Source organism: Amphiura filiformis, chromosome 2 (assembly GCF_039555335.1).
Source record: "Amphiura filiformis chromosome 2, Afil_fr2py, whole genome shotgun sequence".
Lineage (NCBI taxonomy): Eukaryota > Metazoa > Echinodermata > Ophiuroidea > Amphilepidida > Amphiuridae > Amphiura > Amphiura filiformis.
In genome coordinates this window covers 73,689,811-73,761,899 of record NC_092629.1, presented here as the reverse complement: position 1 = coordinate 73,761,899, position 72,089 = coordinate 73,689,811, and the positions used below count along the sequence as shown (strand labels likewise).

The 72,089-nt window shown below is 36.6% G+C and overlaps 2 protein-coding genes across 2 annotated transcripts; both read right to left on the bottom strand.

Moving 5' to 3' along the window:
* Positions 1–13,219: 13,219 nt before the first annotated feature.
* On the bottom strand, positions 13,220–25,876 carry LOC140146597 (low-density lipoprotein receptor-related protein-like). The gene is made up of 3 exons (XM_072168467.1): positions 25,698–25,876; positions 15,364–15,531; positions 13,220–14,526 (listed from the first exon to the last, which is right to left on the bottom strand). Exons 1-3 carry the CDS (start codon positions 25,774–25,776, stop codon positions 14,399–14,401), a joined length of 375 nt encoding a protein of 124 aa, XP_072024568.1. The 5' UTR covers positions 25,777–25,876; the 3' UTR covers positions 13,220–14,398.
* A 5,812-nt stretch (positions 25,877–31,688) lies between these two features.
* LOC140136938 (low-density lipoprotein receptor-related protein-like) lies at positions 31,689–51,217 on the bottom strand. Its single transcript, XM_072158593.1, has 3 exons — positions 51,040–51,217; positions 35,006–35,173; positions 31,689–33,920 (listed from the first exon to the last, which is right to left on the bottom strand). The coding sequence occupies exons 1-3, from the start codon at positions 51,116–51,118 to the stop codon at positions 33,790–33,792; spliced, it is 378 nt and encodes a 125-aa protein (XP_072014694.1). The 5' UTR covers positions 51,119–51,217; the 3' UTR covers positions 31,689–33,789.
* Between the last annotated feature and the right edge of the window lie 20,872 nt (positions 51,218–72,089).

Here is a 72,089-nt window from a genome sequence, read left to right as displayed (position 1 = left end):
TTGGTAAAATGATCTATCTTGAGATAGGTTGTTTTGCCGTATTATCATTATGTGTTCTGGCGCTCTCTAGAGGGTCTTAGCTAATGCGGTAAAATGATCTAACTTTGAGATAGGTCATTTTACCATATTAAATACACGGAAAGTGACAAAAAAGTGTCAAGATAGGTTCTGCTATCTTCAAAATGAAGCATGGTGGTGATTGGAGGATGTCACCAGTGGAAAGAGCGTCATCACATTATCCAAGATATGGATTTATCTCAAAATGTCCAAATTTCAAGTTAGATCGTTTTACCAAATGAGGGCTGGTGTAATATCTTGACAACTCATTACTTCAAAAAGGGCCACCAATCCTACAGTCAATCATTGTTCGTAATAAACAAATATTTTTGCTTCCATTTCCCGCGGTATTTCATAGCGAAAATTAGTTGCAAATCATACTGATCCAGAATTTTAGACACTGCTACAGGTCTACCTGGTTATCACCTTCACACTACTTTTTCAGATTCACTTCCAATTATACCCTAGCAATTTCTGAAATACCGTACATACAAATTCCGAACCCCATTCGCCAAAAAATCAAGTTTTTCACAATTCTTTTGTTCTTTTCGGACGACACATCAATTCATATAATAAATATTGTACATCGACACGCTATTTCGCAGCCGAGTCTCGTGGTGTAATGGTTAAGGCATTGAACTCCTAATTCGGGGAGTCGAGTTCGAAATCCGATGACCAACTTATTTTTTCAATATTTTATTAAACAATAATCTTATTGTCGTTAATCAAGGATAACACAATTTTAATCATCCAGTGCTATTATAATATTTTTTTTTTATCAAAGCAAGATGTTACCAATATTTTTCTCATTTTTAGTTCTGTCCTACCACGGGGCGATTCGCATAAATAGGACAATAAAACATGTGATATGTATGAATGGTTGTTGAATCGATCTAGAGACCTGTCCCTTTGTCATCTTCAGCTATCGTAGAACTGTATTCCAACATGACTGTCATTTCAATTGTTATACCGTTCCGGTTGGTTTATTGCATACACTCTATAGGTGTGAAAAATTATTATAGTATGGAAGGCCAGCAGGGACAAAAACGTATCCAAAAGATACAACCAAATATGGAAGGCCACTAAAGTCATAGTTACGTAAAGGCAAATTAGCAAAGCGGCAAAAATACCCAAATGCCTATTAAAAGGAGGGACTGTCCCCACCACAGACACACGGAACCCCCGATAGAGAGCAGGGCTTGAAGAATGAGGGAAATTAAAACTACAAACCGCGAAAGACCGCCAACAACCGCCGCTTAATAGGGAAATCCAACTAGATTGCCCCGCAGGGCTACAAAGAACTATCAACCGCGAAATTTGGATATCCAACTAGATTGCCCCGCAGGCCTTGTAAACCACAATCATGGTTGGCATGAAGAATGAGGGAAATTAAAACTACAAACCGCGAAAGACCGCCAACAACCGCCGCTTAATAGGGAAATCCAACTAGATTGCCCCGCAGGGCTACAAAGAACTATCAACCGCGAAATTTGGATATCCAACTAGATTGCCCCGCAGGGCTTGTAAACCACAATCATGGTTGGCATGAAGAATGAGGGAAATTAAAACTACAAACCGCGAAAGACCGCCAACAACCGCCGCTTAATAGGAAATCCAACTAGATTGCCCCGCAAATCTAAAAGAACTATCAACCGCGAAATTTGGATATCCAACTAGATTGCCCGCAGGGCTACAAAAACTACAATCATTAAAACATAATTATCTTGCTAAGTCGTGGCACTTATACGCTTCCGTAGTATAAGCCTTGCTACATATACACGCATTTCTCAGCTTCAATTGGAAGTAAATCGCACTGATTCTGTGTCTCGCTGGCATCGTCAACATTGGGTATGTGTTGTTCATATTTACATTTTCTTAGTTGCCTTGAATAAAGTTTATTAAAATGTATATGTATCCCTATTAACATTACAGTCACGCGGTAGCTATGACCAGCAAGTTTTAAAAATAAACGGCTGATAAAGTTATCAAATTATTTACTGTCATAAATCAAGATTTCAAACATCTATGCTTCGTTTTATTCGTTTTATGGAGTACTTCGTAAACCCGATGACTTTCCAAACTTAAAGCTGCTTGGCTACATTCATAAAAAGAAATAAAATCCACCAAAAAAACGTTGACAACGTAAACAAAGCAGCAAGTTTAAAAAGCCCCCACCTCGGCTCACTTTTTGAAACTTGGTCCCATTTTGAATATCAACAGCAAATCGGTGTTTTTAACGTTTAAACAATAGCATCGTTGCCATTAACATGCCTACTTATTATAAAACAAAACATATATAGGATATTGGCCAAGAACAACATAATAACCTTTCTGATCGATCCAGAATGCTAACAACTTAATATCGCATCGGCACATTAAAGATACATAACACTTCTGGAAATGTTTTAAGTTGATAATTATGACAAAGTTTAAATCCGGATCTTTTACAAATGGGACCAAGTTTCAAAAAGTGAGCCGAGGTGGGGGCTTTTTAAACTTGCTGCTTTCTTTACGTTGTCAACGTTTTTTTGGTGGATCCAACTTTACAGTTATGTCAACATTTAGTTACTCATCCATAATAAAGGAAATAATTGTTACACGCATAAAGTATTTATGTACCACCCAAGGTCTTTCTATTGTTAGTGATCCAGAAGTTTAGAAATCGACTTTTGTGGCAAGATAATAATAGCCAACATTGGTTGGATATTTTGAAATGAAGTTTATAGAATCAAAATGGATCATTTGTTCTCAGGGGGGCATGGGAGTTTGGGTCATATAAAATGTATTTTGCCAACCTTAAGGTTATACGAGGTATTGTTGGTTGAAGCAGCCAAAATAATCGATTTTCATTATCTGAATCAATATCTTATTGAAAAATAACACTTTGGTGTTTTGCAAAAGTTCATTCTACAAATCATATGGTCGAATCCAACGGAAAGTGTACACGGCATGTTCAGGGCCATAACTTAAAAGTATTAATCAATTGACATTCGTTTTTATATTGTGTTTATTCGCCTTGATCATACGCTTCGAGCCAGCTATAATCAGACCCCCTTCTGTGAAAAATTTAGACACAGAGACCCCAAAACATGCTATTTTTACCCATTTTTTCAAAATATTTCTTAAGGTATTTTTAAAAACATCTAAATCAGTTATGAAAAGAAGTCATTGGATTGAATCTAAATTGATTTCCTGAAAGGTGTGTATTCAAAGATTGCCTGTTCAATTTTTCACATATTTGTACATAATTATGAATTTTTTGTGATTATTTTTTGAGTGGTATTTTTTTACATTACCTACGAATACAATTTTTCATAGCACTAGATATATCTTTAAAAAATGGAAATCACTAATAAATGCGCAATTGATACACGCTTTGATATGTCCAATACTGAAATGCATTGTATTCGGACATCTTTATTACTGTGTTTAGCTGCCAGAAATTCTAAATGGCACAAAGGTAGGTTTGGTAAAAAATATGCATTACCTCCGAATACATGTTAAAAGCTGTGTCCTTTCCACAAAGTGAGAGAATAGTAAACAATAGTTAAGGAATAGGTGCAGGGTAATACACTCTTTATTTCTACCAAGTTTCAATAGCCTGCGTTTAAATATTTCTGAGATGTCAACAATAAAGCAAGTATTCGTAGGTAAATTTCGGTAACCGAATATTACCTACGAATACAATTTGACATCATGACGGTATTGTGAAACACCGCCATTCATGCCAATGCCCATATTGGTACATAACGAAGGCCTGTATGTTTGCTATGAAATCATATGTCAATGAAAGTTGCGAATTCACATACATGCCCACCTAGCAAAACCGAATACGGCTTAATTGTTGAAAATTATGTACTGAAATAGACGACGGTCTGCTCATTTGAAAGAAAAATCAGATTCGAAGAAGATTAGAAGGGGAAAAATACTTGGATTTGTCAGCAGTCATGTGTGTTTCATTTTAAACGTTTACCGACCTTCTGGTTTCTGAGTAATTTGTGTCCAAATTGGTTTATTCGAAGGTAACTTTTGACGTTTTCGCTAAGTTTACCTACGAATACCATGAACAAAACGACTTTTCTCATTGTCTCATGATCTAGACAACACAGTGGTGGACCCAAGTATAAAGCTAATTATAGTTGCCCTCAAACGAAAGGCCACAAGACGTAACTAACTCCAAGATGGACTTCACAAGTCTGCAATAACGGTTTTAAGCGATTTGTGTGCAATTAAGCAAATTAAAGTCACTTTGGTGCCTTTGTTTCTTACTTCAATCCTCTTTCAACCGCTGTGAACCAACATTATTAATACATGATAGGGTCTTAAGTATCAATAAACGCACATAAAGAAAATATTACATTCAAAGTGCTTTATAAAATGAAGTTTTGATTGCGATATCCACCAAAGTCTAATTCTTACCTACAAATACTGAAATGTTACTTACGAATACAGCATAATACATGACATGTGTAATGAAGTGTCCCTACCAATGGAAATTAATTGTCAAAAACTTTAAGCGGTACCCCAGAACACTATTATTACCCATATACGGATTCATTCAACAATTATTTATTATGTAAAATTGCTGTTTAACTACTTGTATATCAAAATGAAGTGGTCAAAATCTTGCTAAAAGCATCAAAAATTTTGATCTAAGGTAATAGCATTTATTCATTTGGACGTACCATCTGAAAGAGATCTAAAACTACCATTTTATTAATTCATTACCATAATAGCCAAATTTAAACCTCTAAACTCAATATAGATATTGTAAAATCGCTCATGTTACCTACGAATACCCGGGTTTCTTCACCTTTTCATTGTATAAAGCGTTGGGTGTATGCGTATAATTCCTAATATTCTTGAAAACATATATCCTACTCGTTCTTATACAATGTGTAAATTTGTGTATATTCTCAGTCATCCAGGTAAATAAAATATCAAGTTGATTTAAATTAAATCTAGTCAACTGGACTTACTATTTATTGACTGGCGACGTTTCACATCCTATCCTGGATGCTTCCTCAAGCCGTCTGATTTTTCGGCGGCGATTGGTCAGTGACCCGTGACGGGGTCACATAACTGAGACGTCGAGGGATCTTTTGGATAGCAGAACTGTAGGCCCCCGCCAAGTTGTGGCGCAGACCTCCTCCTCTGTTCAGAGATGGCTCCTCCCGCTTCACATAAACAGCCTCTTTCACACCTCTTTCAAACCACCGCGATTCTTTGTCCAATATGACAACGTCCTTGTTATCGAATGTGTGGTTGGTACTGTTGAGATGCGAGTATACAGCCGAGTCTCCACAACCGGATGCGCTTGCTCTTCTATGCTGATACATGCGCTGATACATGCGCTTAGCCAGCGGTTGCTTTGTTTCCCCTATATACAAGTCCTTACACCCATTGTCTGTACATGGGATAGCGTAGACAAGGTTATTCTGTTTGTCTTTCGGGACTTTGTCCTTAGGATGAACAAGTTTTTGCCTCAGTGTGTTGGTGGGCTTAAAGGAGACCGGGATTTGGTATCCTCTAAAAAGTCTGCGAATTTTCTCGGAGAGCTCTGACACATAGGGGATGGTGACGTTGTGTCGTCGTTTCTCTTCCCCTGCTGATGCAGTATGTGAAGCGTCGTCCTTTGTTGGCGAATTTGGCTTATGAAGCGCTTTCTCAAAGGTCCATTTGCGATATCCACAAGCACCAAGTGCAGATTTCAAATGCTTGTGTTCCTTGGTCTTAGCGTCCTCATTCGACGAAATAGTGTCCGCACGATGGAATAGCGTTTTGATAACCCCTAGTTTATGGGGGATTTGCCATTTGGTCTAATACCATTTGGTCTAATATCCATTTGGTCTACATCCATTTCCTCTAAACCCATTAGGTCTATATACACTACGTCCAATAATCATTTGGTCCTTTAACCATTTGGTCCGATACCCATTTGGTCAGATAACCATTTAGTCTAATAACCAATAAGTCTAAAACCATTTAGTCTAACAACCATTTAGTCTAATACTCATTTGGTCTATAACCAATAGGTCTAATAGCCATTTGGTCTAATAGCCATTTGGTCTACACACCATTTTGTCTTACAAGCATTTAGTTTATTAATAAATAGACGAAATGGTATTAGATTTACTGGTTATTAGACCATACGAGTATTAGACCTAACGGTTATTAGATCAAACGGTTATTAGACTGAATGGTTATTAAAGAAATATTAGACCAAATGTTTATTAGACTATATGGTTAGTAGACATACTGGTTATTAGACCAAACAATATTAGACTAAATGGGCATTAGACTATATGTTTATTAGACTAAGTGGCAATTAGACTTTCTGGTAATAGACCAATTGAATATAGACTAAACAGGAATTAGACGAAATGGTGTTAGACCAAATGGCAATAGACCAGTTTATGGACTAGTGGGTGGTGAGAGTCAAATAGGAGATATTGGTCCGTGTGAGTGTCTTTTCTGTACACAGAAGTGATCAGTTCACCATTACTTTGGATACTGACAAGGCAATCCAGAAACGCGAGTTTTCCGTCCTTGGGTTCTTCCTGCGTAAACTTGATGTGTTGGTTGACGTTGTTGATGTGCGCAAAAAATGGAACAAGCTGAACAAACAGAGGAGGAGGTCTGCGCCACAACTTGGCGGGGGCCTTCAGTTCTGCTATCCAAAAGATCCCTCGACGTCTCAGTTCTGTGACCCCGTCACGGGTCACTGACCAATCGCCGCCGAAAAATCAGACGGCTTGAGGAAGCATCCAGGATAGGATGTGAAACGTCGCCAGTCAATAAATAGTAAGTCCAGTTGACTAGATTTAATTTAAATCAACTTGATAATGTGTAAATTGATTCATACACATTTGATAAATAAAATACAGAAACTGACCTAAACTTCATTTTCAAAAATAAACTAGCATAAATTGACAAAGATCATATTGATCGCGTTATAAAAATAAAATAAATATTTTCTGGTAGAGCTAGCATTTTCCTGACACCCTGTGGTCTACATTACACGAAAAAAGCGTTAATGGGAATATTCCATTTGTTTTAGGTTGATTAGTATTGCGATAGTGAAAGCATCCTAGTGGTATTCGTAGGTAACATTGGGTTTTGATATCACATTTACTATCACACGTCCTGGATTTATTTTTCAAGATTAGTAATGGCACTTTTGGTTCCTATAAGGCCAATATGTCATCAATCAATGGGCAAAAGGAAACAATTGTGGAGACATTTTTATTTCGGACTTTTATTTTTGGCCCGTGGACACTTTTGGTTGGATTCGACCATATACTTTGAAAACTTGCTTAATTTATTGTTGTTAATAAGTTATGTACGTTTTACAAAAGTGTTGTTGTTTCAGCCCTCTTTACAACGTAACTCAAGAACCACAGGACCTACAAAAGTATCTGTGATATTTGAATTCTTCTACACGCTCGCTATGAATTGAGTAATGCAATTTTTGCTAAAGCTCACTACCATTCGCAAGATGCTGTGAACTACATTTTTTTGTTGCTGCTTCGACCAACAATACATCGTATTACCTTAATGTATACCTTTACTTGTTGAATTTAAAATGTCATAATAGTAATCATTGTTTATCAATAAGCATTAGAAGATGACATCCATCAAATTGAAGACTAAAATTATAACGTGAGTTGGCAATGTCCCATTTTTCAACACGTTTAATTCTTTCGCTAGTATAGGCCTATTGAAGTTTACCCCCTCCCCCCCTTGAAACCATTTGAAATATAGGAGAGACATGACATGCAATGTGAAAATTGTCTCCAGACATGGTTTTGTTTTGTGTTAATGTCTTCAATAAAAGTTGGGAAACATGACAATGGCCAAAGTATAAGTTTTATTTGTAATTAAAGAGGAAAGAAAAAAAAGTCAGTTTCCATAATGATACAAAATGACTTGTGCCCCCTTTAGAACAGGAAGACGCGTTCTCCGGAGGGAGGGGCTACTCAATTTAAATGTTGGTAGGAGTGTTCGGGGCGGAGCGCCAAACTTCGGGAACTAAGAACTGATTTTTAGGCAAAATAGGGGCTTGATGAACTGAAATTTCAACTTTTTTTTGTGTGTGTGTGTGTGGGGGGGGTCTGTGAATGTGGGAGCCAGAGAGCCTGAAAAAGGGACCCTTGAGCACCGCACATACGCGTACCACCTTTACATGTGAGTGAGCCCACCGGGCGTGTGCTACGCCACTTTCCGACTAAAGAAATGAAATGTTCAAGCATAGACATTATATTTGAACTTCATATGCCAAAAAGTATTTGATAAGAATTTTAATCGAGAAAAGTGTGATTTTAAGAGATAGCCATATAGATTGATGTGTTGACCATCAAAAACTCTCCACGAAAAAAAAATATGGGGATCATATGTTCTTATTAAGAACGAAATTTGTAACAACATGTTATAGAAAATGTGCATTTTTGTTATCTCATGCCCACCTTAGCCGCACATTTTGGCAGAATCACACACTTTTTGTTCTTTTAATCCACTCAGGAATTCACTTCAGCAATTCAGCGCAAATGGTCTCTACCTATTTTTTTCAAGACGGTTTGACGCTGCTGCTGCTGCCCAGTGATGCTGAAATTAAATGGGGTGCACCGCTCAGTCCGACATGCCGCTAGTCCGACAACACAAATTCCCTATACTTAGAGGTGCGTCAGTCCGAAAATGAAAAACACTGCGCTAGTCCGAAAAAAAAAGCATGCGCTAGTCCGAAATTAAAAACCGCTGCAACAGTCCGTCACGCCGTTAGTCCGAATCTGAAAATACCTTTTCAGTGCGACACGCCGCTAGTCCGAATCTGAAATACACTGCGGTAGTCCGAAACTGAAAACCATAGCGCTAGTCCGAAACTGAAACCACAGCGCTAGTCCGAATCTGAAAAACACTGCGCTAGTCCGAATCTAAAAAACGCTCTAGTTCGAACATCGGACTACCGCAGTGTTTCCCAAATTCTAATTCGGACTAGCGCAGAGTTTTTCAAATTCGGACTAGCGCGATGGTTTTAAGTTTCGGACTAGCGCAGTGGTTTTCATTTTCGGACTAGCGGCGTGTCGGACTGACAGAGTGTACTTTAGATTCGGACTAGCGGCGTGTCGGACTGGTCCAGTGCATTTCAGATTCTGACTAGCGGCGTATCAGAATAGCGGAGTGTCGGAATTGCGACGTGTCGGACTAATGCCCTGTACCCAATCAAATATAGAACCAGGACCTAGCTATGCAGGACTCAGCGACGACAATGCATTGGGCTATTCCAGTTGAAATCCATTAAATGGAAGACATGGCCTTAATTGTCTGTACACACGGTTATTTTATGAAATGTAAAATTGTCAATTTAAGTCAAGTAGAACAATGATGACGCTATTTATCTTAGTTCCTGTCTGCATCTTTATAAGGGGTAGAAACTTGTAGTATAATGACATCAGAAAAAATACTAACAAATGGCAATGTTTTAATCAAAAAACATTTTATCATGAAATATAAGGAATAAGTTATATTATTTGGCTAATTCAAATATTAAATAGATGTAAACAGCGCCGTCATTTTTCACACAAATGTGCAGTGTATAGAATAAAAATTACCACATGAAAGCAGAAAAAATATCAATAATTTGATATAGAAACGAAAATATATCTTCCAAATAGATTGAAATATTATTGGTGTGATAGCTTTTGGTATTGGCCAGGTCCAGAATCAAACATATAAATTATCATACCAAACAACCGTGCGCACAGAGCCTGCATTTTAAATGGGGTTACATGTAGGGGTGACTCCGTCTGAAATATACACACCTTGTGTGGATTACGGTCAATTCTGCCATATTTGTTTATGGATTTCACCTTTAAAAGGGAATAATTGCTCTGAATCAAAGGGGTTATTTGTCACCTCTATGTTATGACTGTTTTTGAACACCAGGGAAAGTATAAGAAAAAAAATGCATACGAATGGGTCATTTTTGAAAGTTTGAGAACGCACGCCTGCTTTTAAAATTATTCATTATTGAAAATATAATGACCTGTACTCGAATATTAGAGAACTTATCCACAGATGCCCTGGGAAAAAGGCGGAAGATGGGGGTCAGCAAATTTCAACCGTATTTTGGCAATTTAATAGGTTTGGATAAGTGTTCATAATAATCAGTATGAAAAAATCTGATATGCCCCCTCCTGGGAAATATTGGACCCCATAAAATATGCCCCATACACGTATTTCCCTGACTTGTAATATGCCGTTTTATACCATTTTTGAAGAAATGTTTGGGACCTAAGACAAGTATCTATGAAAGTAAATTTGTCTACACACTATCTTTCATCCTTTATCTTTATGAAAAAATATAAAACAATAAATGTTTATATTGGGATGTTCCATTTATGAACAGGGGTGAGGGCCTATATTTCACATTTTACAACTTTTGAAGAAAAGTGAAATATCCCTCTACTTTGTGACGTCACTGTAGGAGTTCCTCAATCTTTCTCAAATTGCTCATTACAGGAGAGAACCTCTGTACAATTACATGGGTCATTTATATAATGCAATAAAAATCATGGAGACTTGTCTACCTTTCATAAAACACAAGCATGGATTTTCCCAATATGTGACATTGGAATAATGATGCTGTATACAACACAACATCAAATGTAAGATCTTTTCACTGTAGCAGTCCATTTTCTTGAGCCAATAGTCAGTTATTGCATTGAGGAGTTAAGAAACACATTTAAGAATGCAAAAGTACTGGGGCAGGTGTTTCTCTTTTACAGCATATTGGTAAAATCGCATGTAGATAATGCTCCTTGAATATGAGCCCTTACCTCATGTCACAAGCTCGTATTCACATGATACATGTTAGTGGTATGAAAATCACAAGCTCCTATTCTGATTCTTAATCATTTCAAATGCATCCGTATTTTAGCTATAGGAACTAGGCCTAGTAGGGCCCCATACCCCAAAGTACTAAATCCTAATAACCTGGGGGTAGATCTTAATACTAGGAGTGGGCTATAAATGGGTCTTGTTTTGTTTTGCTTCGGGATAAGGTTTTTAGTATGTTCTATCTATTTGACCTAGACCTATCTCAACATGAAATTACAAAATGTTAAGCCTGGGTTTCAAAAATGTAATATGCACACATTTTTTTCAAGCATAATTTTATAGGTGTTACACCCCCTTCATTACCCTCACCGCCTAACAGGTGTTGCCCTGTTGACAGTCAAAATGGTTTAGTTTCTGTAATTTTCCATAATTTTTCGCCCTTTTTCATTGATAATTATTCTTGGCGCCCCTTAAGTCACGCCCTTTTTTCTTTAGTCTTTTTGCCGCCCCTTTATCTTCCGCCGCCCCTTCTTTTTTGCCGCCCCCTGATTTAACCCCGGGGGCTCGTGCCCCCAAAGTCCCCCCCCCCCCAAAAAATACGCGCATGATGTGAACATGACCTTAAACATTTTACCCCCGAATAGCCAGTATCAGGGGTAATAAATTGTCTCTTCCTGATCTTTTTGTTTTTTACACTGTCAGCAGCGGTGAGCTCCAACCAAGCCATGTGTATTGACCCTTGCACATCTACGGTGACAGTGGTATGTTAAAATAAGATCAGGGAAAGAAAATTTATTATCCCAGATACTGTCTATTTGGGAGTAAAATATTTAACTACTTCTCCACAATAGGAGGTAAAATTTACAAAAAAGTAATATAAATGGCTAGCGTGTCACAGGCACAATCTCAATCTGCTGCATAATAGTGTCCTAGATATTATCAGTGCCATGTGGTCGCTGCTAAATTTCTTCTCCGGTATCGGTACCAACGCGCATCAGATGATCTACTCGAAAGTTTTGTCCCCCGCGTTTCGTCCCCATTATCATCAAGGTAAAACTTTTTTCTGTAACCTATGACCTTTGGATTTGGGGCAGTTTGACCCCAAATCGACCAATTTTCTTCATTTTGAGCAATTTGTTGCATTAAAAAAGTTTGTATTATAGGTATATTATTGATAAACATGGATCTTTAATTTTAAGCTAAAATGTATTAGGAGATTTCAAAGAGAAGGCAGTTGCCATTCCTTGGAAGAAAAAAGTAATATTCTTTTGAGGGTGCATAGAGCATGATGCAACAAGGTTATTTTTAAATCAGCACAGACGGAATTTTAGTACTGACCCGGGGTACTGACCCCCAACTAATTATGGAATAGTCCTGTTCTAAGCATTTATCCAAGACAATTTAGGTCCAATTTATTATGTAATAGTGTTGTTGATGTTTTTGTTTTACTTCTGATAGGCTCCTTTTCATCAAATTTCATTTTCAAGCTTGGAAAATCACCGAACTTGAGTTTAGCATGAAAATACCGCAATTTTGCACTTTTCTGAAAAAGAGCATAAAGTAAGATGTGCTCATTTTAAAATGGAAAAAGTCTCCACGATATTTATTTGCTCAATTGTTTAACCTATATTTACTTTATACAACAAGTAAATAACTTTGACAAAAATATTGAGGAACTCTCATAATCATCTTGCAAACTTGGCTTCAAAATTAGGATTTTCACATTTATACAATTGCTGAAAAGACCATTGCACCCCTCTCTGAAAATGGAGCAACCCAAACGTTGTCCAAAGAATTTTTAATTGTTATGTAGCGACAAAATGTGTATAATTACTGTGAAGTATAAATAAAATGTCTGCAGATGCGCGTTACTACGTGGTTCCAATCAAAAGTTTTTGTGTCTGAGAAGACATTTCATGGGTGTCAATTTGAGGGGGTCCAGTATCTCCCAGTGGGGGGTCCTCAAAATTTTGTATACCTCCACTGTAAATACTCATGGACACATGTTTGATTGACAAAATATGAACAAAATTTGCTGACCCCCATCTTCCACCTACCATCTGAGTCTATCGGATAAACTCTCTTAAGTATAGTTGCGGTGATTAACAATTTCAAAAAGACAAGCCTTTCCAACGCAACATCATATGACTTCTTCTGATGAAGACATGTCTCACACATCGAACAGGTTATTTGAATCTGTTTTGTAGAAAGTCATTTTACACAATATTTAGTTTTCATTCGGTTCATTATTAATATTCTTAATGCTTAAATATTAAATAAATTCCATAAATATATATAATAAGTTCGGACACACATACACCAAATATTTAATGACATATTTAATTTATTACCATATCAATTGTATTTCACAGTGCATTTTGATTATTATTAATGTTAAACAGTTGCAACACATACCAACGAATTTGTTTAGTGATATATCTAATGTATCATCACTATTATATTATTATTATTAATGTTAATGTTAAATAATCAAGGACACTGCACAATTACCGTATGTAGATATGTAGTAAATGAATTAGAATTTCACCTGTGAAAGGGGAAACATTTGAGTCAAATTTGACTACCCATAAACTTTTTTCATAATCAATTTCCTTCAAAAATAACGTTTTAAGAAAACGTAGCATTTTCAACATTTAACCTCGCGATCGTAATGCAACCAATTTATGCATTCATTCTAACTGTGTTTTAGGATTTCGCACTTTTGCGATGGCGACGCCATATTGAGTATGTGGCTACCACTGGATAGAGGGCACTCGTAATGACAGTGGTACTTTCCTAACCTGCTTATCCGACTGACGGCCTGAAATTGTGATAGTCTAACGGGTGCAGACCCGAATAAAGTTCGTTAATAGTGTAATGTTCATATCTTCCTGTTGCCGTGCTTCATGCCCCAATTCACCTTATTCTAACCCCTTTTACAGCATTAAAATAGCATATTGTCACTGGGTGGTAAAAACCTCATATGTACTTTTGAACATGAATAAAGCCTTGTAGATGTAGACTTTATATTGAAGAGGTTGCTTCATCCATGTTCGAGGGCCAAAAGTACAGGCAGGAAACACCTCATATTTATTTTTGGCCCTTGAAATTGGATAAAGCCTTGTAGGTGTAGACTTTATATTGAATGGTTTGCTTTATCCATGTTCAAGGCAAAATTTACACATGAGGTTTTTCCCGCCCAGTGACGGGGTGTCCTGATAAAGTAATTTTGGTAGCTCAGCAGTTGAACAATTTTAGATATTTATAACTTGACACTAATACCTAAATAGGACAAAAGCTATGGATTTTTGAGTGTTTGATGCAGAATTCTTCCTGCATAGGGTAGGGGTGATAAAATATATGGGTGGGGAGTGTTGATATGAGTATGAAATGCTTATCAGATCATATTTTTAATATTTTATATTTGATAGATAATCAGATTTTATGTGTCGCATCACACCAACACCAGAAAACCTAGATGAGAAACAAAATCGTATTGAATCGATCATTGGCCTTCATCTGATTTGTCACGGCAATCCCACTTCCCGTTGTTCTTCAAATTCTTCTCAATACACATGCCATCAGCGCACTTGAAGATGTCAGCATTACTAGCCTTGAGCTCACGACAAACTCCTGAAACAAAAAGGTAATTGAAAATAATTTGTTTTCGCCTTTTTCAAACAAACGTATAGGCACACAGTATACTAGTATATAAAAATGTCCTTTCCATCAAAGGCAATTTTGAAAATAATTAAGTATTGTTGTAGATTTCAATTTGCTTTCCTAAAGCTACTAGGTGTCACCGGCTTATCGTATACATAGAAATCAAATGAAAAAAAACCCTCTACTTCAATGAAAGCATTGATATCGAGAATATGTTTTACATTACATGTACAGTATATTGAAAAGTGCAACTTTTTCTGAAAGCATCATTTTTGGAAAATGTGATTATTTAAAAAAAAAGATTTGGAGAAGGAAGAACTTCGGGAGGGTAGGAAAACGATTCTGTTATTAACAGATTTTTAAATTTTACAAATCAACGAAATGTAGTTAGACTAAGAAATGTTTTGTACTTTTAGGGTGGGGGTATTTTTGAACCCTTAAGTTGGTACCAATGTGGTAGAAAGAGTTAGTATATACAAAATTTCCCCACTTAACAGAAACATGAAAGGAACAGACTCGCTGTGAATGAGGTGTAGCGATCCCACAATAGCAATATTTGTGCATAGAAGAGTCAGGCCCAATTGACAATGAAAGACAGATCACTGTTTATTATACAGGATCGCCTCCTTTTATTTTTTTGGTTTTTGTTTTACAATGTTCTCACGAAATACCCCCGGATGAGGGATTATCCAAAGACTACTTTCGAGGGTCTTATATTTTGTTACATCTGTAAAGCTGTTCCATCATTTATACAAGGATCCTGTTGCAATTCTTTGCAGCTTAAATACTACATGATACGGTACTTACGTTGGTGTTCTGTTCTGCAACTAGCTGGATCTTCGTCCCGAGCATCAGCACAGTTAATAACTGAATCGCATTTACGAGAGTATTTGGTTTCTACCAGACATTTTCCATCTCCACACTCGAACTTCTGGAACTTGTTGCTGACATTGTCACATGGTACCGGCATAAATTCTGACAAAAGACACAATAAAAACAAAAAAAGGTACAATAGAGAGTTCTCGAACTAAAGTTTATTAAAGGGCAGGTCTATAGCAAAAACAACATCATATCATTGGCAAGCTAATATTATGAGGACAATGAAAATGACTCCTTTTTTGAGAAAATAAGACGTTTAAAATTAATATTCCGCAAAAACCAACTTAAGCGATGAGTTCCTTCGAACGAGACAGATTTGGCCTAGAAAACCGGTGACGTCATGAAATGAGATGTGCCCGCTGTGAGAAAAGGGACTATAAACGCTCTCAATGGACAGAACGTATACTGTTGCTGTTCACAGAAAAAATTCCAAATTAAGTATTACAAATTTCATGGTTTTTAAACATATGGATAAAATCAGCCGCTTCTTTTTTATATATTAGACAATTGTGATATTACAATTCATATGTATATCAATATCATGAGAAATATTAGGCCTACAAAATAAATACATAATTTGAGCTTAGAATTTCATCTGAGACTAGCATATAAACCGTGTTAGTCCACAGATTCATGTATCTGATTTCCCTGTATATTGCAATGCTATAGTTTCAGTTGGATGAAATATTACAAAGCAAACGCATAGTAACAATTACTGTGTGGGTTTTGTTCCCGAAAGAGAACAATAGCGTGCATATTGTTATGCAGCATTGTTATGGTAAGTGATAGTACAACTCATTGTTGCTAACGTCAAACTTGTCAAAGTGATTGTGATTGTATGATGAGAGCACGATAAAGTGTCCGCTTCATTTACCTACGTCATCAGTCAAACGGGGGAGAACACGTACGCTTCAAACGGGGGAAGAACACGTACGAGGCTGAACTTTACCCACACAATTTCTCCTTTTTCAGGATAAATACGCACAAAAAAATTGCAACAAGTGTCAACTTGTAATGTAATAATTATTCTCTTCAAATAGAGATAAACTTGTTTTTGCTATAGACCTGACCTTTAATAATTAATTTTATTAATAAGTAATTTCAACAAAAACCGCAACCAGTGATATGTTATAAAACATTGATGTTTCAGTTAAAGCTTAGGAGAGGCAACTCATGCTCCTGAGCATTTTAGCAGCTTTGAAATAAAATCGGTTGAAAAATGAGTTGGTGCCTGCCAAAAACGACTTACAAATTGGAAGAGGGGGAATTTTGACCTTTATTTTCTACTTTTAAGGGTATCTTGTCACATTAAAACTATTATATTGTATATTTTGGAATTTTCGAGTAAAATCCCTCTGTGAGGGTGCTTTGTCATTTAATGACCCTATTCGCGCATTTTTTTTTCAAATCTATTTATCATATTCGAGATAATCATCAAGAACACATATTTTGAAATTTATAGCCTTTTATCACTTATGTATTACATGTAATTATATCAAAGGTTCTGCTTTGTAATTTTCTGTCGTGTGTTATCGCCCTTCTTGTAGCATGGTGTATAATTTGCATCACAATTCGCTGACATTTTGTGCTATTGGAAATGTTGCCCTTCTCTAATTTGAAATCAGGTTGAGAGAATGAGGATACTTTCAGCTGAAAAGTTGAAATAAGCAAGCAGCGCTTGTAATGCCAATAAGGAAAACTAGAAATGCTCAATAGAAACCTATCAAAAACCTGTTGTGTTAAAATCTAACATTGCTGGATTGCAGATCAAAGTTATTTATAATCTAAGAAATACACGCTATTACAATATTGCAATCGGGTGGGGGGGGGGGGGCACTCCAACTTTGGAGGTGACACGTATGTAGGGCTGTTAAGACCCTCTTTTTCAGCATCGCTGTCACCCAAAGACCCCATATTGTTTTAAGAACACATGCTCTGTCACCCGAAGACCCCTTATTTGTTCATTTGATCTGTCACCCAAAGACCCTTACAAGTTCAATTTGAACAGCAACTTTCATTTATCACTGATTTTGTTACTTATTTTGAAAAAAAATGAAATTTGAAGCCATTTAGGTTTTTGTGGCGCAGTGTCGGCTCTCACCCAAAAATTCCATTTAAAAAAAGGTCATGTTCTCACCCAATGACCCCATATGTTTTACATTTTGCTCTCACCGAATACCCAAAATCATGCTCTCACCCAATGACCCCATATTTTTTACATTTTGCTCTCACCGAATGCCCCTTAGTGCGAAAGTGCCAGCCCTACACCCATATCCATTTCATATTGAAGTGCCACCCCCCGGGATTGCAACGTTACCATGGTTACACCAATTACCTTAATCACCAAAGTCTGGTGTAACTTAACACCCATTGGAGTGGTCCTCTCACCGGGAGGGTGTCAAATGAACACCAGCAGAGCCAAATTAACACCCAGTAGTGTTAAAATTTGAAAGTGAATCTGGGAATGTGTTTTCCTGAGAAAATTTTACAATATGGCTTTAAATTAATATAAAACATAGTCAAATTAGCAGTTAACGCCCACAAGTGTAAACCTTGAAAATCTTAAATTAACACCAGCAAAGTCAAGTTAAAGCCATATTATAACACTTGCCCTCAATATTTTTCAAAATTCATTTTTTACACTATTATATTGTACTTTATTAAACCAACATACCCTGCAAAAATCAAGACCCCAGGTGCTGTAGTTTTGTCAAAATCCGAGGTTTTCAATAAAACGCAGAAACCGTCGTTTTATTATTACGATGGAATTATTAGTCGAGCGCATGTACACGATGTTCATAACACAGTGCGGGACGGGGATCTACACATCAAAGTATCGTACCATAACACGACCGAAAGAGTTATACGTACTGGCGATCAGCGCTTGTAGTAAATCCAATTTTCTTTGCTTTGCCTTAGTTGTTCGGCTCACAAATAAAAGGGGAAATATCTAACAGTAAAGGCGGACATTATATGGCAAATAAATGCTAATCTCATTTGTATAAAAGTGTTATAATATGGCTTAACATACCGCTGAAAATCAACACCCGTGGTTGTAGTCCTCCCGGAACACTTTTTAAAAATTAACACCATTGGTCTTACTTTTGACACGTTGAAGACACCCAGGCAAAGGCGCGGCGTGATTGGTTGCTGACCTGCGCAGTACAGCATTTCTGGTCTGGGTGACATGACGTCATACGCAGACTAGTATTTTTAATTAACATGTCAATGCATATTTTGTATTTTTCTAACCGCTTTTCTGATTGGCTGATTTGATATAGGAGTGTATGAATTGATATTATAATTGGCCGCTGAGACACAATGAGAGAGTTACCATGGGGACTTAAGTTGAGATTGCCAGAGTACCGACTGTGAACTCAGGTAGTACAGTGGTTTGACTCTGGACCGGTAATCCTGGAATCCAGCGACCGAGGTTCTATCCACGCTGAGTCCTAATTTGTTCTCTATCAACATTTTCATATGTCAGTTTGCTCGAACTCCAAACACGTCATTTTAATCTTAATTTCTTGGGCTTGTATTGTTTAATTTCCGATCCTCGCATATATTGATTTGTGTCTCGACTTATCTTAGGCCCTGCTAGGGTGAAGCATATAGGCCGCCCCTTCTTAATTATTGAGTTTGAATACATTAACATTTTGTTTAGAAAGGTATCTGTTTTCTGGAATATTACAGCTTTTTGCAAGATTTTGAATACTTAATATTGGTATACAAATAGTTAAACAGCAATTTATTACATTATTGTTGAATAAATCCTTATAGGAAATCGTTTGTGTCCATGTTATTCATAGGTAATCTTAGCAAAAATGTAAAAAAAAATGGGTCAAAATAGCCTGTGTTTTGGTGCCTGTGTCACACAGGGTATTGTTTTTATAAATATGGCGCGATGTGTATGATAGAGGCGATCAGGAACAATACAAAAACAAAAGCCAAGTATTTGATAGTTTTGAGCTGTGGCCCTGAACAAGCCGTGTACACTGTTCGTTGGATTCGACCATATACGACCATTTTAAATCTCGACCTACCAATGAAACGGTTCGTTTTAGCTAGTAGCTTGGTTCATCAAAACTTAATAGTGCAACATGAACAAATAATAGGACCTGCACTTTTTACACTTTTTAATTGTTCATTGAATTCGATCTATCAAATTTTAGATGGAATAATTAGCATTTAAAATACACGTCATTTGCTTTTTGCAATTTCGGCATTTTTTAGCTGCCAATTTTATTCTGATTTCAATTCCTATTAAAAATTTACAATTATAAATACTAGGCACCATCCATTTAGCTAAGTTTGATTCATATCTTTGGCCTACAATTTGTTACTTGCATGCTAACGTACTGCCACTGATCATGTAAATACGCTTTAGCAGCAATCGGACTGTCACTAACCTTTTAGATACACTAGGCCAACTGTATTGGGTGTATACCTATCATACAATATAGGTGGTGAGTTTGCCGCCGAACGCGAACGTTTTTATTAAAAGTTGCAATTCAAACCGGGACCGTCCTCGTTTCACAAGTGCAATGAACAACAAACAGCTAAGACAACACTGTGCATTCAGAGTGCGTCCCCTATTGCTATATAATATAAAATCAGTCCGCAGTTGATGTATGTATAATTTGTGTAAACATCCCACAGATATGCGCATAAAATCAAGAAAAATACGAACCCATTTGCCTGTCCAATATAGGGTCACCGTTTTCGGGCAAACACATTAAATTGTTTTCTACTGTATGTCGTTTTACCCTAAATTGGTCATGTGAGATGTAAAGTTTGAGGTAGCAAAGCTTTTGCAATCTTAATTTGGCCATAATCGGTCAAATAAATTGAAACGGGTATAGAGCAAATGAAATCAAATTACGAAAACGTGGAGAAGAAGAAATAAAGAAAGGAAGAAACACATACGGAGGCGAAGAAATTGATTACAGGCAATAGTCGGACTAAAACCGAAATCTAAATCAAACACATGAATCCAATTTTCGTATTTCCACTATATTATATGCATCACGCATATACCTGCATCTTCATACACTGTTGCATAATAATTACATTGACAGCTGTTTGATTAACATTAGAATATTTGCTATTACTCCAATACATTGATACAAAAATAGTTATATATTGCCAGTTTTAAGCATTTATAAAAAGGAGTTGAAATTGTCAATTGGAAGGGTCGGCATTTTAAACAAAACCAGGACAAAGGCATATCCTTTTTTGGAGCTTCATTTGATGCGATCAGAGACCATATTTCACCTATTTGGCCCCAGACCTGGGCTCATTGAAAAAAAACCAGGCAGTTTGTAATAACGACCATACTTTAAATGTATGTATGTAAGTAATAATAATAATAATAATAATAATAATAATAATAATAATAATAATAATAATAATAATAATAATAATAATAATAATAATAATAATAATAATAATAATAATAATAATAATAATAATAATAATAATAATAATATAGAATTGTATTATTTTGTTATAAAATGTTAGTTTTCAATGTCAGATATGTCCTCTTTTAATTTGGGCCCAAAACAGACCAGCCAATAAAAAGAAAATCACTATTTAATACCATCGCGTATGTCGCCAATCTTTTGATATGTATCGACTGTCCACACGCCATGTGTACGCGTTCGACTAATATTTCCATCTTACTATAAATAGGGGAATGTTGTATGTATGTATGTATGTATGTATGTATGTATCTATGTATCTATCTATCTATGTATCGTGTATAAAGGCTCCGTCAGTTTCGATCTAAATGTCGCCAAATTCATACGGGAGATCGTGGAATATACCGAAACGGTTATGCGAAAATTTGGTTGAAAACGGTCAAGAACTGGCTGCAAAAACAGTGAAAATATGGGTAAAAACGGTGTTTTGTTATGAAAATCGGTTACCAGCCTACGCGTCACTGCAGCTGGCAGGCAGCGCGTCGACGCTGCGTGCGTAATGCGCACTACGCCAATGCGAGCGTAAACGGCGCAGAGCCACGGGACTTGCGAGCCAGAGACCAGTGGACAGACATGATAAAAGAAGGAAAAATAAAGGATAAAACGGTACATGGACGTGTCCAGGGATTATGATAACGGGTAAACACGTCCGCAGACACGCTATGAGAGGACGTAATAAAAATAAGAGAAAAAGATGTATGTTTTTAAACAACATGAAGCGGTGCTGTAAAGAAAAATGAGATTAAAATGAGGACAAAAAAGGTACGAGTACTAATAGGCCAACGGGTTAAAGTAACTTAATGAAACGGGAACGAAACAGCGAAGGAAAGGAACTAATCAGGAAATGTAAGAAAAAAATAAGCTAAAATAATAAGAACAGAATTAAATAAAAAACATGAAAACGGGAAATAAAAAAAAAAAAAAAGCTAAAAGGGAAATGTAAGAAAGAACAGATTTAGAAAATAATGGGAACGGGGTTAAATAAATAAATAACATGGAAACGGGAAATCACAAGCTAAGCAGAAGAAACTAAGAAAGAAAATGTATGAAGAGACAGATTTAGATAAATAAAATGTACCTTTTCAATGATTCTACCTGTTCTGTAATTCTTCCTGTTATAGTGAACGCTCACGTTTACTCATCTAGTGGGGACCCGCGCGAAGCGCGGGTATCCCGCTAGTCGTAATAACAAACCGTCTTATTAAGGCGGTTTATTCAAAATCTCGGATTTTGACAAAATTACAGCACCTTAAGTCATGATTTTTTGCAGGGTATGTTTACTGAGCATGTTATAATATTGCATTAAATAACTCAATCAGTTAAGGTGTCTCTTCTTACTCAATATTGCAAGTCACGATCGGTGCGAGCTCTGCCATTCAATCGATGGATTGTGGGTTAGAGCTTCGGCGGTGGCATCGTGTTGTGCACTTGGGCAAGGCTAAACCTTACTTGTATCTCTCAGCCAGGGGTGAAATCGGGGGAGCAGTTATTTATACTGCCCATTGAACGCCGCCCAATGGTAGATGTATGATCCCCCAAGGGGGGTACTGAGTACAAATGACCATACGGGGACGCGTGCGGCAAATATGGGTAGCATTTTCGGCCTTTTGGTATATCAATGACCCCTTATTCAAAGCCTATTTTGGTATATGAATGGGACCTTTCTTCAAACTTTTCTCAATTTTTCCGGAAAATAGCCCAATTTTCCTTAATTTAGCCAAAATGTTCAATATTTTCCCAAAATTTAGGAAAAATTTGTAAAAACTAAGACAATTTGGGTTAAATTTGGCCGAAAATTGTGACTTTTTGTATATCAATGGGTCCAAATTTCTTGAAAAAATTGTATATTTATGGGTCCACTTTCAAATTCTCAGCGGCACGTCCCTACCAAAACCAAACTTGGGTACCCCCCCCCCCCCCCCCGAGCTATGATCATGCCGTGCAACGACAGCGGATTAACTCTAAAACGCTTTGATACACGTAAAACATTTGAAAGGTGTTGTATAAATGCCAACATTTATTTTTGAGTAAATTGTCTTTATATTTTGCATATAATTTTCAGGGTGGTATTATATATATATAGTGGTATTTCAATTATGGAATAGCGCTCCTTTTAAGAACGAAATATTCAGTTGGGCGCGCGGAGCGTAGAAATGTGTTAATTGTGCCCTACATTTATTTTTGATCCCGTTCGTTTTGAAGAGATAGGCTTATATTGTTTTTTGATTATCATACTGAACCGGCATTGTTTTTGTCAACATGAATTGTAAATCATAACCAAGTAACTATTCAAATTGACAAGACCTCCAACTCAATATTTGACAACATTAGCCGTCTCCTTTTTACAAGTTTTTATTTTATCCCCCACTGAGGTAGAAGAAGACAGTTAGTAAAAATGTTAATACCACATACAAACGCAATGCATGAGATATGTTGGGAGAGATGAGAACCATTTATACCATCAAGGGCTGCTCTTAAATATTACCAATTAGGGGTTCTTGTTGCCCGGTCACGGTATGTCGATATTTCAAATCAAAAACAATTCAAGCGTAACAAAGTATGGATGAGACGTGCTTATATTTTTGATCGTATTACTAATTTAAGGTAACTAACTATTTTAAACTGTTGTGATATGGTAGTTCACAGCATCTTGCGAATGGTAGTGAGCTTTGGCTAAAAATGCATTGCTCATTTCATAGCGAGTGTTTAGAAGAATTAAAATATCACAGATATACTTTTGTAGGACATATGTGACGTGTCATGTCAAAAGGAGACACTTTTGGGCAGGTTATCAATTTTGAGGTTTTTACATATCTTAAATAAAGAGATATTTTGCTCCACAACGCCATTTTCCCAATGCAATCGGACATTCTTAAGCGAAGATATTGAGTTTGCAAGTTATGGTATTATAAAATTGCAAATTGAGATATCGGCCTTTAAAAATATTATTGACAATGTTGAGAGTAGGAATTACCTTGAAAAATATCTCCTAAAATACAAGATGCCAGTTATATTCGGGTCTGAAACTATCAGACAATATTTTTAACATTAATAACATCACAGATTCGCAACAAACCGAAATTGTGAAAAAATCACCCCGGGCAGATTTTTGGCTATATTTCCATTGACGATCCTGCCCAAAAGTGTCTCCTTTTGACATGACACGTCACATATGGTTCTTGAGTTATGTTGTAAAGAGGGATGAAACAACAACACTTTTGTAAAACTTACATAACTCATTAACAACAATAAATCAAGCACATGTTCAAAGTATATGATTTGTAGAATGAACTTGTGCAAAACACCAATGTGTTGAATAATATATTAATCTAGGTAATGAAAATCGCTTCGACCAACCATACACCGTGTACCCCTTAAGGGATCTAAAATGAGCGTTTATTGAGTTTCGACAGTATTTTTTGTGGGACACGAGAGCACCTCAGACCTATCGAATTGCATTCTGAATACGAAGCATGTCTTTCTGATATCAAAAAATTTTTATTTTTTGAAAATCACAATATAATACAAATTTTATGACAAATTATAAAAATTTGATATTTTTCAAATTTTGATATATAACAGTCCTCGAAGTAAATTATATAAATCTAATGATATATTCTTAAAGTGTATGTAGCAGGAGGAAAAGCCGACGGTCAATTGAAAATTTTGACCTTTCATATTGAAGATATGGATTTTTTCCCCAAAAAGACCTAATTTTTTCTTCAATACGAAAGGTCAAAATTTTCAATTGATCGTCGGCTTTTCATCCCACCTACATACACTTTAAGTATAAATCATCAGATTTATAAAGTTTACTTCAAGTATTGTTAAATATCAAAGATATCAATTTTAATGATTTGCCATAAAATGTGTATTAAATTGCGAATTTCAAAAATCAAAATTATTTGATATCAGAATGACATTCTTCGTATTCAGAATGTAATTCGATATGTCTGATGTGCTCTAATGTCCCAAAATAAATACTGTCCAAACGTTCATACCCCAGCCCTTAAAAGGTTGGAGAAAAAAATGCAATATTTGCAATTTGTTATTGCGATATAAATAACACGTATAATAAGTCTACAACTTTAACAGTATTATAGCACATTTAAAGTTTTATGATTAGAATAAAATGGGCTATTCCAGAAAATAAGTGCACACCTCCTATAGAGGAGTAAATTTTCAATCAAAGAAATGGCAGGATTTCCAAGTCTACTTTCTGAAAACGACTGGAATTCCAGTTGCCAATGTTACCTGAAATAGCTTGGAAATCAAATTAAATGAAGGGAAAATCACAGAAATGTCCAGAATAAATTCTCAAATTGAGAATTTCTGATTTTGAACTTAATTTTATTTTTCTGCCGGATTTGTTTGCCTTTGGACACTTTTAAAGTCTGGATTTCCAACAGTCACGACTGGGCAGAAAGTTCGGAAATCCGAACTCCTCTATAGATATGAAGTGTTTGAAGACTTCGCGCTAAAAACGTCGCCTCGTTGCTTAATTCAAGTTATCCTTCTTCTTTATTCCAATGAAAATGAAAAACGAGCGAGTAGCAATAGAAAAATAAATGTCCAAGAATAGAATTCCCTACATGCGAGAAATAAAAGTATATAATAATAAATAGATTGTAGTTCAAATAAAATTATAATACAATAATAATTAGGTCAAAATCGGTGTAAGCATGTCAGTGCTAGAGCAAATGTAATGGTCGGCAGAAAGAAAGAAAGAAGAAAGAACCTGTAAGACTAACGTCACGGCTGTGTAAAGAAAATATAACTTACCTCTCTGAGCATACTCAGAAATTGCGGTCCCCAACACCACCATTAGGCAAAATATTAGAAGGGCACTGCAAGTCTTCATTATTGAAAGCAATTGATGACAATTGGTTGCGGAACTTTCAAAAAGTGAATCAGTTTGTAATGTAGCAAGAGTAGCGATGTTGTCAGAACGATTCACCAACTGATAATAAATATATGTATATAATTGTTTTTGTAATTATACAATTCAAAATTCATTTATGCTAGTACACTGTTAGAATTATTGTAACATTTTTACCCAATTCTTGCCAGAGCCAGATGTTTCATGACAAATTGGTTTTAGATCATTCTTTCTTTGTAATATTTTTCATCGCATGTTTTGTGTTTTTTTAATGCCCGCGGCCATTGGGCAATAGCTAGTTATTGTTTTTAGATACGTTTGTATAGTAATGCGCATTGTGGATGAAAGTGTATATGTGTGTATATGTATTATTAATGCAGTATTTATTTATTTTGTCAGTAGACCTAAGGACTGTGCTTTATATGATACATACCGGACATGAATGCAAATACAATATATAATACATGTGGCACCCATGAAGTAACGTATGTATTCGCTCTACTCAACAACAAAACTTATTACCCCTGCACAGCATCAACACCAGGTAAATAATGATTTTAGTACGGGCGGGAACTAACCAATGAAATACGCCCTTTATCGAAACACGTATATCTGCTATCACACCACTAATCACCAGTTACACAATAGAGTTGCCTTTCCAATTTGTTCCTAAACAATGATACCTAATCTCGACCAAACAGAATAAAAATCCTTTTGTTGATGGAGACAATAAAAAAAATAGTGCCTCACTGTCTCTATAGCTGACACGATCTGGTCCATGGGTCCAAAGGCGGCAAATTCGAAACTGAGATAAAGGTAAAAATATGTAGTAAAAAAAAAAAAAAAACATAAGAAAATAGACAACAAAAAATTAATTACTTTAGAACCAAGTATGCTAGACCGTTCGTGTTTTCAGTAAATGATAGCCTATTGTAAGTATAATGTAATAATTATAGTAACGCAATTTTCAAAAATGCCTCATTTGGCCCCCGAACGATTAATATGAGATGATTTGAAGTGACCGCTCGCGCTCTTGTCCCTTCTAGGTGGGCTGGGGAACTGGGCTTGCCGAGTTGTGCATGGCGTAGAGTGGTGTATCTCCTATTTGATATACAGACTTCATATCTTTGAATACTGGCTAGAAAATGATGAATCTCCCGTTATTGTTGGTTCCTATAAAAACAAATTGTAAGGCTCGCACTTTAATATATGTGTTGAAAGAACATGGTAATCTTAAATCTGCGTATTGAAAACCAAGACTGCGTATTGAAATCAAAAACTACCCATAATTCGAACTTCATATGCGCAGAACAAAAACAAAGAGTCCTTCAAGCAGATGAGGGACTGCAGCGCATGCGTAGTGGGGAGAAACCTACCAGGCTCCCTGACCTCTACAGAGGTCAGTGATCAGGCTATTCTCAATAGCCTTAGTCGGAGGTCCCTCGGCCCATAGTCTCAAAACTATTTAACAGGTCGGAACAAAGCGGCACGCGTGGCTGTTGAAGAACTAGTGGATTCCAACTACAATCATTGGGATTTCTGCCATGAAGTTATCGGGGCGATGACAATTTGCCCTGTCCCCTGCGGGCTGCCTAGCGCCTTTGTATACATTTTTCTTTTCTTTTTTAATTAGGCCTTTTTATTTTTGCATTTTCAACAAATGTTACCGTTGCAGTCGCATTGCTGATATCAAACTAATGTACGATATGTTGCTTTATTTTATTTTTTGGGATTTTATCAGCCCATTTTTTCAGAGTGTAGGCCTATGTACGTATTTTATTACCAAATATAGTTTTGTAAATGTGACTAACCAACGTCAATATTCAAGGCCACGTGGTTTAATCCATTGTTTTAATAGCACGTTACTGTGGTGCGATATGCAAACCAAATTGAACATCTGCAGTTTAATTGCAATATACAAACAGACGCAAATGTTAATACTTTGACGCATTGACACTTTTTGTATGCGTATTGGTCTTGGTAACTTTTTTAAAATATGTTTCCTATACTACAGTAATGAAGCATTATAGTCCACAGTAATGAAGCATTTTAGTCAATACAACCCATTCTTTTATTGGTACATGTATGTATTAATTGAGGGATCAGATTCGTTAAAATCGGTCCATTTTTAAGTTTCTAGACCGTCCCCATGAGCTTAAAATTTACCGCATCTACGCAGTACTTCCCCTACGCGCATTCTTAGAATAAAAACACACGTCGAAATATCAAGACCTTATAGCGAAACATAAATCATAAAGTATATATGATATTTAGTTAATATAATATAATCCATAATCATGTTGAATAATTTTAACATGTTATAGTGGGCATTCGCCATTTTAACAAAAGTTAATGTAAATAATGTTTGTTTGTGTTTTTTTTACCTGCAAACGGGTCGAGTATGCAAGAGTTTTCAGTACACCACTACCAGTCTAATATAGACTAAGAAGACACAAGTCGAACAAGAAGAGTCCTTAAAAGGACAAAGTTCCGCTAATGGCCTACTGGTATTGAAAATAAATACATCTAAATTTTCAGATTCATATAGGCTACTAAATAGCATTTACAAAGCTGCTTTTGCAGAAAAACCCATTGAAATTGGACAACCAGTTCCAAAGATATTAGCAATTAAAGTGTTTCCAAAACAAGAGGGAACAAAAGGAAATATTCGCTTTGTTTGGCTATATCTTAAAATCAATGTTGCCGAGTTCCGACTGATTTTGCTTGATCGCGTCACATATGATATGCATTACTCCAGTCCATCCAGTACTATACAAGAACACTTCGATGCAAAGCATCAGTGGAGGGTCCCAACTGTCATTTGCTGCTGTATATGTACAGCATTTCATATTATAATTCATATTATGTTATTCACTGTACTACTTGATACTATACTACTGCTAAAATATGTGTTTGCTTAAAATTGTATTATGGTAAATTAAGATGTTTATGTGTATATTCGTTGTTTTGATTAAATTATAATTATTTGTTAGTTAAAAGGAGGTACATCGTTATCAGGCCTCGGCTTTGTGATGTACCCAGCAAACACAAAACGTTTTCGACATCATTCGCAAAAGGTTATAAAAGGTTGTCAGAAAACGTTTAAATGTCGGGTTATATAAAGGGTACATTAATGGTATAAAACGTTTTCATAACATTAAATATACATTTGTTGGTAATTTACTGCACAGCAAACACAAATGTTTTACAGAAAACATTTAAATGTCGGGTTATATAAAGGGTATAAAAACGTTTTAATAACATTCCAAAAACATTTGTGAAAACTTGGTACAAATCATTCTAAACAGAATGTTATTTTGGGGTTGAAAAAATATTTAGCAAAAAATCTTTGCCCAAAATATTTACAATAACGTTTTTAAAATGTTTTCACGACCTTTATATAACCCGACATTTAAATGTTATTAAAACGTTTTGTAAAAAACATTTTAAGAACATTTCTGTGTTTGCTGGGTGCAAATATTTTAACCTAATGTTATTTAAGTGTTGACAGAATATTTGGCCAAAAAAGTTTGCCAAAATAGTTTACAATGACATTACGAAATCATTTTAAAAATATTGTTGTAGTGTGTTTTCATAAAAAACGTTTTAAAACGATTTCATGACCTTTATATAACCCGACATTTTAATGTTATTAAAACGTTTTTACCTAAACCAAAACCCAAAATATAACTTATTTAAAACGTTTTAAAAACGTTTTTGTGTTTGCTGGTACCTACCTTCATCAAATCTTGTTAATACACAATAATTGTATATAATATTGATATAATGTTCGTATGAGATTGATGAAAAATAAAGATTGATTGATTGATTGATTGCATTAGTTGTGAAGAGTCACTGATTGTGTGTCCGAGAAATGAAACTATTTGAACCAGTGATTGGCTCAGTTTTCTAAGTATAGTTTAAAAATTACTGGTTTCCTTGTAATGTTGTTGAAAAAATGTATCATACTAGTATTTTTTTTCTGCCATAACTAAATAGCTATACATAAAATATATAGACATTGACCGTGCATATGACTCGATTTTTGTCGTTACGTTTTAGCATAGTTAGGGTGTGTTCATAAATACTTTGATGGGGGTGGGGCTGGAAAATATTTTTTTTCATGTCGAAAATTTTATAACCCCTCTCTTCGTGAACCCAAAACTTTTTTGACCCCCCTCTTAATGGACCTAAAACTTTTTGACCCCCCCCCCTCATATTAGGTTCAAAACTATTGTGACCCCCCCCCCCTCATTTTAATGTACCATTCTACATCAAATGATATATGTGTACATCCATATCAAAAGGATGCACTTGTCGGCTGCTACATGTGTCTCATTTCACATAATAACAAGGAATAAATACCAGACTCATCTCCGAAGTGGAGGTCACTTCAAATTATCCCAAGTCACGTAGTTTAGGAATACAGATAACATTTCTTATACAATTTGACATGGGATGATTTGAAGTGACCTACACTTGATATGAGTCTGGTATTTATTCCTAGCTATTATGTGAAATGAGACACATGTAGCAGCTGACAAGTACATCGTTTTGATATGGATGTACACATATTAATGATACTAAAAGTTGTATAGTGCAATGCAATTGTACATCCATGTCATTGATATAAAATATGTGAAATTGTGGAAATGTCATTTATCAAGTACATTCTGTAGCTCATGTATGTTTTATGCAACCCAGTATTAAAAAATATTCATTTATGATTGGAATCAGTGGCAATGGAAGCATTAAAATTTAGGGGGTCGGGGGACGAGTATATTTTGTTCTGGTTTTACCAGAACTTGGGGTGGGGGGGGGGCAAAATAAAATTTCGGGGGCACAGTTGACAAAAAAATTGCAGTTGCAAATGTAGAAGTCTTGAGTTTTAAAGAGACTGTATTTGAGCATTTCATGTATTTGAGCTTCCAAAAAAGGCATTATTGGGATGATGTGTGCGCGTAGTGTGCACAAATTTTGTATTTTACACTATTGTCGCCCATGATGGGGATGAAAATGCCTTTATTGTGACAATGTGCGCATACAGCGCGCAAACGTTTTGTATTTTAAACTATTTTGGCCCATGATCGGGGTGAATTTGGGTGGAAAAGAGGCTCCTTGCCCCTTTTCTTTTCCTTTGCCCTCCAGATTTGATCTTTCATTTTTTGTGAGTGGAACATTTTCTTTCATCTTTGTCATGGGGGCACTTTCCCCCCTGGCTACGCTACTGCCGAATGGCAATTTTACCCTATTAGGGCCATAAACACGGTGCTTTTTGATGTGCTAAAAAAGTTGCATAGGGCAATTATTTTTTTTCTCCTACTAGGATTTTGAGGGGATGTCCCCGATGGAAAAATTAGGGGGTGGGAACGTGTACCCCGGTTCTCCAAGCTTCCTCCACCTATGATTGTAATGCAACATGATTTAGTTGTATATTTTAGTGATAATAAATTAATAATCTGTACTTAAAAACATTATTGTAAAAATTGTCAACACTAAAGAAGAGCAAAGATATTGCAGCTTTTTAGTGCTTTAAAGAGCAGACCAGAAGGAACTGACACAAGCCTCAAAATTAAGTTATAGACAACAAGGCAATTTTTAATACTTCATACTTATACATATATATATCTTTGACTATTGAATGACTTGTCAAAATACATAAAGGACCTGATCAAATAATATGGAATGCACTTTTGTACTGGTATTACTTGAACATTTGCGTTTTACACCCCCCTCTCCGTGCCCAAAAACTTTTTACCCCCCCTGTTCATACACCCAAAAATATTTACCCCCCTATTCAGAACTCTTAAAATTGTATTACCCCCTACATATTTTCCAGCCCCCCCACAACCAAAGTATTTATGAACACTCCCTTACAGCTCGATGGTGTCAAGTTCAAGGGCATAATCTTAATTAGAATTTTTAAAAAGGTATACAACTCAGCAACGTTGCATATAATGCGAACAGGCGCCGACAATTTCATCAGAGTATAATCTCTGTAAAATTGGAAACTATTTTGAAGGGTATGGTTTCCTTTAAAATTCCAATCCATTTAATTGGGTTTTTTAACTAGCTGCTGCTCGATGAAAGTACACGACATGAACTCTGCAAAGTTGCAAACAGGTGCTTCCATTTTTTTAAACTGTCGCATAGTAAATAGTGTAACATTTTCAAAATGGCAGGAGATTTCTGTAAAATCCACAACTTAAGTGGGTTATACTCAAAACCCAAAACGTGAACACCAATATTTTACCATTGTAGTCATATAGTGCTCCCTGTTGAACGTATACATGGTATAAACACACCCCACATCTTATAAATAAAATGGGTGTAAATTTAGGCATTTTTTCTAAAAGCCTTCATGTGCTTTTTACCCGGGAGACATAAGACATACAAATAATACAAACATCGCTAAATATATTTCTATAATTATTATGAACTTGCATGTATGCTTGCACGATTAAGCTACCAGACAATACTTATTGGATACCGACTACATTGTTGAGCTCTTCCATTCTTCGAATACCACCTGCACAAAAGTACCCATCAAACACAAAACGGATTTAAAACGTTTTATACATGTTATATTTTGGGTTTATGGTTTTGGTAAAAACGTCTTAATAACATTAAATGTCGGGTTATATAAAGGTAAAGAAAACATTTTAAAACGTTTTATATGAAAACACACTACATTTTTGCCAAATATTTTGTCAACACATAATTAACATTATGTGAGAATATTTACAGGAAGTTATCATAAAATGTTTATTAATGTTATGAAAACGTTTTATATCATTAATACACCCTTTATAAATATATAACCCGTCATTTACACGTTTGCTGGCAACCTTTTCTAACCTGTTGAGAATAACGTCGAAAACTGTTTGTGTTTGCTGGGTATAGACATACAATAATAGTTGGACTTATCTGTCGAAGATGTTTCGGGTGGAGGGGCGGTGTTGGGTGTTCCGTGAGCATCTTGAGGAGAGCCGCGCTTTTATGCTAAGTATTGTTGTAAAAGAAGAGGTTCCCATCAACTGCAGAGAATTTGTTATCGATCTTGTCTCGATATTGATCAGGAGGGATTAATATGTCCCCATATCAGGTCTGCATGCCATCACATGTTGCATCCTTGGTTTTTGACTCCCGTCCCCAGTAGCGTATCAGGAGTGTCGGTGATGAAAATGTTCCCGGTGGTCATAATTTCCCTCAGTTAAAACGGGGCCCGCGAGCACGATTTTAGCTCTAAATCAAGGTGGTGTGTTATTTTAATACGAGTCAATTTTCAAAATCACACTACCCACCCCCTCCCCAAATCCCTCACAACCTAGTAAAGGTGAATAACAGGCTAAAAAAGAAGACGCGGAAGATGTTCGGAAGATGCCAAACTGGCTAGACCGGTAAAGCCACCTGGACTATGGAGTTTGATGCCATTCACTTTCCAACAACACGTATTGAATATAATACACATATCCCAGAAATTGGATGTGTCCCTAAAAGAATAATGTGTCGTCGGAAACTGATTTTTTTGGTATTATAACACATAAACCAAACATAACTAAATAACCGATGTGGTTGAGGAATATAGTTATTAGCTATGAATGTCTTTTCGAATGTTGGCAATTGACCGCTCCGTTTTGAAATAAAATAATTTTACGAAATTACCTAATTTTAATCTATCAATGACAATAGACGCCTCATGCACTGATGATGTGCAGTGATTAGAACTCCGAATACAGTCCATCGATTGATATTTGAATTCGTGGAAAGGTTTGAAAATGGGGGAGTTTCGTAAACTTCTTATATAAATTTCAAGAACGGTGTGGTCAATTGTCAAAAATTATGTGATAGGTGATAAATTTCTCAACCACACCAGCTGTTTACGTATGTTTAGTTGTGGTGTAAAAATACCCAAAAAATTAAATTTCCGACGATATAGTTCTGTCAGGGACGTCAAGTATTTATCACATTCGATAAGTCCATAAGTTGATAGCTTCACTGATTTTCATCTGATTTGTCGTGACAATCCCACTCGTTGTCATTCATCCACTGCTTCTCAATACACATGCCGTCATCGCACTGGAAGAACTTGTTATTGTGCTTGATACCAATCTCACGACAATATCCTGCAACAAAAACGCAATTGAAAATAATGTTATTTTGTTAAATTCAATTTTTTGCTTTTCTAAAAGAAAGATGTGGACCCAGCAAACACAAACGTGTGACTCTTGAAAAGGGCAGTTTTTGTCTTCAATTTGGGCTCATTCAGCCCTGAAGTCATGGACATCTTTCATTTTTACACAGCACTTAGTAAACAGTCATATAATTATTTCAAAGTTAGTTTTAGTGGTACAAAACGAAACCTTACAGTGTTATGAGGAAATGTTGAAAGGGGGACTTTTTTCTTGTGCTGTGTTTAAGTTGCGTTAAGTCCCAATGGTTCATTGGAGCCTTTCTGAAAGGCTCGTTGTCTATTGTCCCACAAAAAATATTGTATCAGTAAAAATACCCAGTTGTTCTAAATAGCTCCCTCGTTCTCGTCGCTTCTCGACTCGTTGCCGGTCGCCGCTTTGCGGTAACCGGCTCATTTTCTTCGCTTTGCGACTCACTGTTGCGGCATCGCCGCTCCCCCTTGTTCCCCTTTGTCGGCAAGGATTGTGAGTAGTCTTTAACATAGACTAGGTTCATTATAGCCTTTCTGAAAAGGCCCGTGGTTATTTTCCCACAAAAATATTCTATCAGTAAAAATACTCAGTAGTTTAAATAGCGCCGCCGCGACAGGGAGCCAAGTTAATGGTGGACCCCTTTGTTTAAAACAATGGTACCTCTTTTATTAGTAGCATGTCGGCAAATCAAATTGGCATCATGTGAACAATGCGTTACACAATATATTGCCCCTCCTTCTATATCTAACCTCCTTGGGTTTTCCTATATCAAACATATCGATAACCCTGGCCTACTGTATTGTTTGAGAATTGCCTCCTATGGACTCAGATGCAACTCTCAAAAACGGTATCTTTTTAACATAATGAACCAGCATAACTCAACGAAATGACGCATGATTCTAAAAATCGGTCCATGTTTGTACATGTAAGACAAAGCAGGCTACAAATTTCTTTTTCCACTTTTACATTTCGTTAACTATTTTTCGATCCATTAAAAACATTAGGAGGGACTTGTAAGTTGTGGACCCTATGTTTTATGTACTTACTATGGTGGCTCAATCTACATCTAGTTGGATCTTCGTCCTGAGCATTCGCACAGTCAATAATTGAATCACATTGACGTGAATAGCGGGATTCCATAAGACAGGTTCCATCTCCGCACTCAAATTTACTATGACGGGATGAGATCTGATCGCACGGTACCGGCGGAAATCCTGATAAAAGACGAATTAGCAGCTATTAGAAATATACTATGTTACTGCGAATGAACGGTGGATTACGGGGATAGTAAAATTTATAAGTCTAATTGATGTTGTGTTTACAAAAGTGCTTAAATAAAACAGTCAAATGTGCCGGACTGATTTATGTTTTACTATTGCATGAATATAGGCGGCAGTAGTCCGGGGCAGTGCTTTGTTTCGTATCAGGGGTCTTCTTGTTTAATTATATGCTAGCACACACAGCATCGTAGCGTGAGTCACCCTAGTCTGATAGTTAGGGGGGGGGGGGCACAAGATATTTTTCGGTAAATCATTACCCCCCCTTCGGCCCGCCAAAAATCAATTCCCCTCTAGCACATGCCAAATTTTTGGGGTCCCAATTTGCAAACATGGTTTGGATATATGTTGCGAGCGTGGCGAGCAGGCAAATTTGAATATTTAAGCGTTTCCGAACTTGAATGAACCCATGAATGTGTGCCAAAATCGCAGCCCCCCCCCCTCTCGGCTTGCCAAAAACTGATTGCACCCCATTTCGACTCGCCAATGAGCAATTTCTTGACCCCCCCACCAATTTTACCCTCCCAGCATGGCTCATAATTATTGCACAGCCCTCATGACTCAGCCGAAAGAGATCGGTCCTGACGCGGAATTTGGAACAATTGTGGGAGTTACGCAAATTAAGGGTACTTGCCCATCAATTTCATTCAGGGGCGTGTTTGAAAAACGGCACAGCGCATTAGTAAAAAGAATAAAAAATACTACATTTTCACCAGGGTTCGAAACACTGCCAAGGCGCTATGAATGTTAAAGATGCATAGGCTACTGTGCCACGGTGACTGTGTTTAACATTCGGCGATTTTCAAAGATATACATATCAACACGTTTCTAGTGTATTGAAAATCAGATTTTGGTAGGAATACAGTCATAGAAAGACAAATGACTTTACTTGTCTGTTTGTTTTTCATTTAATACAAATTAATTTTGAGTAATTGAACTGGCACGACTCTTAGGACTCGTGATAAACGACGATTAATTTTGTAATAATAAAATGAAAACGCTGGGTCATTCACGATGTCATTTGTAATTCATGTCAAAACCTGGGGAAGACCACACACATCCGTGTATACGTGCGCAATCGATACTCAATGATCCAGATAATACCATTTGAATATACCGCCCTTATGTATGCACCTGCTTGACACATCTTGTCACTTGCGGGAAGATATACTATAGGCCTATACCCTAATAGCTTAAAATAGATACCCCACCGTAAATTGCTCTCTTCATTACCTCACTGTGCCATTATATACGCGTAGTGTACGCACTTTTGAACCATATTTTGTTCAAAAATGATAGGAAGAGATTGTTGGCTCTCAGCAGATGCTCAATGATACCGGGAAGTGTTGCAGAAAGGTAAGCGTACTCTTTATTTATTCAAAATATCACATATCAATGAATTTTAATTGGAAATCCAAAAAGGAAATGTCAGGTCAAAATTCTCACCTTAGAATTATTGTGAAATAAAATCAAACCAAATTTAGGCTCCGCAAACAACGTCCAATTATTCCCATTGGTGTTTGCTACACGTGCATATAATAAACTATGATTTGGGGCTAATTTGAGAAGAGTTAATGCCTCGAATACACCGAGTGATGTTTTTTGATCAAAAACATCGACAATTCAAGACGCTGTAAAAACAAATCAATAATTATCTGGGATAATTGAAACTAAGTATAATGGAAGTTATGATCTAAGCTACCAGATGCATCATTAATTTCCTGACTATGATATTTAGTTGTGGGAAACGATTACTTTAATGTTTTGGCGGGAATATTCCCCGCCAAAAAATTCAACCAAAAAGAGCATGTAGCCTTAATGCCTCTGAATTCTGCTATGAGGGATTAATGACTGTGTTCGCTCATTTTAGGCAGCCTTCTGCAAACCTCAGACAGTACTCATTTCTGTTATTAGATGTTAACTAAGTAGAATATTATGATATGAACTGTAAGCTCCTCCCACGATTTTCCACAGGCTCTCTTTGGGGTATACTCTGGATTGTTTTAACTGGAATGCTAGCATGCCACAAAACATTTTGATACTCACGGATCGAACTAATACATATAACCACCCGGGCATACCCTCACCTCTTCACTAGCAACGTCAAACTTCTTAAGGGACCTTAAAGGATAAATAACCTCTAATTCGCATATTATATTAACCTGAATGTCCCACTCTTGAGGTTGTACTAAAGATAAATGCCAAGGACTTTGGCCACTCTAACGTATGACAGTGCCTCATTTCAAATGTTTAGTTTTAGTTTTGGTTTTGGTTTTGGTCACGTGGTTTCCTATTGTCCTGCCTAACCACTTGAATCATAAGATATCGAACTCATTGTTTCTACCTTTTGTTAAAAACTGAACAATTGTGTCAGTCAGTTTCGGTTTTGGTTTCAGTTTCTTATAAGTGGTGTGAATCGTAAAATTATTTAGTTTGAAGTTACCTACTCTAAGTATACAAAAGAAATGTTTAAATTTCGCAGTGCAATATTCACGAGGAGAGAAATCGAGCATGGTAATCTACATTGAAAGACGTGGTTTACAAAATCGAATAAGCCTTGGCTATTTCAGCTGTGAAAAAATATAGACCATCGAAATATTTGCATTCGACATTACAAAAGGGGCCACTATTGTAATTGTATAGGTGCTATAAACAAAATCGATTCATGTCCTTAATCCCATGTACCAGAATCGATGGAAGGCCATTATATGACCTCGAATAACCTAATGAGTTTTACTGAAGCAATTTTTACTGCAAAAAGTAGAAGATAGAGGGGAGAAGAGATTGTGTGTGGTGTGTGTGTGTTGGGGGGGGGGGGGGGGGGTAAGGGGGTATGGGTCGAGATAAAAGATATCGAATGTAGGGGAGGAGGAGGGGAGAGTCACTTAGGGAAGAGGTGGTTATATAGGGAGGGGAGCCCCCTCTTAAAGAGGTATGGGTTGTGCTTCCCGGGGATAATAAACTAATTCATAATCAAATCATCTCCATGCATCGTTTATGTTTCAAACAAACAAACAAAGCCCCCGCCCCACCCCACCCCATCCTTCAATATACGCGCATGTATATGATTTCTAGGCCTAGAACTCGTGAGTGTAATATGCTACAGCATCAACTGTCGTCCGCGGGATAGATTTCCGATATCAATCATGATAATAATTATGTTAGCACAATATGCTATTACATACTTCTAGTTATATACCCTATACTGTGTCCTCCCAGCATAATAGTGTTATGATTGCAGACCAGATCTGCTCTACTTTTTAATCCCTTGATTTTTGGTTTCTGAACAAAAGAGAAACCAAGACTAAAGATTTGAAATGAGGGAGTGGCTCTTTACCGATTCTCAAGCCAGCATGGGGTTTGTTTTTACTGAAGCAAACTTGGATGGCCTGACATTTGGAGTGATTTAATTTGAGCAAATTACCATTGGACGCCCGGATTGGACGACTCAGTGAACTGATCAAGACCAGATGAGGGCACGGTGGCTCAGTGGTTACGGCCTTGGACTCATAATCCGAGAGCTTGCTACACGTGCGTGGGTTCGATTCCCCGTCCCACCACCGTGTTGCGCCATTAGGCAAGGCGCTTTGCCTCGCTTGCCTCACCCCACCCAGGTGCAATGGGAAGCTGTTAGGGGTAGTCACAGTCGTTGTACTGATGGACCCTGCGCCACTTGTAGGCTGCAAACGTGGTTCCGACATATTCTACTGACGGCGGAATAAATGTAAAGCGCTTTGAGGCTGTTTACGGCATAGGCGCTATATAAATATCTACATTTATTTTTAATTTATTTTTGTAAAAAGCTGAGTGTGATGACCGAAAAATAATCACGAGGTGAAATATGAAAAGCTGGGAACATTCATCTTTCGTTAATTGAGTGATTATACAGTATTAAGAGACGTAGGCAATTATCGTAGTAGGCTGATTGAATGGTAAAATCACAGCTAAGTGTTACTAGATATAGTAAAATATTGAATGCTGTCAAGCGATGAGCTGTCTAGAATATATGTATGAGTGATAGAATTTACAAAATATCAATTCACTGTAATCTTTATTTAACACAATACCTAAACTCAACACAGTTAATGCAACCACAGTGTTTAGTGATACTATTTTAAATAGTAAATTTTTAAATAAATTAAAATTTAATGTCATCTTGTCAAGTTAATTTGATTTATTGATGTTGTTATTGTTGTATAGTCGACATTGACAAAGACAATGGTGGGGTTTATAACCCGATTCCGAAAAGTGCATGATTAATTTTATATTTTTCCCCAGGTCGATGACCAATCTCCCCATCGAACATGGTGACGGGAGATCGGGTCACAGGGTAGCAGCTGGTATCACCATAAAACACATAGTATTTGTTACTAAAAATAATAATAATTTAAGGAAAATAATAATCAATTAAATTGATTTTATACAAAAAGTATAGCTCGGGCAAACTGGCACTATAAGTGGGATTTAGGAATTAATTGTTAATAGTTAAAACTATTTATACTAAATGTGTAAAGGAGGTGCTTTTATCAACATTATATGACTATATTTCCGGTCATACTGCGTTTAAAAGGTTTAAACAAATACCCTGTTTTGGTGAAATACTAAGCTTACTCATAAATCTAATGATTGTCGCTATTTTTGTCTTATTTTATTTTATTTTATATTTAATTTAAAAAATTTAATATGGAATATTTTTTCGTAAAAAAACGAGACTGGTCTAGTAGGGGTTTGCACACACCGCACGGGCTAAATATTAATTGGGGTGTGTCGAAAGATAATGTAAACTATTTGTTTGACAGAAAATGTACTTTCCATTAGTTTACATTATGACACTCATAATGTAGTGCATTAGCCTAAAATGGCGGATTAAAGGAGACTAAATTTGATTTTTGTGGGGGTAACATTTCTGCATTTGAGCAACATTATTATGATATTATCAAGTTTATTGAGGTTTGATGCGATATTTACAGAACCTAAATACCATAAGTGTTCGTCAGAACTGAAATGCACTTGTAATCTACCAGTTTTGAAAGTGGGAGGAGCTTTAAAAAGTGGTACGCACTCAGACAATTTGAATGATCCCCTGGGGCCAAATGTTATAAACTTACTCTACACAAAGAAACAGCGTGGGTTCATTGGACAACCAGGAATCCGCGTAGTTGTTTTTGTACCGTAAGTTTATAACATTTGACTCCAGGGGGCCACTGAAAATTTCTGAGCACGTACCAATTTTAAGAGCCCTATTTTTAAGCTCCTCCCATGTTAAAAAATTTGGTACATTGCAAGTGTATTTCAGCTGTGATGAATGCCAATTGCTGACGAAGTTTAAGAAATATCACCTCAAACCCCTATAAATTTGATAATAACAGAACAATGTTGCATAAAGTCAGAAATTGTGTCCCCCCACAAAGCTCAAATTCAGCTTCCTTAAATCCGCCATTGCAGGCAAATTCGCTACATTATGAGCACCATAATGTAAACGCATGGAAAGCACATTTTCTATCAAACAATTATTTTACACCATATCCCGACACACCCCAATTGATATTTAGCCCGTGCGGTTCATGCAGACTCCGTCCAGGCCAGTCTTGGAATTTTGAGAAAAAATATTCCATATTAAATGTCAAGTCTGTAGCATTTTGATGTAAATAATGATATTTTCAGAACGCGTAAAAGTTAATAGTATAACCATTTTCGACATATCGACATTACGATCGTATTTATAGATATTACTATCTACAGTGTCAAGCCCCCTTCCCCACCAAGTTGGGTACCACTAGGCGCGCGTGACCAAAAAAGTAGGATTCAACACTGACCGGGAGAAGTGGGGACTTATTTACATAACCCTATCAAAACCGTCCCAACATTTATGGCCAGCATTGTAGTTTCAGCCCGCAAAATGACTAAGAAATTAAAGAAGTTCCTCCACAAAGTACGACTAATCTAGTCGGGAAATCCTATATCCTATAGTTTGTGGTGATCAGTCAAACATTCAATTGGCAGGGGAAATCAAGCAAATATTGCCTCACAACGCCTCTGGTAACGCCCTTTACTCCCAATTTTTCGGTCACTCGTGGGGAAAGCCTCTGGACGAGAAAATCCGCAACAGGCGTGGGGGTCAGCTTCATCTACCGAACACAAATTGTCCCGAATTGCCCTGTGCATCTTCTTTTTTAGACCGTTAAACACCTTAATTTGGGGCAAAAATAGTGTAATGTTGCACATTACCACAACATATCACCTTTGTTTGTGCTAAAATAGTGTAAAATGGAAAGGTTTTGCGCGCTTCGTGCGCAATTGTCCCAGTATGTTTCTTTTATAGAGAAAATTTGTAATGTAAGGGTAAATATGAAAATAATAATAATAATATGAAAATAACAACAAATAAAAGTAATGTTTCCTCTACTTATACAAGACAGCTCAACACTAGGGACAAGAAAACTTAGTGTGCTCCATTCTACTTCAGTGCCAATGAAGAGAATGGCAGTTGTTTCAAATCTACCTTATAAAGAGTGTGTTGACAATCACAATTTATATATATGTCCCGTGGACAAGCATTAAAATCGGGTATCGCTGTAAAATGTGTCATAACGAAAGTCACGTGAAAGCGCCTACACTAGCGAGAGGTACCTTTTGTTATAATACCACCCAAGGTTGTGCTCGAGTTGTCGCATACAAAACACACGTTATCGTCGATATAGAATTATACCACCGATCTTAATTTAGGCGCCTCACTTAACTAAATTTAATAGAGTTACTGATCGATTACCCGTAACAACGTGTCATTACTGCCAGGTATATAGGTCTATCTGTGTCACTTTCTATAATTAACTACTTCGCAGCTATTATGTTGTTATCATGTTTATAGGCCTGTTCAATAAAATCAAATGGATTTCTTAATATTACGAATATCCATTTTAAAAGCCAGGCCCAATTGAGGTCGTGAGGAAGGGGTCGAGAGGTGAAAAGAGGAAAAGCGGATGGGTGATCGAGATTGTAGGGGAGGGGAGGAAGCGATGGAGTGACAGGGCTCTAAATTACATAGGCGTAGATCGGGGTGGGTGGGTTGAGGGGGGGGGGATAAATCCCCCAATATTTTGCCAGGGGGATGGTCGATATAATCACCACCCCCCCCATATTGACGCCTGTGTATTGGTTTCTGTCGAAATTAACCTCATATTTGGCCATTTTAGCCACAAAATGCCATTTTAGCGCTTCGCGCGAATTAATTCCACTTTTGTCCCATATTTCACCAGGCTAGTTTCAATAGACCTGTGCTAAAATTTCCCCGCGCATTTGTACCATAAGGATCACTGTACCGGGTACTTAAAAACAATCCACCCCCTCCCTCCATGTCAAAAAGAAATCTACGCCCCTGCTTAAGTGTGTGCATAAGAAATAATTTATAATTGCAGAGAAAGGAAAAGAAAGGAATAAATAAAGAAAACAATTATTATTATTATAGAATCTAAGCATATAACAGCACTAGGCAGCCATTTAATGATGCCAAAACCTTAATACGTTACGTAATTAAAACACCCAGTCAGATATATTTCACACCTGCCAAACACAGGTCACCCAATTTCGATAACTGGACGTGAATGTACACTCTCATGAATATTGATAGGCAAAATTGTCCAATATGTCAGCGCTCAAATCGGACACAATAGAACAATAGACCCTTCAGTGCGTTGGTGTAAAGCGTTAAGTTGCTGTCGGATCAGTGACCGATTTAATGGCGGAACCCCTTTGTTCGAAACAATGGTACCACTTTTATGAATAGCCTGTCGGAAAATCAAATCGGCGTCAAAGGAACAAAGCATTACGTAATCTATTGCCACTCTATAATTTATAAAAGTTCTCTGCTATAGACATTTAGTTCATGAAGAGTGTGTTTAATCTTTTGTAATGAAATTTGTATTCAACTTTTTTATGCAATTTGCCGACAACTTAAATGCAATTTTGCATCACTTAAGTTGCAGGAAACTTATCACATTTTGAGAACTTTACGCGACTGTGAGCATTTCATTCAACATTTACTAAAGAGGTTCTGTGTACTTTTATGGAGTTATCAAAAATGACAATTCAATTATTAAATAGAATGACATTTTAAATGAAACCTACCCTTCTAAGTAAGGGAGTGTTCAGAAATACTTTGGTGGGGGGGGGGGGGGGGTAAAAAGGGGGGGGGGGGGGGGCAAAAAAGTTTTGAACCTTAAAAGAGGGGGGGGCAAAAGTTTTAGGTGGTAGGAAAGGGGGGTCAAAAAGTTTCCCGCTTTAAACCCAAAATGTTCGCATTCAGAACCTTTATATCACTTTTAACATGGGCAAGTTTGAGTTTTCAGTGCTTTTGTTTGAAAAAATTATGGCACTTAGTGTACACATATCTATAATTAATATAAATTAAAGATGATCAGCAACATGCAACATCTGGGTTGGTCTAAGAAATACTGTCACTTTTTATCATAGAATTTTATATCTCTTCAAAGTAGGCTACAAACATGATTATGTACCAATCTGATCAAAATACAACTAATTCAAGAAAATATTGCAAATAAATTGGATTTCTTTGCACGTAAACTGCACACTTCAGTTTACTATTTCTCATTGCAAAATTGGTTTGTACACATGGGTAGATTTACCATAGGGCAGAGCGGGCACAAGCCCAGGTGCCACGGTCTTTGGGGGCCAAAACTGATACCTGTGTAGGCCTACATTTGCGTGACCAAATTAATCTCATTTGACCATTTTAGCTTTTTGTCTAAATTAGTTATAGTTCCAATTTTAACATTATTTGACCATTCAAGCTCCAATATGGCCAAATTTTGTGCGCGCATTTGTACTATCATAATAGCCACTTATCCAAATTATGCTGATGTGCCTATGAACCTCCAAATAAATCCTCTATTTCATTTATCCCTGTAAAATCAGATAAACACCCTGATTTGGGACAAATCTAAATTAAGTATAAAATGAAAATTTCCTTGTGCTTGTATTTCATGCGCAATTGTCCCACCGGGAATGTTTTCCCTCCCTCAATGTCATGTGACCCAGATACTAGTCTCCTACACAGCCAGTTTGCGTCGGTCTGACACTCGTCGACCCTCCTAACAAACATGTTCGTGATAGCCACATACAGTCTGGCCCGAGACTACCCAGATACCACACCACTGGAAACAACACTTAAAGCCATATTATAACATTTGCTGAGGAGGACGCCCTCACTGAATTTGTTTAATTCATTTTTTTACACGATTAACTTTATTAAACTAATATAGCCTGCAACAATCAAGACTCTAGGTGCTGTAGTTTTGTCAAAATCCGAGATTTTGAATAAAACGCCGGATTCAGCGCTTTATTATTACGATGGAATTATTAGTCGAACGCATACACGATGTTCATACCACACAGTACGTACACGGCGTGCGGGACGGTGATATACACAACAAAATGTCGTACTATAACATGACCAAAGGAGTGGTACGTATTGGCGACATGTGCGCTGGTAGTAAATACCAATTTTCTTTGCTTTGCCGTAGTTGTTCGGCTCAAAAATAAAAGGGATATATCTGACAGTAAAAGCTAACATTTTATGGCAAAGAAATGCTAATCTATTTGGTTTGAAAATGTTATAATATTGCTTTAAATGTTTGTTATACGATAATGGGGGGGGGGGTCAACAAAGTTTTGCCTGTCAAAAGAGGGGGGTCAACAAAGTTTAGCGGTCCATCGAGGGGGGGGACAAAACTTTGAGGAAGACCAGCCCCCCTACCAAAGTATTAATGAACACTCCCTAAATCAAAAGGATATTTTTTTATTATTATTACATTTTACAGATATTAATTTTGGGCCATTGTAGGCACCTGTGTTCATTTTATGCATTTTTGCAGAGTTTGTATTGGTTTTTGCATATCAATACCATCAATACCATTAACTTAATGACATTAGTGATCCTAGTGTGTACTTTCATGGAGCTGTAGGTAATTAAAAATAATGACAGGTCAATTAAATAAATTAGTGAAATACATTAGTGAACCTGATTGATAAACTTTACTTCGAGGACTGTTAAATGTCAAAAATATCATTTTTATTTAATAATTTGTCATAAAATTTGTATTATATCGCAAATTTCAAAAAATTCAAAATTATTTGATATCATTTAAGGCTATTCCTCGTACTCAGAATGCAATTTGGTATGTCTGAGTAATGTGCTATCAGCTCTAAGCCCTTAACGTCAAAACTGAGTCAGTAAAATGTGTGATTTTAACACGTGATTTGTAAAAGAACTCGAGGGGATACATGTACAAACCATCTCCCAGCAACCCCTTCCCCTCAAGCTTGTATCCGCTAGCTGATCTTTTAGATTTTACGTTTGCTAACGTGCAGTGACTTTTTTCTTCTAAAATAGCCTCTGACACCCACCCTACCAAACCCCACCCCACCTCATACAGTTGACATTTTAAAGACTCAATCCAAGTCAACCAACCAACCGTACACACAATACTTCAAAGACCCATACACCCCACACCTAAACGTATGTATCAGATCACCTGTATCAGACAGCAGTCATGTGGGGATATTTGTGTGGGGGTGTGTGTGTGTGGCACACTACATGTAAACTTTTGCGCCCAGGTTCTATAGAGAAGCATACATGTACATGTAAATGAATTGCAATGTATTCAAAATTTGAAATTATACATTACAGAAATATAAGATCATCATCATCGTCGTCATCATCACCATTATCATCACCTACGTCATCATCGTTATCATCATCTATGTTATTGTCATAATAATACTAACAGAAATTCACCTGTAATTCTAAACATCTTTTCAAAATTGTCCCACACAAATGTGCAGTGAGTAGCACACACAAACCACTATGGATGAGTACCATTTTACTGAGTGCTGAAATGTAGGGTCCAGTGTGCATGTTTCTCTCTTTCAAGAGTTTAATTTTAATGGATTGGAAAGTTCTATGAAAGAACTATTAGATATTTGTTAGTAGTCCAAATATTTAATAAAATGCATTTAATTAATTATCAATTATTTCATTAATGCTATAAATAATATGATTCTGCCAAGTGACAGATAAATCTAAATAATTTGGTGGATATGTAGGATATATGACAGATCACAGATTTCACAGCCTCAGTTAATTTGGAAAATGGCCAAATTAAGTAAAGTCAACAAATTTGAGATCTATTTTGACATTTTTAGATAATCATTTCACATTTTACATGCATTTAATTAGACTGGACTCGGACCGGACTCGGCTTCGAGTCCGACTCCTTTTGTGTCCGAGTCCGAGCCGAGCCGAGTCTTTTTGTGTCCGAGTCCGAGCTAAGTCCGAGTCCAACATAAAGTAGACTCGAGTCCGGACTCGAGTCCGAGTCCGGACTCGAACGATACATCACTGGTATCAACCTAGTATCTCTTGTATTCAGTCAATATTGCACTGAATATACGGCAAAGTATATCATCGTCTGTAGTTATTAATTTACTTTTATTTAAACATTTCGAAATATTTAGCATCATAGAATATAAAAAACTATTATTTTTATAAGTTACATTACATGGTCATACGTTAAAGTTACTCAGGGTTTTAACATTAAGGATTGACATTGACTGTTTGACATTGGCATTGTCACAATACATGAGAGAAAGAAAGAAAGAAAGAAAGAAAGAAAGAAAGAAAGAAAGAAAGAAAGAAAGAATAAAAAATAAATAAATAAATACACAAACGAATAAATAAATAAATAGATAAATAAATAAATAAATAAATAAATAAATAAATAAATAGGGTAAATACGCCTATTCTCGGTCACTTAAGAAACAACCCGCTCTATTTCTTGTGTAAATAATTATAAAAGTTAGCTATATGGGAACGTGTATTCCCCACAACATCCGGTTTAACATACCCTGCATGACATCTTCCATTGAACTTGTATTGGAAGTACAAGGTCAAAAGGTCAAAGTTGACGACAACGCCTATTCTCGGTCACTAAACTCCTATTCTCGGTCACCGTATAGTTTTTCTATACCTATTCTCGGTCATTCTCTTTGGAAGCCTGGTTGATCGGTATGATGCGGTTTTGATAACTTAAACGCATAATAAAAATACGCGCGCAGTATTCTCAGATATATTGACAAGGAGCGATCCTTTCAAAACGGTTTTTTGGCAAACATTTTCGTACCATCCGATCGGGGTCCGAGGTGGTCCTATTTTGTGGGAGCGCACAGCGGAATGCGGTGGTACGCCCGACTAGTCCAGGAGCAAGATCACACAGGGCCCTAAATAAGGAGTTCGTTCACTCCCACTACATACAAGGTTTGACACCATAGGTAGTTGTATGGACCCTGTAGATCACTGCTAGGTAGGCAGTGGTCTCAAATTGTGGTAACACTTTATTTTACAGGTCCTTTTATATATGGACGTATAATCACATAAAATCACAAAAAATAGGGCAAAATTAAGGGGTAGGGGAGATATAAATCCCCATAACTCAACTGGCCAGTCCATACACTAGTGGAAAATCAGATTTTTCACAACAATGCGTAGGGTGTGTGTTTTTATGGCACTGGCTTCAAATTTTACTATTGTGCCAATTTCTATTTTCAAAATTAATTACGCTCCATTTTTTAATTTTGTTTTTAATATCAAGCATATCTAGCATGTCTATGCAAACATTGATGTTCTGGTTCAAATATTTATATAAGTGCATGTTTGCGTGCATGTTGGTTTGTGTTGTGTAGGTTTGGGGTAGGTGGGGTGTGTATGTGGGTGTGGGTGTGTATAGGGTTCGGGGTTGGGGTGTTTTACGTGTCTTTTAAGACACGTAAAACACCCCAACATATGTAGCTAATTGATTGTTCAAATGTTTTAGTATTATTTTAAAGCAAAGCAAACATTATTTGTCAGGTAGATAGACATAAAATGTGAGAAAAGGTTAATTTTTCATGTATAACCATGTCAAATATGGTATTATTAAGGGTTAGGGAAATAAAACCACCATAACTCAACCTTTACTCATAATAATGAATTCATTTTGGTATCAACATGTAGCTAATTGATTGTTTTAACTTTCCAGTATTATTTTTAACAGAAAAACCATCAGGTCTACATAAAGTGTGAACAAATGTTAATTTTCCATGTGTAACAGTGTAAAATATGACAATATTAAGGGGTAGGGGACATACAATCCAACATAACTCGATGTTTATTCATTATAATTTATTCATTTTGGCATCAATACATAGCTATTTGGTTCTTGTAATCTTTTAAAGTAAAATGACCATTAGTTGTTAGCTGTATAGACTTAAAAATGTAAAAAAATATCCATTTTTCAAGTGTAGAAGCGTAAAATATGACAATATTAAGGGGTAGGGGGACATACAAATCACCAAAACACAGGTCTTACTGATGAAAATGAATTAATTTTGGTAACAATATGTAGCTAATAGATAGTTCCAACTTTCTATTATTATTTTAAAAGCAATTAAACCATTAGTTGTCAGCTAGATAGACATAAAATATACGAGAATGTTAATATTCCATGTCTAACAGCGTAAAATATGACAATATTAAGGGATAGGGGACATTGAAATCACCAAAACTCAAGTTTTGCGGATGAAAATGAATTCATTTTGGTATCAATAATTATGTAGCTATTTGATTGTTCTCATTTTCTAGCATTATTTTAAAAGCATTTAAACCATTAGTTGTCAGGTAGTTAAACATAATATATGAGAAATATGTTAATATTCCATATCTAACAGCATAAAATATGACAATATTAAGGGTAGGGGACATACAAATCACGAAAAACTCAAGTTTTGCTGATGAAAATGAATTCATTTTGGTATGTAGCTAATTGGTTGTTCTAACTTTCTAGTAATTATTTTAAAAGCAATTAAGCCATTAGTTGTCAGGTAACTTAAAATAATAACAATATTAAGGGTAGGGGACATACAAATCACCAAAACTCACGTTTTACTGATGAAACTGCATTAATTTTGGTATTAATACCACTGCAGATCGATCAGTGGCGTAACTACGGGGGATACCTTAGGGGCGCCAAATTGACCAATTTAGCACCCAAGTGATGAAAGTCAAAATTTTTGCGCTACGGCCGACAATTTTGCCTCCTTACCAGTTCCGGCCTTGATATTATTCCGACAGCCTGTCACTAATTCACAATCGATTTGAAACATTTATTGAATATATCTTTTAATGTTGAGGTCCTACTCTGTTGTTCCCATAAAAACAAGCACGATTCACTTGAATTTAGTACCCACGAGAGGCTGATACATTTTGCCGGAACTATACAAGGTTACACCAAATGCGGAAGGATTTAGTGCTGTGCCCCCTTGAAGAATAGCACAATAGCGCTAATAGCACGCTATAAGGTCTAGGTCATTTTAAGAATAGCACAATAGCGCTAATAGCACCCCTCCAAGTGTACAAGAATTATTATTGCGATAATAAATAACATTATTGCGATAATAACGCGCTATATGCCGCCTAAGGCCAAAACAATGTCCAGAGCACAATAGCACTAATAGCACGCTATAAGGCCTAACCATTTTAAGAATAGCACCATAGCGCTAATAGCACGCTAGGGGCTAACCATAAGAATAGCACAACAGCGCTAATAACACCCCTCCAAGTAATAGGAGAACTCAAAAATAGCATAACCATGATAACTGCGCTAAAATTAACATTTAAAGCTATTTTTAATGTCCCTAAGTCCTCAAAAAATAACACTGTCAATTGCACAGATAGTACACCCATGAAAATAGCGGTGCTATTTGTGCTAACATGTATATAAAGTAATGACAAAATTGCGCTAATAGCACGTGTAGGCCCGAGGAGATAGTGTATGTAATCTGCGCAAGTCAGTTATAGCGCCTTTCTCGGTCCAGGGCAGGAACCATTTTTGCCGCCAGAAATGTGACATTGTTGACCCAATTTTTCCGACCGAAAAAGCTCGAAAATACGACAGGTTAGGGGATGGGGTAATGGGTAGAGGAGGGGAGGGGCGGGCGGTCACAAATAATTTCTCCTCGCTCATTTGTATTCGACAAATGGCTATAGGCCTAATTTAAGCCTGCAGAGCAAAATGCAACACTTCTCAAGTGCTCATGCATGATCATTTGTAGGACACATGGCAACAACAATGTCAACATAGCTCATACTTGGGAACACTGACCGAGAATAGGAATGCCAACGGAATTCGTATGCCTATTCTCGGACACCCCTGTTTCTATGGGAATTTACATAAACACAACACCAATCATTTGCTATGGTGTTATTTACGATGCAGGTGGATCAACTTGTTAAAATTACAGCTTTAAAATGCATGTACAATTTCGCATCACTGATTATATTACAATATCCCCTCTTAAATGGCGTCATTATTTTTTTAAATGCCGATATTTCAGGTCACCATACAATCTCAAAATCTATTATTTGAGGTGAACTGTGCTGCCGTGATATTAAAAAGTCACCAAAACCTGCAGCACCGGTACGGCTAAATGATTCGTTCGGAAGACACGGCTGAAATTAAAGCAACGATCGTCAGCGGTTGTTCAAATCGCTAACTGACCGAGAATAGGCGTGTGACCGAGAATAGGCGTATTGACCCTAAATAAATAAATAAATAAACAAAAAATGTACCTTCAAAAGTAAATAGTCTTAGTTTATAAAGGAAAGTTGCAGCATTTCCCCACAACAATAAACTAGAAAAGCATTACTTAGTATATCGGAGAAAATATATAATAATATTGAAAACATAACCTACCTTTTGTAGCATAGTCAGAAAATCCTATCCCCAACATTTTCATTACGCCAAACATCATCAGGACATTACATGCCTTCATCGCTGAAACAAGTTTGTGACAGTATGGTTGTCGAAATGTCAAGAATGTATCAGAACACGAGTTCGCAACAGTCAGGTTTCACAGCTTATAACAATTGCGTCTAATCATTAATATTCCAAAATTAATTTCTACAATCATCTCATTTAATAACTTGATTGCAAAATTTTACGTTGCCCTTGACATCACCAGATGTCTCATGAAAATTGGCTTTAGATGATATTATAGTTTGGGGACAGCCCGTTTTATCGTGTTAATTTCATTAATTTGCTAAATAGTTTTGACCTGTGCATTTTGTTTTCTTTAAAATATTCAATATAGGATACGTAATCGATGGATATGGCCGTTGGTTGTTTGTATTCGTCGTATTTTTTTGGGGGGGGGGGGTGTCAATCTGCTGCGATGAGGTATACTGCGCAAAAAGTATCCCCATACACTTAAACCAAAAGCAATATCTTATAAAAAAATTAAAATACCAAGTAAGATAATTAATTAGTTGGGTAATTTCATTATACGTATATATATATATGTATTTGGATACCTTTTTTGACACAAACGCGACTCTGTTCCTTAACGTACACCAATTTGAATGGAAAAGGAGAGCATATCAAAAATGACAAATTGGAGGTGCTTCCTTCTTCAGGGTGATTCCCATCAGCTTTTGTAACGATTAAATGCAGCGTGACAGATCAACACTTGCTCGCTGTGTGTTTTGAGAGAAAAGTATACATGCATGTGAACTTTTGTCACTTTGAAATTCGGTATGTTTTCATTAAAATGTATTATATCAAATTGGGAGTCGCATTCTGCTGAATGAGGTTTCAAAATATGCAGATCTAAACGTTGACAACTTGAAATGCACTTGAAAATGCACTTGGAATTAGTGTAGGGTGTTACCCCGCCCCCTTCCCCCAAATGTACTCTACTGATGGATTTAATTGGTATACAAAATCCACAAGCCATTTTCTGAAATACACATTTGTTTACTATTATAAAGCTCTATATCGATCAGAAAGTTAATGGACTGAACTTTTCAAAAGTACATTAACAATGGATGGAGGGGTGCACATGAATGAAAATCAATACCCCATGTAAGCTTCATCTAAATGAAAAATGGGTTTGCTTTTGTTACATTATTTCTTTCCAAACATGCCCTATACTACTTCTGACTCCATTATTAGATTCCTTGGACCAATAATAGCTTTCCAAAAAATAGGGTATATAGAAAGGAAATGATTTACGAGAGCTAAACAATAATGTATTAAGGGGACTCGATCTTTTGTGCGTAATTATAGAGGGCCAGGGGATTCACTCTATCATTAAAAAAACCATTTGAAGAAGTCAAAGAGCCCTAAGAATAAAAACTGTAGTGTAATTCACACCAGACACAATTTCTTTATATGACAAAAATTAATTTTTGTAATCGATCAAAAAACAAACGTTTTATATCAATTTTAAATTTAGCCTGAATCCGTAAATATGGTACCTCTCGCCCTTTTTTAGGTCAAGGCTGTTTTTACCATTATGCAGCGAACCATTGTTGAAGCTATTTCACATACATGTATAAAACATTCTAGAGAAAGAATGATGCCATATACTGTTGAAATATCTTTTGTTGATTTCGAATGATAATGTCATGAAGTCGTAAATTTTAAGGTCAAATTCCTAAAACCAAAACAAAACATTGCGACGCAGATATTTCCCGACAATTTCATCATCACATCAGTGTCTTCATTATTTGTTTGAAATCTTTCCCAAACGTTCGTGCTCTTTATGCATAAAACGGCTAATCTATCTTTACAAAACGCAACTTTTTTTAGTAAACGAAAGGCTAAAGATGGCATTTTGAGATTTATCATTTATCATTACACTCCTCCACTCAACTGCCACCGTGGCCGAACGGTAAAGCGCTAGACGCGTAATCGAAGGAAGTTATCATTTCGCGAAAAATATTTCTGACAATATTCACACTGACAAGGTTTCTCTTTGGTACTAGTTATGATATGTACTTTGAGTTCACTTCCTTGTGCAAAACGTTTCTGACAAAACACACACTGGTAAGGTTTCTCTTTGGTGTGAGTTCGGATGTGTCCTTTGAGTTCACTTCTTTGTGCAAAGCGTTTCTGACAAAATTCACATTGATTTTTTCTTTGGTGTGAGTTGTGCAAAACATTTCAGACAATATTCACATTGATATGGTTTGTCACTGGTATGAGTCATCATGTGTATTTTAAGATCACGAGTTTGAGCAAAACCTTTCTGACAATATTCACACTGAGAAAGTGTCTCCTTTGTATGAATAGTTCTAATGTGGATGTTAAAAGTTCTACGTCGCGTAAACCATTTCCGACAAAATTTACACTGATGGGGTTTATCTTTGGTGTGAATTGCAGTGTGCGTTGTGATGTGCCCTGAGTAATTTAATTTGATGATTTATCTTTGTTTACAAAATTACATGAGTGATGACATTTTGGTGGAATTCCCCTCAAATTGAACAAAACAAGTTGAATCATATCTAATTTGGAATAGTTGGAAACCCCCTGAGATTGTAAAAAGTAAAGATGATGTCACGGGATTCCCCTCAGGAAGTGATATGTCATGTCAGGGGATTCCCCTCAGGAAGTGATGTAATGAGAAAGGTTAATGTTATAAGTAAGACTTGGGAATTTCCCAGATTGAGCATAGTGTGAAGGTAGTAAATGGCCCATAATAGAATGGGGTTTTTACAATGCTTGATATATAAGAAAATGTAAACACAATTATTGTCACAGTTGATAGTGTTGATCTGAGCTAGCTAGCTAATATGCTTACAGTCCAATTCCTTCAAAGAAAGGAAATTGCAAACCAGAACTATTTTATGTAGTCAAAGTACTACTATTTGCCAGTGTTGTCGGAGAAGATTTAGAATACGTCAAAGAACGTACTTCTTCCGAGAAAGGAATATATATTCTTCTGTCGACTTGCTGAAGTCTGGTGTTTTGATTCAACGCAACTGTCAAAATAAGGGGGACAACTGCATCGCAGTCCTGCTTCATGAAGATATTGTGTGAAAGGTGGAAATAGCACCAAGTTTGGAGAAAGCAGCGCAAGGAGTAAAGAGATTTGGAGAACTGCGCAAGGAGTTTAGCATTGGAGAACGGCGCAAGGAGTTTAGTATTTGGATTTTATATGCAAGGATTTATAAACGCAAGTGTACATTGGACTTCGCTGATTTTCGCAGGACAAGTGAATAAGGATATATTACATCAGTCGTCCAGAACATTGCAAGAACTTTATGATCACCAAGAAGAAGAATCCTGGCTAAGTACTAAATAGTTAAAGAGTGATTATATTTGATTATTGTGTATGTGCATTTGTTATCATATATTATACCAATCATAACGTGCTTTCAATTAAAGACTTAAAATTTGTTAGCTTAATTAAACAGTGTATTTGTGTTGTGCATTCGTGTGAGTTCGGGTAAAAGGTGATTTTGGCGTTGAGTCAAGTACGACTCGTAACAGCGTGTTGCAGTTACCATTTGCTGCGAATTACTTCTTGCAATATTCACACTAGTAGAGTTCTTTGGTGTGAATTCTAATATGTACTATGGGGTAACTATTTGCAGTGAAACATTTATGACAATATACACACTGATAACGATTTCCTTTGGTGCGAGTTCCGATGTGTGGAACACTTTTTGATGCGGACCATATTTCTGACAATATTCACACTGACAAGTATTTGGTTTACTGCTAGTTACGCTTCTTTTATGACTACCAGAAGATGCAACACCTTTTGGACAATTTTTTTCTTTTTTTTTTCCCACTTTTAACACAACACACACATCCCGTGTTTCTACGAGCCCGTATATATTTGGTCACATGTCTATCAACGTGGGCTTTCAGTCTCTCTAAGGAATACATGTTATACCACACAATTTACAAACAAATGATTTCAGAAATGTCATTTTCATTGTAATGTTTAGCATTATACATTCACCGTAAGAGGTTGAAGAGCTCTACAAGATACACAGCTAGATATGAACATGAAATGGGCGACTGGGTTCAGCAACTTGACTGGCAGTGAAGCGGCAGATAAAGCAGATTTTTTGCATGGATAATTACTGCTTTCCTTGTTGTGGCTGTACATGGAACAGAAGATCATTGTATCTGAAATGTTGAAAAAATATATACATGATTTTGTTATATTATCAACAGTTTTGATCGTATTGTGATTAAGGGGGCACGCAGGATCACTCAAAGTCGGACATTTGAAACATAAAAGTATACATTTTCAGAAAGGAAATAACACAAGAAATCCAACTAGCACGGCAGATTTCTTCAAAAATTAGCAGTTTTTGAGAAAAGTGCCAAAATTGATTTTCCATGCCAATTTTTTTTTTCGGTCCGCCATAACAACTTACCCAAAATATCAAAATGGATGAAAATTGCATAGGGTAAATACGCCTATTCTCGGTCACTTAAGAAACAACCCGCTCTATTTCTTGCGTAAATGATTATAAAAGTTAGCTATATGGGAACGTGCATTCCACATAACACCCCGTTTAAAATACCCTGCATTACATTTTCCATTGAACTTGTATTGGAAGTATAAGGTCAAAAGGTCAAAGTTGGCGACAACTCCTATTCTCGGTCACTAAACTCCTATTCTCGGTCACCGTATAGTTTTTCTATACCTATTCTCGGTCATTCTCTTTTGGAAGCCTGGTTGATCGGTATGATGCGGTTTTGATAACTTAAACCCATAATAAAATACGTGTGCAGTATTCTCAGATATATTGACAAGGAGCGATCCTTTCAAAACGGTTTATTGGCAAAAATTTTCGAACTATCCGATCGGGGTCCGAGGTGGTCCTATTTTGTGGGAGCGCACAGCGGAATGCGGTGGCACGCCCGACTAGTCCATGAGCAAGATCACACAAGGCCCTAAATAAGGAGTTCGTTCACCCCCACTACATACAAGGTTTGACACCATAGGTAGTTAGTATGGACCCTCTAGATCACTGCTAAGTAGGTAGTGGTCTCAAATTGTGGTAACATTTTTTTACAGGTCATTTTATATATGGACGTATAATCACATAAAATCACAAAAAATAGGGCAAAATTAAGGGGTAGGGGAGATATAAATTCCCATAACTCAACTTTTACTTATAATAATGAATTTAATTTGGTATGACTATGTAGCTAATTGATTGTTCTAACTTTCTAGTATTATTTGAAAGCAAACCTAGGTTTCATTAGATCATGATTGGAAGTGGCCAGTCCATATACTTGTGGAAAATCAGATTTTTCACAACAATGCGTAGGGTGGGTGTTTGTTTTTATGGCACTGGCTTCAAATTTTGCTATTGTGCCAATTTCTATTTTCAAAATTAATTAAGCTCCATTTTTTAATTTTGTTTTTAATATCAAGCATATCTAGGCAAAAATTGATGTTCTGCTTCAAATATTTATATAAGTGCATTTTTGCGTGCATGTTGGTTTGTGTTGTGTAGGTTTGGGGTAGGTGGGGTGTGTATGTGGGTGTGGGGTGGGTGTGTATAGGGTTCGGGGTTGGGGTGTTTTACGTGTCTTAATATGTCACTCAGCTGAACTATATAAGTTCCATTAACAAAATTTGTTTGGTAAGTTACCATTCATGTAATATTTTGAATAATAATATGTGCGGGGTGAGATCAACCACTGCTTGTCAGGAAAATAGACTGAAAATGTAAAAAATAGTTACTTTTCCACATGTAGCAGCGCGTGTAACAATATTAAGGGGTAGGGGAAATATAAACCATCATAACTCAACTTCAACCCATGATAATGAATTCATTTTGGAATTAATATGTAGCTAATTGATTGTTCAAATGTTTTAGTATTATTTTAAAGCAAAACAAACAGTATTTGTCAGGTAGATAGACATAAAATGTGAGAAAAGGTTAATTTTTCATGTATAACCATGTCAAATATGGTATTATTAAGGGTTAGGGGGAATAAAAACCACCATAACTCAACATTTACTCATAATAATGAATTCATTTTGGTATCAACATGTAGCTAATTGATTGTTTTAACTTTCCAGTATTATTTTTAACAGAAAAACCATCAGGTCTACATAAAGTGTGAAAAAATGTTAATTTTCCGATGTGTAACAGTGTAAAATATGACAATATTAAGGGGTAGGGGACGTACAATCCAACATAACTCGATGTTTATTCATTATAATTTATTCATTTTGGCATCAATGCATAGCTATTTGGTTCTTGTAATCTTTTAAAGCAAAATGACCATTAGTTGTTAGCTGTATAGACTTTTTCAAGTGTAGAAGCGTAAAATATGACAATATTAAGGGGTAAGGGGACATACAAATCACCAAAACACAGGTCTTACTGATGAAATGAATTCATTTTGGTAACAATATGTAGCTAATTGATAGTTCCAACTTTCTAGTATTATTTTAAAAGCAATTAAAGCATTAGTTGTCGGCTAGATAGACATAAAATATACGAAAATGTTAATATTCCATGTCTAACAGCGTAAAATATGACAATATTAAGGGATAGGGGACATTCAAATCACCAAAACTCAAGTTTTGCGGATGAAAATGAATTCATTTTGGTATCAATATGTAGCTATTTGATTGTTCTCATTTTCTAGCATTATTTCAAAAGCATTTAAACCATTAGTTGTCAGGTAGTTAAACATAATATATGAGAAATATGTTAATATTCCATATCTAACAGCGTAAAATATGACAATATTAAGGGATAGGGGACATTCAAATCACCAAAACTCAAATTTTGCTGATGAAAATGAATTCATTTTGGTATCAATATGTAGCAAATTGGTTGTTCTAACTTTCTAGTAATTATTTTAAAAGCAATTTTAAAAGCAATTTTAAAAACCATTAGTTGTCAGGTAGATAGACATTAATTGTGAAAAAAGGGTTAATTCCATGTGTAGCAACATAAAATAATAACAATATTAAGGGGTAGGGGACATACAAATCATCAAAACTCACGTTTTACTGATGAAAATGAATTCATTTTGGTTTCAATACCACTGCAGATCGTTCAGTTTCTAGTATTATTTTAAAAGCAGGGGGGACAACATACCTTAGGGGGCGCCAAATTGACCAATTTAGCATCCAAGCGATGAAAGTCAAATTTTTGCGCTTCGGGCACCTAAACAGCGCCCTCACGAATTTCAGCCGACAATTTCGCCTCCTTACCAGTTCCGGCCTTGATATTATTCCGATAGCCTGTCACTAATTCAAAATCGATTTGAAACATTTTTTGAATAGATTTTTAATGTTGAGGTCCTACTCTGTTGTTCCCATAAAAACAAGCACGATTCACTTGAATTTAGTACCCACGAGAGGCTGATACATTTTGCTCAGGCGCTAGTTTTAACCGGAACTATACAAGGTTACACTAAATGCGGAAGGATTTAGTGTTGTGCCCCCTTGAAGAATAGCACAATAGCACTAATAGCACGCTATAAGGTCTAGGTCATTTTAAGAACAGCACAATAGCGCTAATAGCACCCCTCCAAGTGTACAAGAATTCAAAAATAACATTATTGCGATAATAACGCGCTATATGCCCTGAAGGTCAAAACAATTTCCAGAGTACAATAGCACTAATAGCACGCTATAAGGCCTAACCATTTCAAGAATAGCACCATAGCGCTAATAGCACGCTATAAGGTCTAACCATAAGAATAGCACAACAGCGCTAATAACACCCCTCCAAGTAATAGGAGAACTCAAAAATAGCATAACCATGATAACTGCGCTAATAATATATTAACATTTAAAGCTATTTTTAATGTCCCTAATGTTTTTTTCTAAGTCCTCAAAAAATAACACTGTCAATTGCACAAATAGCACACCCATGAAAATAGCGGTGCTATTTGAGCTAACATGTATATAAAGTAATGACAAAATTGCGCTAATAGCACGTATAGGCCCGAGGAGATAGTGTATGTTATCTGCGCAAGTCAGTTATAGCGCCTTTCTCGGACCAGGGCAGGAACCATTTTTGCCGACAGAAATGTGACATTGTTGACCCAATTTTTCCGACCGAAAAAGCTCGAAAATACGACAGGATAGGGGATGGGTAAGGGATAGAGGAGGGGAGGGGCGGGCGGTCACAAATAATTTCTCCTAGCTCATTTGTATTCGCCAAATGGCTATAGGCCTGCAGAGCAAAATGCAACACTTCTCATGTGCTCATGCATGATCATTTGTAGGACACATGGCAACAACAATGTCAACATAGCTCATACTAGGGAACACTGACCGAGAATAGGAATGCCAACGGAATTCGTATGCCTATTCTCGGACACCCCTGTTTCTATGGGAATTTACATAAACACAACACCAATCATTTGCTATGGTGTTATTTACGATGCAGATGGATCAACTTGTTAAAATTACAGCTTTAAAATGCATGTACAATTTCTCATCACTGATTATATTACAATATCACCTCTTAAATGACGTCATTATTTTTTTTAAATGCCGATATTTCAGGTCACCTTACCATCTCAAAATCTATCATTTGAGGTGAACTGTGCTGCCCTGATATTAAAAAGTCACCAAAACCTGCAGCACCGGTACGGCTAAATGATTCGTTCGGAAGACACGGCTGAAATTAAAGCAACGATCGTCAGCGCTTGTTCAATACGCTAACTGACCGAGAATAGGCGTGTGACCGAGAATAGGCGTATTGACCCTATTTGTGTTCTAAAGACACGCATCTATAGAGTGTTTTCTTAAATTTTGGGGCAAAAAATATAAAAATTTGACTTTTTATCAATTTTGACCAAAATTTGAGATAATTTAAGGTATATTTTCAAAACGAAGAAAAAATTCAAAAATTTGAGAAAATCCTTTCTAGATTTGTGTCTTTAGAACACAGATATGCCATTTTTGTCAATTGTGATATTTAGGGTAAGTTGTTATGGCAGACCGAAAAAAAAATCCGGCCAATATTTATTGTACTCTCTGAAATTCTAGGAAATATAGTTTTGTAACATGTCCTAAATTTTAACTAATTTAGATATTTGGAAATATTCGCACTTTGGTGTTTTAGTAAGTAGGGCACGGCATCGCCTGCAAAATTCCCTCTGTAAATCGAATGCAGCTTTTAGTGACTGTCACTCATTATTTTGTAGACCGCTCTCTTCCGAAGGGCATTAAAGCTAAACCACTTGACGGATATTTTTGTACTTCCTGTCAATCAAGAATAATGTATACATTACATGTAGGCTAAAAACTATGTATGTGGGCATCTGCAAATGTTCGTACCTCCCTGATATATAAATGACAGATATAACTTTGGTCAGTGCAGCGAGTGATGATATTTCAAGTGGGTTATTGATTGGCAAGTGCCATATTTGGGCATAAGTGCAGTCCACCATTCAATATGGAGGATAGACTAGACTTTATCGATTGATTTTGCTTGAATAGCTTCCTGTTAACCAGGTTTAAAGGGACCATTGAAAGAAAATATGATTTGGTATCAAAATAAAGCCCATAAAATATAGAATCAATATCTAAAACAATTGAACAAGTAACTATTTTAGAAAAAAAATACAATGAAAACAACGTACTCGATTTACCCCCTTCCGCCCCTACATCGCGCGTCATTTATCAAAAGTAGAAAATTGGGCGCTTTCCTGATGACGTCATTGTGGTTACGCGTTTTGTGTTGCGTTGACATTTTTGCCGGGATAATTTGACAACATCGATCGCGATCTAAATATCAGATGCAATAATCTGTAATCATGGTAATACAACCACTTATAATTATTTAAAGGTCAAGTAAAAACAAAATTCCAGTTGATTGTTTATCATTTATTAGTTATTTTTTACAATGCAAATGGATCATTTAGGCCTATTAATAATTATTCCCGGACAGTAACTTGTAGAGGATGAGGATCGAGGCTCTTGTTATTTGATGGTTCTCTGAGAGGATGATTAAAACAAAGCCTCTAAATTGAAATGCTTATTGGACAGAAGCAAATCTAAACTATTGACAATATTATTAACTTTTGAAACATTTAAAAAAAGAAGTTATCATGATGCAGTCATGTCTACAGTAGAATTCATCTCGACCTTTGCAGGACTTAACCCCATTAAAAGCTATTAAACCAAGATAACACTCATTGAAACAGCTCAACTGATTAAATCGGATCTTCTCTGGTTGTGCACAAGTGACTGTTTTCATGTGCGATATCGCAATAAAGCTGGTATTCATAGCTTCAGTTGGGTAACCGATTATAAAGGAAACGAAAGGAAACAATGTTATGTGTGGCTTTGTTCACGAAATCAGACAATGGCGTGCTTTTTGTAAACCAGCATTCTTGAAAATGAGCAACATAATGATTTTTGACTTAACGCGGTTTGGAAATAATTTCTTCATATTTTTGGTGTTATCTGTCGTTTACATGTCCTTCCTAAAACACAAAAGTACGACCCTCTCCAAACACCTAAATTAGCTAAAAATTTAGGACATGTTACAAAACTATATTGTCTAGAATTTTAGAAGAGTACTTTTAATATTGGCCGGTTATTTTTCACACAGCGACGTTAACTAGGCAATGTACTATTACCTATAACATTAACTAAAACACCAAAGTACGAATATTTCCAAACATCTAAATTAGCTAAAAATTTAGGACATGTTAAAAACTATATTTTCTAGAACTTTAGAAGAGTACTTTTAATATTGGCCGGTTATTTTTCACACAGCGACGTTAACTAGTCATATCCCCATACTGTTAACGTAGGGCTATTTGTAAAGGTCACGCGTCAATGGGAAAGAGCACTGTGTATTGTGTATAGGAAAACGGACAGTAACTGCAGTATGTCCCTTATAATAAAGAAAATAGCATTAAACATTTCAGACTCCCTCAATTACAATGCCATGCGAAAGGAAGCGGGCGGGGACGATCAATTGTTTTTTTTTAAATCATCATCAAGCATATATGCAGCTTCCTATTTTAATTCAACCCCCCGGTCAACATGACCATGATTCCGATGACTTTATGTAGGCCCCACATGGCATTATGTGACACGATCTGGTCCATGGGGGCCAGGGGCGGATCCAGGAATTTGCAATAGGGGGGGCGCCAAATTGCGAACGTAGCGAGCGAAGCGAGCGGAGTCTCGCCCCTCACGGCCGGGGGTCAAGGGGCCTGCTCAAGGGCCCCTTGTGGGGTCCAGGGGCAACGCCCCGGTGGGGGTCGAGGGGGCGAAGCCCCCCGAAGCCAGAGGGTTTCTACACATTTTACACTACAGGAGACACCATTTCTGAGAGGGAAATTACATTCAAATGGATTAAAAAATGAGGTTATTTTGAGAAAACAAGCCTAGATAATAGCCTTGAATAATATCAATTTAGATGTTATATTCTTCAAGGCTGTTATCTTGGCTTGTTTTCTCAGAATTTTACCCTGGACCCCTGGTCATTCAGGGTGAAATCCCAGTTACCATCGTTTACCTTCTCTTTCAGAGTGCCTGTATAATTTAGATATGAATTAATTAAACTATACAACTTTTAGGAATCTTAATATTCTATTGACACATTTAATCAGGTACATTGTAAATATGATATGCCCAAACCAAACGAGCGAAGTGAGCAAAGCGGTGGTCAAAGGGCGGCAGCTCCCTTGCTGGGGTATAAGAAGGCAGAGCCACCTTCGAGATTTCCTTTACATATCACCGATTTGCAGCAAAGTTCTGAACACAATATTCATTTTCAAAGTTCTGAACACAATATTCATATTCAAAGTTCTGAACACAATATTTATTTCCAAAGTACTGAACACAATATCCATTTTCAAAGTTCTGAACACAATATTCATATTCAAAGTTCTGAACACAATATTCATTTTCAAAGTTCTGAACACAATATTCATTTTCAAAGTTCTGAATACAATATTCATTTTCAAAGCTCTGAATACAATATTCATTTTCAAAGTTCTGAACACAGTATTCATTTTTCAAAGTTCTGAACACAATATTCATTTTCAAAGTTCTTAACACAATATTCATATTCAAAGTTCTGAATACAATATTCATATTCAAAGTTCTGAACACAATATTTATTTCCAAAAGTCTTGAACACAATATTCATTTTCAAAGTTCTGAACACAATATTCATTTTCAAAGTTCTGAACACAATATTCATTTTCAAAGTTCTGAACACAATATCCATTTTCAAAGTTCTGAACACAATATTCATTTTTCCAAGTTCTGAACACAATATCCATTTTCAAAGTTCTGAACACAATATTCATTTTCAAAGTTCTGAACACAATATTCATTTTCAAAGTTCTTAACACAATATTCATATTCAAAGTTCTGAATACAATATTCATATTCAAAGTTCTCAACACAATATTCATTTTCAAAGCTCTGAACACAATATTCATTTTCAAAGTTCTGAACACAATATTCATTTTCAAAGTTCTGAACACAATATCCATTTTCAAAGTTCTGAAGACAATATTCATTTTTCAAAGTTCTGAACACAATATCCATTTTCAAAGTTCTGAACACAATATTCATTTTCAAAGTTCTGAACACAATATTCATTTTCAAAGTTCTTAACACAATATTCATATTCAAAGTTCTGAATACAATATTCATATTCAAAGTTCTCAACACAATATTCATTTTCAAAGCTCTGAACACAATATTCATTTTCAAAGTTCTGAACACAATATTAATTTTCAACGTTCTGAATACAATATTCATTTTCAACACGTGTAACCATGACGTTGATAGTAGTACTAAAATTATGACAGACAACATTAGGCTCGTGGAAACACTAATGCTACTACCCATAAATAAATGAAATGAAACCTAACCACCCCTTCAGGGATCACACCACTAAATCAAGTTCCAATTCTTTTATGTGTTAAAAGTACCTAAGAAATCTTCATTTTCTCATGGTTATAATGTCATCGTTCATTCAAAACACCATTTTCCAAAAGTTTATGATATATTCTACCCTAGAACCAGCATTTTTTGGTAGTTGAGCGGCTCAATTTTTCGCAGTAGTGCATCAACATGATAAACCATACCAAACTCTACTGCTCAGCGCCTCTATCTTGTGACATCAGTTGGTCCATGGAACTAAACACCTTCATAAAATTTCAGAATTCCAGTATTTTTCATCTTTTTATGCCCAGATGATAAGAAAAACATCCACAGAGCACAACTATCACCAATAAAATGGCATATCAGCCTTCATTTCAAACTTTTTTTTCTATTTTAATCCACCTGGTATGGTAAGCGAATTAAACACTGGTTCTTATTTCTCCAGTCAGATCGGACCCGATTTAGTGGTGTGATCTCTTAAGGATGCAAAAAAAATGTTTAAAAAGATCAGTTTACGTGATCTTCAACCTTTCTCAACATATCTTGACCATTAAAAGTGAAATAATTCCGGTTCAAGTATGATGCTGGCTCAAATTAATGTAGCGTTCTCATGGCTATCTATGTGCTATCTACTGAAGATAGCAACATTAAGATATGATAATCAGGTAATGCCTAATAGTTTGCTTCTCAACATTTCAGATGTTTTTAATTGAGTCACATGACACATAACATTGAAACAAAATACTGTTAATATATCCATATCTATCGTCAAGTAGGCAACGCCCTGTACAAGTGCAGCCTGAACCCCAACACCCCTTTTTAAAAGCTTTTCTTGTTTGAGTTTTTCTTGATTAATCTTACTTGTAAATAGTAAAAAATGCTTGAGGGGTCCATGACGCCATAGTGGTCACCCCCCCTGAACAAAAACAAAATTGAAATCAGGCAGATTACTGTATCCTAATAGACCTAACAAAACTAAGCCATGTCTCAGAGTCGGTTATACGGCCTAGCCTACTCGACAAAACCCAAATTTTTCAGGTTATAGGCCTTAATATCTTGTGCAAGAAGAATGTTCTTGACTAGCTGATTATTAATTGCATGTACTTAAGCATGATCAAGTTCCAGTATATGAATTTTTCAAGTATAAAGCTTAAATTTTCAACAATTCAGTCTATAAGGCATTTTGGACCACACTTTCCAAATCCCATAATCCACCCCCCCGTAATGTCAATTTAGCAGAAAACTTACCCAACAGAAAAAAAAATCACTTTAACCATGAGCAATCTGATTAAATATTGTTGTAAAGTGTAAATTCTCGGTCACGGAGAGTCCTTAGCCACAAAAAGGTTTCTATACCATGGTATACACATGAAATTAAGGGATCACACCACTAAATCAAGTTCCTATTCTTTTGTGTGTTAAAAGTACCCAAGAAATCTTCATTTTCGCATGGTTATAACGTCATCGTTCATCACCATTTTCCCAAAAGTTTATGATATATTCTACCCTAGAACCAGCATTTCTTGGTAGTTGAGCGGCTCGATTTTTCGCAGTGGTGCATCGAACATGATGTAAACCATACCAAACTCTACAGCTCAGCGCCTATTATTTTATGACATCAGTTGGTCCATGGAATCAAAAAAATCTTCATAAAATTTCAGAATTGTAGTATTTTTCATCTTTTTATGCTCAGATGATAAGAAAAACATCCACAGAGCACAACTATCACCAATAAAATGGCATATCAACCTTCATTTCAAATTTTTTTCCCCCATTTTAATCCACCTGGTATGGTCAGCGAATTCAACACTGCACCGGTTCTTGTTTCTCCAGTCAGATATGGTTGGACCGATTTAGTGGTGCGATCTCTTAAATTTAGCAAACATACGACAGCATTCAAGCTTTTACTTACGTTTGTTGGCCAGAATGGTGAACACTTAAAGTGAAAGATAATATCATACTTGAAAGAGCATTTTCTAGGGTGAAATTGTGTGTAGAAACTGAATCTAACATTAAAAAAATGCATAATTATCAACTTGAAAACTTTCCCCATAGCATATACAGGCATATTTCTGCCCGAAGTCCCCATATTTGAGCGAAAATTGGCACAAAAAAAATAATAAGTCCTTCAAAACTGGGACTGTCGGGGCTAAGCAAATATAAACTTGCTCTAGAGGGAGGTCTTGGCTATAGCAAGTTTATATTTGTTTAGCCTTAAACCTTACAGTTTTGAAGGACTTATTATTTTGCGAAGGCCTTTGTTTTTTTCACACCCGCCCAGGGGTAGGGGTAACATATTACTACTTTTTTTCAGTACATTTGTACATTTGCATTTTTATATCACTATTTAGCTATTGAACAAAAAGACACAAAAAGCATCACAATAGCTCATACCATTGAGGAGTTATGGCTTTTTCAAGCTCAAAATTAGATCAAATTATTTAAAATTTACGTATAACAATGTCATCCTTTTCAAGCACAAAAAAAAAAAAAACATGTGAATGTGTTTTTTTTTGTAAATGTGACTTTACCGACATTTATACAGCGTGATATTGGTAGTCTACAGTGTTTTTATTAATGATAATCATCATGATCATGTAATATATTGATTTCAAGTGAAAGGCCCTATTTTTCTTATAAACATTTATATTGAAATTAGAAGTTCCAACTCAGTGTATTTCCGAAGAAATCATCAAAAAACTGCCTAATTAGTCTCAAATACCATATTTGAGACTAATTTGGCAGTTTTTTGATGATTTCTTCGGAAATATACCAGTTTGGAACGCCAAATTTCAATATGTTTATGAGAAAAATACGAGCTTTCATCTGATACCAAAATCAGCATTTTGATGAGGCAAAGTGGGGAATGAGATTGTCAATCAGGTTTACCTTTAAGTAATCAAGGATTTTGACTGTTTTCACCCCTAAATATTTTTTTCACACGCGTGTCCGCCAAACGTAAGTCAAAGCTTGAACGCTGTCATACGGTATAACAATGACAGGGAACGACGATCAAAAGTAGGCACAAATGATTTTGCAATATCTGCCTATTGAGTTTGCGATCCATTATCTACTGATCTAAAGGATTCAGGAGTAGCATTCTTCGAGGATGTTTGGCCGCATAAATGTCAATGATTTTCTTGTAGTTCAGCCTAATATCTCTGTGAATGTAGAGAAGCAGAAGTGCATTCATGCGGTCCTCGCCCATGCTACTCCTGAAAGGATTTTTCACAAACTTTAATGTTGAGTTTGATCGCTCAACACATGCGCCGGTCACTGGAGTGGTAAGGACAATGGACAGGATGGTGGTCAAATTCTGCCATTTCAAACCTGTGCAGGTTGGGTGGGAGAGAGTCCCCTGGAGTGTTGCAGGCTTGATTTCCTCCGTTGCCCAGAATTCCTGCCACAGTCGTACTTCTTGGGAGAAGGTGCTAGGTGATGGCATGTCTTCTTTGTAGTATTCCTTAATGTCACTTATGGCACTGTTGCTGAGTTTTGATAAATTTGCTGGCAAAAGAAACATTGCTTTCATAGCAAGCTCTGAGAGGCTGGAGAATTTGTCAACTAATCGAGATATCATTTCGTCGAGAAATGGCACAAATATGATGCGCCGGAAGTACTCTTCAGGAGTATTGCCTGGAGTGTTATTTTGTTGTGTCTGCCTTGCGCAGCGCCTAGGAATGGAGATGTCTTTGCCCATGTGGGATGCAGATTCAAAAATGTTTTTGAATTCTTTCACTGCATCCTCACGAACTTTTTGCAGGGTTTTGGTGACAAGCTTGACCTCTTCATATGCCTGAATAATGTCCATAGTTGTACCTTGTAGAAGGACAGATAGGTCCTTGGTAAAGCCAAACACAAAGCTGGCCACCTGGAATGCTACCAGAAAGTTAGAACTGGACAACTTAGACAGCAATCCATTCGCTTCAACCCTGCTCTTTGCGTCCCAGCTCCAATCACCCTCATTGGCACTGATCCTTTCTAGCGTTTCCAAAATGGGATCGTACAACTCCTGTAGATCTTCAAAAGATGTATGCCGTTCGACCCACCTAGTTGCACAGAGAGGCTTCACTTTGGTTTTTGTGATGAGTTTTGTAAACATGGGTTCATTCTTGTCCAACACTTTCTTGTTGTGCTCATCTATAACCGATTCAAGAAGATTCGAGCGTTTTGGGGAATACTTGAAAAATATCCCCAGAGACTCCATAGCATCTGTCATATTGCTAATTTCCTTCACTTCACACGAATGTGACAGCACAAGATTCAGCTCATGTGAGGCACAGTGGAAGTACTGGGCCTTATCATTTCCAGTCTTTACTTGAAACATTTTGTAGGCGCCCTTTACCGGCCCTCGCATGTTGCCAGCACCGTCATATGTTTGTGACCTGCACTGTTGTGGGTCAAGATCAAGAGCTGTCAAAGTTTCAATGATATTATCGGCTATGGCTTCCCCTGTTATCCTATAACACTTGACATACTCCAGGAGTCTCTCGACCGATTGTCCGTCCTTCACATAACGCACAACAATCCCTAACTGCTCACTATTCGATGAGTCCGTGACCTCATCGGCACTTATCCCATAAAAAGTACCGGCCTTCTGCGTCTTGATATCACCAACAATCTCTTCCTGTATAAAGGACTTTACACACTCAAGAAAGTCATTCTGAGTAGTCTTCGATGTATACGTTGCATTTCTTGCACCGGTTTCTAAGTGATGTGCAAGTTTTTCATCCGAGAGGCTAACAAGATGCAACAATGCCTTCAGGTTTCCCATATTCTGGTCCGACTCATCAGTTGGCAGGCCATCATCGCGATGACCACGCAAGGCGATTCCCTGGCGACCACAATATTCTATGCACCTCAGAATAATGGACAGAATTTCCCTGTTTTTTTCCACTCTAGATGCAGCCTCAGAACTCATTATCAAGTCTACCCTCGATGTAGGGTTTGCATGCATGTGAATGAAAGCCTTCATCTTAGCCTCAGAATCCTTATGGTACTGAAGTACCGAATGATTCTGTAGGTCAGACTTTGCATCTTTCCAGTTTTTGTAGGGCTCTGTGATCAGCTTTTTGGCCCTTGCACCCTGATGTGCTGGCATAGGAAACAAAACGCAAGCACCACAATACAGTCCATCTTGTGCTTTAGAGTATACTAAAAAGTCGTGATCTTTGAACCAGGAATGCAGACAATATCTGTTCATATATCCAGATGGCTTGCGTTTATCTTTATATGGTTTGGGGGGAAACTTGAATGAGTCCTCTGGCTTTCTGGTAGTGATCAACCTGTGTTTCTGGTCATCAGTCACAACTGTACCTGGTCGCAGAAAAGTCTTTATATCAAGAACCTGTGTGTCTGTAGGTCCTGAAACAATGACGTATACAGTAATTGTTACTATACATCATGCAAAATGTTAGTTTTAGGACTGCCCTGCAGGTATGTCTCCACTCCCCAGGCCTCAAAGACCCATGCCTGGAATACACAGTTGATTCACTCTCATTCATAATTGAAAAAAATAGTGCCCACAAAAACATTGGTCTTTAGGCCTATAACATGGATTATTATAATAAATATGATTCTGAGCATTTCAAGTGAATTACGTACCTTGTAAGGACGAGTTTGCGGTTGCAACAGGTAGAGGGGAAGGGCCGATCACTGGCGCAGATGTAGCCTCAACTGGCACTGAAGACGTGGCAATCACGGGCGCAGTACTAAGGGTTGTGGCTTCAACTAGCACTGAATTCGAAGTCGTGGCAAGCACGGGCGCAGAAAGAGCTGTGGCTTCCACTGGCTCATGAGACGAGTCTTCACTTTGTAGGAGTTCATTGTCAATCCTCGGTAATTTGCTTACTGCTGGTAAGATATCGCCGTCATCTTGACAATCAGCATGATCAGTTGTCAATTCTACCGAATCTGTACTGCACACTCTCCGTGTTTTTATTGGATTGGATTGGCTTGATGTGAAAAAGGACTTGAGTGTTTTTTCTCCTCTTTTGTTGGTTTCATAAATTACAACAGGGGTTATCTCAAAGGGTGAATCCTGTTTATTCAAACTCCTTGCCACATCTCTCACAAAGTGAACAAATGATGGAATGTCACTGTTCCTGATAACAACAGAAGTACCATTTGGTGAGCACATGCCTCTTTCGTCTCTAGAATGGGAATCGAACCAGAAAATGTCACTCTCCACTTTTATAGCAGCCGTGGCATAACCAGACAACACAACAATAGCAGTTGATGATTGCTGAAAGGCATCTTGAAGCGCACTTGTGAAACCTTGATATGTATCTGTTGAGGTGTCTATATTAATGTGTCCTGTATGGAATCCATGACTTATCAACTTAAAGTACTTGTTGCGCAAATGTATACGTTGACCTAAATCCTCTACATCCAGGAGACCAGGATCCACTATATTCGATGTTAAGGCACTATAAAGTTCATCCCCCATCACAAGAACATCATCAATATCTTTCTGGTTCCATAGATGTATCGCTTTGTAGGTATGTTTGCAGAGTGCTGCAGCTACATTTGCCATGCACTGCGTTCCAGGGTTGCGGAACTTAGGGTCACTCTGGGAACACGTTCCTTGAACCTACAAAGAAAATAATTAATGTTGAAGGCATATTTAAAAAAAAATACCATTAGGGCCTACTTTGAAAGAATATTTAAAAGTAATTTGATGTGATTTCAGAAAAGCATGTTGTTCTGACATTTCCCCATCTACGCCATGTTTAACAAATTAAATTGGCCCACGGTGACCCAATGCATACTCAGTTGGGTAACTAGGACACTGAATACATTTTATTAAGCATACGTCATTGGGTAGCAGAACCTACAAAAAAGGGGTCATTTGGGTAGTAGAACCTACAAAAAGGGGTCATTAAGTATGGCTTCAAAGGTCACAGAGTATTAAAGATGGTTTTAAAAAGGGGGCCTATTGACAAGCACACACTGTCACTTCCAAAGTTGAGTGCCCCTCCCGGGGTATTGTTTATTTATGAATTAATTAAATAATGTAATCATTTATTTAGGCCCTAGGCCTACTTGATATTTTATAATTATAGGCCTATTTACTTTTAATTCTGAATGACAACACAAAATACAAGGACTTTCAGTGACGGCAAACGCGTAATGAATAAGGTCAGTTTATCCAACTGTGTGTAGGCTACTATTCAAGTCAGTGGCAGTAACAGACTTTTTTCGGGGAGGGGGAATGAGGGCAAAACACACAAAAAGTCAAAATTGTGTGATTTGCGCCTACCCCCCACTTATAGCCGCTGTCATTCCACCAAGTTCATTGCGTGATATTCTATAATATTCATGACATGATGACAATAGGCCTACTATACTTTCAACTTTAAAATAAGTGCCTACCAAGTAAATTTACATTAAGTGCCTGCAAAATATATTCATTTGTCCAGCACTTGCAATCAGGTATTTAGCACAGCACTCCCAGTAATTTGAATTACAAAATCTGTACGGTATAACACATTCAGTATAGGCCTACTAGTACATATTAAACACACAATGGAGTGCTATTCAGTTTTCAAATATAGGCTACTATAGTTTGTTTACAAACTTCGCCATGATTGTTTTGATGAACTTCACGTGTTTGCCGTGATCATTTACCCGCCCACTTATTTCATCACCAATATCCATGAATCAAACTTTGGGCGATTCCATTTTCAATCGATGTAAAAAATCGACATGCAGATTTCAATGTGCAACAGCTTGCAAAAATCGTGTAATTTTTTCAGCATTATTTTACATCTTATAATACAAAATAAAACCCGATACCCAAAATAATGGCTTAATATTTTTACAAAACTTCGACCACGACGACAGTCGGCTGATTTTCATCATCGTAATTTCGCTTGGCCGCTACGCTATACCCTGGGATGGATCAGCTAAATCAGCTCATCGATATTTATATGCATATAATTTATTATGACGTATTGGGGAATACCTAGGAATTCCCAAGTTGTTTCATAGAATTCACGTGTTTGGAGCGGGGTTTGGAGATTAAGAGATGAAATCATCCGTGAAGCTGTGGGAGGAATAGCGCGAGTCAAATTTGACAGCGTGTCTTAGC

Bases quoted from the DNA above. Each gene is read 5' to 3' on its own strand.
- LOC140146597 (XM_072168467.1), bottom strand. From the start codon at position 25,776: ATGAAGACTTGCAGTGCCCTTCTAATATTTTGCCTAATGGTGGTGTTG. The intron at 15,532-25,697 runs GTAAGTTATATT...GTCTTTTGTCAG, and splicing joins TTCTGAGTATGCTCAGAGAG to AATTTATGCCGGTACCATGT. The intron at 14,527-15,363 runs GTAAGTACCGTA...TTTTTGTTTCAG, and splicing joins TTGCAGAACAGAACACCAAC to GAGTTTGTCGTGAGCTCAAG.
- LOC140136938 (XM_072158593.1), bottom strand. From the start codon at position 51,118: ATGAAGGCATGTAATGTCCTGATGATGTTTGGCGTAATGAAAATGTTG. The intron at 35,174-51,039 runs GTAGGTTATGTT...GTCTTTTATCAG, and splicing joins TTCTGACTATGCTACAAAAG to GATTTCCGCCGGTACCGTGC. The intron at 33,921-35,005 runs GTAAGTACATAA...TTTTTGTTGCAG, and splicing joins ATGTAGATTGAGCCACCATA to GATATTGTCGTGAGATTGGT.